We start from the raw sequence: 72089 nt of genomic DNA, 5'->3' as shown, positions 1-72089 counted from the left end.
GGTCTTTCAACCGCGGTATTCCATTGGCGGTACACACCGCCGCGCTCAAAATACACACACATCTCCAAAAACTCGCCACATTGGACAATTCAAAATACACACACCTGATACACATACAAACAACACTCCCACACACCGACCACAATATAAAACACACACCCACATCACCCACAAACCCCTACAACCAGAAATTCTGAGAGAAGGCCAGAGAGAGAGCACAGCTATTGACAACCCCATCACACAGAGGCACACAACACCATCACCCACACAACATCCACGCACAAAACACCACATACCACTACACTCACCACACTCATCACCACATACACCACCCCACACCTCACACACACCACCCCATGTCACGCCAAAGACACCCCTGCTTCTCCGAGGAGGAGCTCAGGGTTATGGTGGAGGAAATCGTATGGGTAGAGCCACAGCTATTTGGCTCACAAGTACAGCACACATCAATAGCCAGGAAGATGGAGTTATGGCGCAGAATAGTGGACAGGGTGAACGCCGTGGGACAGCACCCAAGAAATAGGGAGGACATCAGGAAGAGGTGGAACGACCTACGGGGGAAGGTGCGTTCCACGGTATCCAGGCACAACATCGCGGTGCAGCCGACTGGCGGCGGACCCCCACCTCCTCCCCCACAACTAACAACATGGGAGGAGCAAGTCTTGACCATCTTGCATCCTGAGGGCCTCGGAGGAGTCGGTGGAGGATGGGACACTGGTAAGTCAAATCTTAACTATCATATCCCCCACCCTACCTGCATGCTATCACACACCCCCACTCTCACACCCTTCCCTATCACCCCAAATCCTCAGTAATGTACCCATAACACAAACCACCCATCCCAACACCAAGCCCTGCATGACACAACTAAGCATTGGCACCCCTCACTAAAGCATGCTCACTGCACATACCCAGAACACCCCCCCAACCATCATCACACAAGGTCTCACACAGGAATGCTTGCACTGGGGTACACAAACACCAACCCATTGCACACCATGAAACACACACATGCAATAATCATGTTCTCATACCCTGCAGGAACCCGAAGGACCGTCACCACACCAGAGGGTCCAGACAACACCACTCCACCCCTAGAAGAGGCCCACAGTGACGACAGCAGCTCTGCCCTACTGGATCTTGATGACCAGCCCGGACTATCGTGGGCCTCCGGACAGTCGGTTCCCCTTGCCCAGCCACAGCCCAACACCGAGCTGCCACCCTCTGGTAACACCAGCACAGCACCCATCCAGCGGGCCCAAACCTCCCTACCCAGTTCAGGTCAATCAGCGGTGTGTCCACCACTACAGGGCACCCAGGCTAACCCACCACCCCAACAACAACAGGGACCTGGGGGCAGTGGTAGTGGGCACACGGTCCAGGGGACGGAGGCACAGGAACACCGGGGAACTGGGAGGGCTGCTGTGCGACAGAGGGAGGACAGGCCAAGGGAACCAACTCTTCACAAGGCCCTCTCCTCCATCATGAGAGCATACCACCACTCCCAGGAGACGATGCCGACGGTCCTGGACAAGTTGCAGGAGACCCTGCGCCTGCAGGAGAAGCAGTATTTGGGGTTAAGGGAGGAGCTAGGACCATCGGCTCCGCCCTGGGCACCATCGTAGGGGTGCTGACGGACATTCAAAAGACCTTGAGGGACACCGTGGCACTCCAAGGGGCCCCTGACACTAACATGGATGATGAACTGCCCACCACCTCCGCCGGCGCTAGTGGACAGGACGCCCCGCCACAGGACCACCACACCAGCACCCCACCCCCTGCAGACGGACAACCACCACGCAAGCGGTCCCTGAGATCCAGGAACAGGACAGAGCAAGATGGCAAGACCGCCGCCAGGAAATAAGACCACCCTGATTGTCCTCCCACTGTCCCACTTTGTTACCCTGTCCATATTCGAACTGCCCCAGCTCCACTTCCTATGCCAAGATGGGCAGTGCACCTGTGAGACTAATAGACTGGACTCTGCCATGGACATTCCTCCACCATCACCCATCACCATTTTACAACCCCCCTTCATTTTTTGAGCACTTAAATAAACACCCTTGAAACACCAAAAAATCTGGAGTCAGTCTATGATTTGGTACTTTGTATCATCAATCACAGTGTCATAATGGGTTACCCATTGTAAGGCTAACATACCTATGTCACACATCACAAGCCCTTGGAGGATGCAAGCAGTTGACACGTAGGTTACCACACTTGTGAAACTGAAATGGAAGGGTACAACTCAATTAACAAATAGAGAGTGAAATGTAGGTACAGGCTAGAGGTAGATGTGTGAAAGTTAATGTAATGTTAATCCAGAAAATGTTCTCACCTGTGTGTCACTGGAAATATTGCTGTATGACTGAATCCCTGTTGTCTTTTTCTTCTTCCTCAGCTTCATCCCCATCACTGTCCACAGGCTCCACAGCTGCTACAACACCGTCATCTGGATCATCCTCCTGCAGAAAAGGCACCTGGCGTCGCAATGCCAAATTATGGAGCATGGAGCAGGCGACGATGATGTCGCATACCTTCTTCGGTGAGTAGAATAGGGATCCACCTGTCATATGGAGGCATCTGAACCTGGCCTTAAGGAGGCCGAAGGAGCGTTTGATAAGCCTCCTAGTCCGCTCATGGGCATCATTGTACCGTTCCTCTGCCCTGGTCCTGGGATTCCTCACTGGGGTCAATAGCCAGGAAAGGTTGGGGTAACCAGAGTCCCCCAATAGCCATACACGGTGCCTCTGGAGTTGACCCATCATATCAGGGATGCTGCTATTGCGCAGGATGTAGGCGTCATGCACTGAGCCAGGGAACATAACATTTACCTGCGAGATGTACTGGTCTGCCAAACAGACCATCTGGACATTCATAGAATGATAACTCTTCCTGTTCCTGTACACCTGTTCACTCCTGCGGGGGTGGACCAGAGCTGCATGGGTCCCATCAATGGCACCTATGACGTTGGGAATATGTCCAAGGGCATAGAAGTCACCTTTCACTGTAGGTAAATCCTCCACCTGAGGGAATATGATGTATCTCCTTACGTGTTTCAGCAGGGCAGACAACACTCTGGACAAGACGTTGGAAAACATAGGCTGGGACATCCCTGATGCCAGGGCCACTGTTGTCTGAAATGACCCACTTGCAAGGAAATGGAGCACTGACAGCACCTGCATGTCAGGGGGGATTCCAGATGGATGGCAGATCAGTGACATCAGGTCTGACTCCAACTGGGTACATAGTTCCTGGATAGTGGCACGGTCAAACCTGTAGGTGACGATGACATGTCTTTCTTCCATTGTCAACAGGTCCACCAGCGGTCGGTACACCAGAGAATTCCGCCATCTTCTCATATGTCCCAGCTGACGGTGCCTACGAAGGACAACAGCGAAGAACCAGTCATTAATCCTCCAGGTATGTACCCACTGTTACACACAAGACTACACCAGACACAAAAGCCTTCCTGTATGTGTGTTGAGTGTAGGCTTAGCTATGTGTGACGCAGTAGTAAATGAAGCCATGTGGGCCCCTGAAATGGCGGCTGCCTGACCTCTAGACTGGGACAATGGGATTGTGGGGTAACTGCGCTGGAGTTGCACACCATTGCGGTAGGAGGTCGTAGACCGCGGCGCAATGCTGCATTGGTTAACATTGGACCCTATGGGTCCCAGGAGCCAATGAACAGGTGCGCTGGCGGTGATGGTGCGCACCGCGGCGGTCGTCACCGCCATTTTGTATCTGTTCACTCACTAGATACCTGACCTTCGACAGGAGAGGACATACACTGCTAGTGCTGCTGTGACCTCGGTCTGGAAGCGACGATGGCTGCTGCGTCTGTGGAAAGGGCCCCTGCCTTCACTGCACAGGAGTTGAAGAAACTTGTGGATGAGGTCCTCCCCCAGTACACGCTACTCTACGGTCCTCCAGACCAACTGGTTAGTACAGAGGGAGCACGTTGTATGGGCTAGGCCTGGGTGGAGAGGGCTGGGTGGAAGAGGGAAGGGGGCAGAGTACATAGAACAGTTATGCATGGGAATGAATGGGCCACATGGCCAGAGTAGGGAGGGGGCCACTCACATTGACGGTGCAGTTGGTAATGACTGTACCTCTTCCCTTGTGCATGTCATGTAGGTCAGCGCCCACCAGAAGAGGGACATTTGACGTGCCATCGCCAAGGAGGTCCGGACCCTGGGGGCCCACCAGAGACGGGGCACCCACTGCCGTAAGAGATGGGAGGACATTCGCCGCTGCAGCAAGAAGACGGCAGAGGCTCAGCTGGGGATGGCCTCCCAACGTGGGAGGGGTGCCTGTCGCACCATGACCCCCCTGATATTCCGGATCCTGGTGGTGGCCTACCCGGAGTTGGATGGGCGCTTGAGGACATCACAGCAGACACAAGGGGGTGAGTACAACCTCATTCTGTGGACTTTGCGTGCAGTGGAGGGGTCTGGGTGGGGGAGGTGGTCATGTTGGTGTCCCTAGGCCAGGGCGAATTCGGTAGGCAAGGCCCTTCCATAATGTAGGACATGTGACACTCTACCCCACCTCACCAGAGTGCCAAGTTGAGGTATAGTTGCCCCTGTGGCATCCATGTGCGCAGATGTCCACCATTGCCATGTAGGCCATATCACAGAAATTGCATGTGCAGAGGGCAGGAGCACGGCGTAATGCAAGGGGCTGCTGCGTCTGTCTTGTCCGCCAACGGTAGCGGAATGCCATGCACTAAAACTCTCTTTCTTCTGTCTCCCCCCCTTTTCCTGCTCTCCCTGTCCTTTTGTACATCAGCATCATCAGGCGGAGGTACAGTGGCACCGGAGCACGAGGGAGCTGCATCCCACATGGCCATGGAGGGCCACACCACAGACTCTGAATGCACCAGTGGGACGGAGGGCGAAGGGAGCTTCACGTCGGCCACCGGATCACCAACCAACGTCACGGAATCGTTCGCCGATGGGAGCTCCCCTGTGGTGGCGGCACCATCTGTGCGCCCCACTTCTACAGGTACAGCCGCCACCTCCCCTACCAGCACCGCCCTCCCAGCAGCCCCTCAGCGTTCGCCTCGTGCCCGCTCACCCAGGAGGGTGGGCATCACCTTCGCCCCAGGCACCTCAGGCCCTGCCCCAGTCACCCCTGCTGCCATTAGTGAGGAGGCCATTGACCTCCTCAGGTCACTCACTGTTGGGCAGTCTACCATTGTGAATGCCATCCAGGGTGTAGAACGAGAGTTGCAAAACGGTAATGCATTCCTGGAGGGCATTCATTCTGGTCAGGCTGTCCTTCAGCGAACCCTGCAATCTCTGGCCTCAGCACTGATGGCAGCCATTGTCCCTGTGTCCAGCTTCCCCCTCCAACTTCCTCCACCCAGACCCAATCTCCTGTACCCCAGCCCATCCCAAGCACACCTACAGACCAGCATGCACACAAGTCAACACACACAAGTAGCTCAAGCAAACATAGGCACCACACACACCACAGGCACTCACGCAAGCCTCACCCACATACAGACACAGCAACATCCACTGTCTCCACTGTGTCCCCCTCCTCCTCTTCTCCCTCCTCCCTCCCAGTCTCGTCTACACACACACCTGCATGCACCACATCTACAGGCACTAGGACTCGCACCAGGACACCCAGCACCACAAGCCGCTCACCTGCACTCACCACCTCCACTGCCATTTACATGTCCCCTGTGTCCTCTCCCAGTGTGTCTGTGACACCCCCTCCCAAAGTACACAAACGCCGGCAATCACTCACCCAACATCCATCCACCTCACGACAGCCTCCAGTACCTGCACCTGCACCCAAAACACCTAAAGTGACACCTCCTACAACCACCTCCTCTTCCTCCACTCCCAGACCCCCTCCAGCTACCCATCCCAGTGTTCGTCAGAAACTGTCCCTATGTCAAATTGACCTTTATGTCCCCACCCCCCCCTCCAATTCATCAGTCCCGTCGTAGCGCCTCAGCCAAAAAGCCTCCAATACCAGTGGTGCCTGTTCAAGGTTTGTGGAGTGCACCGGCCACCAGGGCAGGCAGTAGGACCCGGAGCAAAGGCACTGGCAGCCCACCCCCTGTAAAGGCTCTGAAATTGGAGAGTGGACGACGGGACCGTGTTAAGACTCCTGGTGGGACAACAAGTGACATGGGTTCGAAGGGGATTGGTGAGTCAGCTGTAACTCCAACAAAGGTGGGGAAGGGCCAGAGGAAGTCTGCCCAGCCTGTTGTGAGTGTCACGGCGGAGAAGTGCGCCATCATTTCCGGCGGTCCAGACACAACCGCCAGCACTGTGGTCACTGGTCCAGAGACCACCGCCACCGCCGGAGTCACAGCCCAGGAGGGCCCAAGTATCGTCACTGGTCCAGAGACCACCGCCAGAGTCACAGCCCAGGAGGGCCCAAGTATTGTCACTGGTCCAGAGACCACCGCCAGAGTCACAGCCCAGGAGGGCCCAAGTATCGTCACTGGTCAGGAGACCACCGCCACCGCCGGAGTCACAGCCCAGGAGGGCCCAAGTATCGTCACTGGTCAGGAGACTACCGCCGGAGTCACAGCCCAGGAGGGCCCAAGTATCGTCACTGATCCAGAGACCACCGCCAGAGTCACAGCCCAGGAGGGCCCAAGTATCGTCACTGGTCCAGAGACCACCGCCAGAGTCACAGGCCAGGAGGGGCCCGGATGCCACAGCCCCGCTGGGCAATGATGGAACGTCATGCCACACACCAATGCCCAGTGTAGAGATCGTCATGCCACACACCAATGTCCGTATCAGAACCGCCATGGCAAAGCACCGCTGAACAGTCCATAGACCGCCATGGCAAAGCACCGCTGAACAGTCCAGAACCGCCATGGCAAAGCACCGCTGAACAGGGCAAAGACCGCCATGGCAAAGCACCGCTGAACAGGGCAAAGACCGTCATGGCAAAGCACCGCTGAACAGTCCAGAACCGCCATGGCAAAGCACCGCTGAACAGGGCAAAGACCGCCATGGCAAAGCACCGCTGAACAGGGCATGCACCGTGTAGGAAAGAAAAGGCTGCCACATCAGGCATCCTTCTCCCATGTGCAGCTGGGACAGTGACCGGACATGAACTTTCACGGGGAAACTCATCCAGTCTGGGCACCAGTCCCCCCCAGTACCAGTAGAGAACTGCATCTACTTGAGAGACTGTGGCTTTGCACTCCCCAGGATGGGACAGTGGGCAAGCCACCCACTGTAGAGACTTGAGAGACTGTGGCCTTGCACTCCCCAGGATGGCACAGTGGGCAAACCACCCACTGTAGAGACTTGAGAGACTGTGGCTTTGCACTCCCCAGGATGGCACAGTGGGCAACCCACCCACTGTAGAGACTTGAGAGACTGTGGCTTTGCACTCCCCAGGATGGCACAGTGGGCAACCCACCCACTGTAGAGACTTGAGAGACTGTGGCTTTGCACTCCCCAGGATGGCACAGTGGTCAACCCACCCACTGTATAGACTTGAGAGACTGTGGCTTTGCACTCCCCAGGATACATCAATGGGCATGGAGCCCCGTAGTGGATCTGGCTTCGCATTCATCTGGCTGAGGTGCCCCCCCTTCCCTTCCCCCTGAGGTGCCTGTAGTGTTTCTATCTGATGCCCCAGCAGTGTTCTCTCCGATTTTGGTCAGGTATAGTTTGTGGGCCTCACCCATGCATTTTTGGACTGTTGGTGCACGGACATTGTTGTGTACATATCTGCACTACTTCTCGGATTGTATGTGTAAATAAGAGTGATTTTGAGATATATATATCTGTATATTTTTGTATGACATGCATATTGGCACATTACAATGTTTGACCGATTTTCGCATTGTCTTTTCATTCTTCCGGGGGGATTGTGGGTTGTTACTGTGATTTTTGTGAATGCATTCGTGTGTATGTTGTAATATGCGAGGGTGGGGGTGGGGGTGTTTGGTGGGTGTCCCTCTAACTTTTGCCTCCCCCCTCCCCGTGTCGTAGATGCAGTACTCACCGGTGTCTTCGGCGCCTACGTAGCTGTTGGTCGTAGAGGAGCAGAAAGACAAGGGCAGGTAGGATTTGTAATTCGGCCTCCATGGTGTCCTCCTTCCTCGTGGAGTATGTTGAGGTGAGCGTTATCCAATAGCAAAAGCTGTTTCCGCTGTGTTTTTATCCACGGTGAATCCGCCCCGGAAAAGGTGGCGGATTGGCGGGTTGTAATAGTGTGGGCGGTACATTGTCTCCCGCCTGTCTGTTGGTGGTGGCCGCCGGGCTGCTTGTCTGTACCGCTGTGGCGGGCGGTGTGTTAAGGTGGCTGTCTTTGTTGGCGGTTACCGCCAGGGTCATAATTCCCTTTTTTTGTCCGCCGCACTGTTTGCGGTATTTCCGCAGCTTTAACACCGTCCACCATGGTTGTAATGACCACCTATGTTCTTAGAAACGTCTTTGTCTTTTTGCTCACTGGGCTGTTTAGCGTACAGGGAAGCTGGGACTACAAAGTGGAGGCGGCTCCTTGGGGGTTCCCTCCACAAACTTAAAAGGCAAACCTTAAATTAACTTTCATTGGTTGCATCAGACCCAGTTTAGGGCAAGATTGACACAGGTCAGACAGGGGTTACTGGGCTCCAACTGTGAAGGTTGAGGTTGTTTGCCACTAGTGTCATGGCTCTGCAAGCTAGACCAAGTGTACTGTTTCTGCATCTGATTCTAAGGATAGCATAGAACAGAGTTTACAAGCTTCTCAGGGAGATAGTGTGGTGGGGCAAAAGCGCAGAACTTAAGAGTCAATAAGTCATCACGGTTTCAATTTCAATCTCTTGGAAATCAAAGATGAGAGCTGGTGTCAAAGTTCTTTTAACCTTTATTAGAAGATTCAATAATAAATGTCATCAATTCAGTTAGATCAGTCAAGACAATTGTAAATGATCAATAATAGAAGAGCATTCAAGTGCATTCCATAAAGGAAATGTTTCTATTCTAAGACTGAAGAAACATATCAGTTAGAACCCACAATGAGCTCTAAATCGAGATGTGAAAGCATGAAGCTTTAGCATCAACTCTCAAATATCAATCAATGCAGAAACGTCCCATAAAGAGAGGTTCAAGAAACTCAGTAGAGTCTCAGAGCAGCATATACTAAGGCAGGGGAAAATGAAAGGGTTTCTTAGAATGAATCTGAGAAGTGTCTCAGCAAAGGGCTCTGCAGAGAACTAAGAGAAGTCTCAAAAGTCTCTCCCTACTCTAGGAGCACACACTTTTATAAGATTTCACATAAACATTTGAAACATTTTGTTCCATCTTCCACCTGCTTATGCAATCAGCTTCTGTTGTCTTAATGGGAACAGGAAAGCTTTCATTGTCGAAGCAGTCAAAAGACAATGGTCTACAGACATCAAAATTATGATTAAATATTTTGTGAAACGTTTTGTAGAAACCCAGAAGAGTTCCCACCATTTTTCTGGTATAGGAAATCTGGTATACTTCACATCATTAGATGATAAGATTTTTATGTATTCCAGTAACTAAACTATTGTTCATGTAGAAGCATTCTTTGGAAATTAAACTTAACATATTAAGACATCGTTATTTTCTGTGGAAAACAAGCCTAAGGGAAGGTCAAAATCTAAAATTTGTTATTAATTCATACTCTACTTACTGTGTCAGATTTCCTGAAAATTAAGATTTCACATTCTTAACTTAAGTCATATTCTGTAAAAAGTGCATTCTGCAGCTATTCAAATTTAATATGTGTAAATGTGAAAGCCTAGTGCTCTCACTTGCTTTAAAAAATTGCTTTTTGTCTACGTCCTACCCGTTATTTCTACATGTTATTTGCATTCCTTATTTAAAGACACCCTATCACCACTCTCTCAGTCACATGGCATATAGCTAGTCTAACAGGAGCTTGGTACTTGTTAAAAGTATTGATGCAGTTCACAGTATGCCCCACTAAGAGAGACCAGGTACCCCCACCACACATAAGACTCTCTTCACTTTACTCCATTTTAGCCACTCGCTTCTCCAGTCAAGCCCTTATGCCTAGAATAGTCTGGACTTTTCCTTCTGGAAGGCCTCTCTCCTCCAGTGCCAGGCATATCCCTTCCCTCTCTCAGAAGGCAGACAGGCTTCTAAGCTCTGGGTAGATTCTTAGCTCCTACAGTAGAAAGTGCAACATTGAGGAGATGTGCTTTCACCTTTGGGAAATTGGCTTCCATGCAGACGCCAGTCCTCATCTCATATGAGTCCTTCGAGTACGCTGCAGAGCAATCTCACTTGGAGCAGGTACAAACTGGGGTTGTTTTGATCATGCTTTTAAACACATTTTGTAGAACACGAAAAGGGATCCACTGTCATTTCAGAACTGGTTTGGGTTCATTCTCTTTCAAATGTAAATTTCTTGCTTTTCCTCAGAGACCACCTTTTTGTGAAGTGCTGGCTCTCTGAGCAGGCACCAATGACACTGTCTCCAAGCAGAAGTGTTCAAAGCAAGGGCATAATGTAGTGTGAGATCTCTGTACCTGCCTGTCATCAGACTTCCTGGACAGTTATCAGGGTGAAACAAAAAAGTTAGCTCCTGCCAAGAAACTTCCTCTCCTTCAACATTAAAATCTTCAGAACCATCCCTTACCCCCTACCATCTACCAACTGGCAGAGCTAACAAGGTTCTAATTTAATATCTAAGCAGAGCACTGACTACATCCACCTTGACTCCAGTGTTTGGGTCTCCACGCACCTGGCTATAGGAATTCAGTCACAGTTTCATGACTCAGATGATTTAGACATGCAACCCCAATTAAATTAGCACTTTTGGTAGGTAAACATCCTTTTTTATGACTTTTTTATTACGAAAGTCGTGGTTAACGAAAGCGTAACAACGCTTTTTTTAACCACGACTTCGTATTTTTGTGCCTTAACTACGTATGTTCTGAACAACGAACATGCGTGCTAAAGGTACAAAGAAGGGAGTTGGCGAAGGTAAGTGGTGGGTTTAGGTTTTGGGGTGGGGTTGGGGGGGTGGGGCGTTTTTGGTTTTGGGGAGGGGGTGGGGGTTAGGGGGTTTTAGGTTGGGGTTGGGGGGGTGGGGCGTTTTTGGTTTTGGGGAGGGGGTGGGGGGTTAGGGGGTTTTAGGTTTTGGGGTGGGGTTGGGGGGGTGGGGCGTTTTTGGTTTTGGGGAGGGGTGGGGGTTAGGGGGTTTTAGGTTTTGGGGTGGGGTTGGGGGTTGGGGCGTTTTTGGTTTTGGGGAGGGGGTGGGGGGTCAGGGGGTTTTAGGTTTTGGGGTGGGGTTGAGGGGGTGGGGCGTTTTTGGTTTTGGGGAGTGGGTGGGGGGTCAGGGGGTTTTAGGTTTTGGGGTGGGGTTGGGGCGTTTTTGGTTTTGGGGAGTGGGTGGGGGTCAGGGGGTTTTAGGTTTTAGGGTGGGGTTGGGGGGGTGGGGCGTTTTTGGTTTTGGGGAGTGGGTGGGGGGTCAGGGGGTTTTAGGTTTTGGGGTGGGGTTGGGGGGGTGGGGCGTTTTTGGTTTTGGGGAGTGGGTGGGGGGTCAGGGGGTTTTAGGTTTTGGGGTGGGGTTGGGGGGGTGGGGTGAGGGATGTAGGGTGAATGGTGCCTATTGCTAATGATTTTATCAGGAATGCCTTTACAACTAAATATCGTTGTTAAGGCATTTGTGGTAAAATCATTAGTAGTAAGGACGAGGTCGGTGTTCCGACCTCATTGTTAAGGTTAGTAGTTGTTTTCAATTCGGTGTTCCGTCATATAATCCTTTTGGTAGAGTTATATCCCATATTGTAGAGAAGTGGGTCTCTTATCTACTTAACTAATTGAAAGAGGATATCACTAAAAGAAGGTACACCACTGAAAAGGGTATGCTATTGCCCTAGAGAGGTCTTACTTAACTCTCTGGGCATGTCCAGTAAGAATAATCAATGCATGATTAAGGTCACCACCTACAATCCAGCCAATAGATATTGGCATAATGTACATATTGAAGTCAATACCAAGCCTCTGTTTGTATACAAAAGAAATAATAGTATAAGATTTTATGTTGTGAGAGCATACAGACAGCCTACTGATCATTTAAGTGCAGGTGTTGACCAATGGCCGACACCTGCACTACCTCCACAGTACGTGTGATGTCCATTGGCTAACACTGATGAGGTATGTAAAGGCCGTCTGTTTTTTTATTTTTACATCGTGCTGCTCGGGAAGATCTTTCTGACCAGCCTGATTTTTTATTGGTTATTCTAATAACGATCAGTGCACAGGGCGTGCTGATGCCGTTACAGTAAAGTGAAAGTGAAATGAGTAGATGGACTTGTTTTGCTTTCACTGAATCAGTGCTTGGGGTATATCCCAGCCCCCCAAGCACTAATTTGTTTCATTGTTATCATTGGAAAGTGGAGATTGGTCCCTTTCCAGTGCTACCTCTGAGTGGATCAATGCTTGGGGATTGCCACAGGAGAGCGATCCCGAAGCAGGGATCCCTCGACTAGGTACAAGGGATGGGGGAGCGGCCCCTTAGGTAAGGGATTGTGCTTCCCTCGGCAAATAAGTATATTTCATCTTTCAGCCCCCCTGGGCATTGGTGGGGTGCAGACAGCCCACTAGACACCAGGAAAAGCTTTTTGTTTTAAACATTTAGGTGTGGGGGCTGCCCACCATGTGCACTGATATGATCCCATCTCAGCTAAATGAGGCATCATCTATTTTGCTGCCCTAGGGGTGGGTGGGAGATAATTACCCTGATCTGCTCCCTTGGTGGCAGAAACCGCAATAGACACCAGGGAGAGATTTCATTAAAAAAGTATAGCCTGGGGGCTGCCCCAGGGGCATGGCCATGTGCCCACCTTAGTTAAATGGAGCGTCAGTCTTTCTGCCCCCCTGGGAGTGAACAGGGATAATTAACTCTGATCTGCCCTCTCAGGGGGGACAGAAAGCCCACTAGATGCCAAGAAAAGATGTATTTATTAAATATAGGAGTTGGGGTTGTCCATCATGGGCATGGCCATGCACCCACCTCAGGTAAATGGGACATCAGTCTTTCTACACTCCATGTGGGTGAATGGGGCATATTCCACACTGTTCCCTCTCCTCCCCACGGGCAGAAAACACACTAGACACCAGGCAAAGCTTTTTAAAAGAAAATAGGGGTGGGGACCACCCACCATGGGCATGGCCAGGGCCCCATCCCAACTAAATGTGGCATCAGTCTTTCGGCTTTCCCCAGGCAAGGGATAGGGGTGATTACCCCCAATCTGCCCCAGGGGGCAGAAAGCTCACTAGATGCCTGGGAATTTTATAGGGGTGGAGGCTGGAATCCACAAAATTCCTACCACCCATAAAAGCATCAAACCAAGGGCAATCAAAGTACTCTCGCAAAGGCTCTATTGACCTTTATTTCATCCATAACCATTGCGGGCACTAGGCCCTCCCACACAAGTGACACAGCATTTCTATTAAGTGAGGCAATGCTGGGCAGTAGGAAGCTTGTGTATTTCTGCAGATTCCATAGTATTTCATCACAGAAATGTAAGGATTGATTTCAGACAAAGTTTGAGGTTTGCAGGGCATTGTGGGTAGGAAAACCTTTTGGGATACATGCAAAGTACACAACCTTTGAATCCATCCTCATGTCTGTGGTTCTTAGGTTTGCAGGGGAGGCACCAAAACATGGCCTCAAATACCATAACTAGCCCTATTGCTTATCTATCAATGTAGCACTTAGCACCTATTGTATCATGATCTCTTAGCCCATCCAAAATGGTGGGGTACCACTCCTGTTGGGGACATGTGAGAACTCAGGATGGTTGGATATTTGTGGCTTTCCGCAGATTCCAGAACTATCCATCACAGAATTATGAGCAAAATGTCTGTTTTTTAGCAAGGTTTGAAGTTTGCAAGGGCTTCTGGGTAAAATTACCTAGGCAATGCCATGCATGTCATGCACCCTTAGACTCCCCTAGCTTTCTAGTTTTCAAAAATGTGCAGGTTTGCTACGTTTCCCTAGGCGCCGGTTGATTTAGGGCCTGAAACCCTCAGATATCCACATTACATAAAAAGGGTCTGTTTTCAGTGCAAAAATGTAATGTATTTTATTGTGTTCGGTTGTTTCCTGTCAAAGGCATGGGCATACCCACACAAGTGAGGTACTATTTTTATTGGTAGTCTAGGAGAAATGCTGGGTAGAAGGAAGTTTGTTTCTCCTCGCAGATTTCAGGACTTTTTAGCACAGAAATGTGAGAAAATCAGTTTTTTAGTCAAAGTTTAAAGTTTGGGAGGGCTTCTGGGTAAACACAACCTGATGAGAGCAATGCAAGTCACCCCACCCAGGATTTCCTGATGTGTCTACTTTTTTTGAAAATATTAATGTTTGCTAGGTTTCCTTAGGTGCCAGCCAAACTATGTCCCAAAATATACAGCTACTCACTTTGCAAGAAATGGATTAGTTCTAAGTAGAAAAATGTGAAGTTTCCATGTTGCATTTTGGACCATTTCCTAATATTGGCAGCAGGCCTACCCAGACAACCGAGGAAACATTTTTATTGGAAGACTTGGGATAATGCTGGGTGTAGGGACGTTTGTAGCTCCCCAAAGATTGCAGAACTTTGCATCAAAGAAAAGTGTGGAAAATGTGCTTTTTTAGTTAGCGTTTGAGATTTGCAAGGGCATCTGAGTAGAAAGAACCTGGTGAGAGGCATACAAGACACCCCATTCTGGATTCTCCCATATGTTTAGTTTTCAAACATGTGTAGATTTGCTAGGTTTCCCTAGAAGCCAGCTGAGCTAGGGCCCAGAATGCACAGCTACCCAATTTGGAAAAAAGGGCCAATTTGAGTAGAAAAATGTGATGTGTCTATGTTGAGTTTTGGCCCATTTTCTGTTGCGAGCACTAGGTCTACACACACAAGTGAATTACCATTTTAGTGGAAAACATGTGGGAATATAGAATAGTAAAAGATTTGTTATTACCATTTGGATGTTGCCGTATGTGTTCCTTTTAAAGTAAGGCAGTGTTTAAGAAACAAGACATTTTAAAAAATGGCCTCTGAATGCATGCTAGTATGGCTGCCCACAAATTCAGAGATGGAAAATAACAACTGACCCTAAACTCCATATCTTGTCCCATATTTATACTTTTTGGTGCAAAACTGTGTTCCTGCAGTTTTGCACCAAAAAATATAGCGCCAGCATGCGTCATTTAACAATGCCAGCCAGGCGCTGTATAAATAGTATGGCGCACACCGGCGCTAAACTTGGGCTAGTGTCTTCAAAAAAGACACTAGCCGGGTGGGGGTGGCGGTAGGGAAGGAGGGGGTTTTGCATCAGAAAATGATGCCAGCCTGGTTGGAGGCCAAAATATTCCTCTAAGCAGACTAGCGCCATTTCCTATCTTACAACCACCAAAAATATGACTCCTGTCTTAGGAAAGACAGGAGTCATGCCCATCACCCCAATGGCCAGCGCAGGGGAGAAGTGTACCCTGTGCATGGCCATTGCGCCCTATGCCATGCAGGGGGCCACAAGTTAGGGCCCACAATGGCAAAAAAAATAGTATAAAAATACTTACCCGGACTTACCTGGGCTGGGTCCACCATCCTCCGGTGTCCCTTTGATGGGGGTGGGGGGGTTTCTGGGGCTTGGGGAAGGCACCTGTGGACCCATTCCACAATGTTTAACAATGGAAATGGGTCCACAGGTCCCCTAACGCCTGGTCTGACCCAGGCATTAAACAATGGTGCTAAACAAGCTTAGCACCGTTATTTAGCCCCTCCTCCCACCTGTGCGTCATTTTAGCACAGGGAGATAATTATGGGGCTATGGGGATAGCACCACATTTTGGATGGGAACACCTACCTTGCATCTCATTGACGCAAGGCAGGTTTACTCGTCCAAAAAATAGTGCAAATGCCTACATTTTGACGTTAGACGTGTCCAATGTCAAAATATAAATATGGAGTTAGGTTTTCACAGAATTTGTGTAAAACAAATGATGCAAATTTGCTCAAAAGGAGTATAAATATCGGCCCTTGTGTCTATTTCAGAAATATATAGTTTTCCTTGATACACATTTTTAACTCTACATATTTCGCAATATGAATTGGTCTATATTAGCTACACCATGAAAAACCATTGTACAGTGCAGCACAGTTATCAGCTCTGGGTACTTCGGGTTCTTGGAGAACCTACAAACCATGTATATTCCTTCAATCAGAAGGGTGTAGTGTATATAATGGTATATTAGTTGTGTAAAACGGCCATCATGACCAAAAGATACAGTTGAACACATTCTTCAATGACTGTTTTTTCCTATTTATTCTTAAATATGTCTTTTAATCAACAGCTAGTTTCTATAGGAAACTCTTCAGAGATCTACACATATAGCGCCTTGCTGAATTCAGAATTAGTTTCTCCTTTACATAAATGTATAGCTCGTCTGAATCACTCTAGGTTTTACAATGGTTTCCACCACAAATTGGAAGTAGGTTGAAAGCCCCAAAAAACTGAAAAAAATGGGCTTCCTCTTTGCAAAATGCATTAAAACTGTCGTAAACAATTAGGGCCCAGATTTAAGAGGGCCTAGTGCCATCCTAATGACACATTAGTATCATTATTTTTACGCTAATGTAACATTAGATGGCCAAAAATGTTGCACCGTATTTACAAAGTGGCGCAATGCTTGCCTTGCACCACTTTGTAACCCCTTGCGCCACATTATGTCTGCGCGAGGCCTAATGTATGCAGGGGGGCATTCCCCCATTAGGGAGGCCAAAATAATAGCCTAAAGAAATCTAAGAAATTTCTTTGGGTCATTTTTATCAGCTCAGAGCAGGAGTTAAAATGAGGCTCCCATTGCTTTCAATGGGCCTCTGGGTGGTTTGCAGGATTAGTGTCAACTTTTTTACTCGAATCCTGCAAAGTGCTGAGCTAGCGTAAAAAATTATGATGTTAGTTCCCTAACTACCACCATGGTGCACCGTATACAATATGGCATTAGGTGAGTGCTGAGGGGGCGCAAGAAAAGTGGCGCTACACTGAGTGCAGTACCAATTTTCATAAATCTGCCCTTAAGTTTCTAGATTGAGCTCTGTATGTTCCTAAAAGCTGGGAAGATGGTGACTTTAGCATTGCAAACCTTTTGTTGATGCCATTTTTAGGGAAAAAGACACTTTTTTGCACTGCACTTTTTCCTATGTTTCCCCAAAAACTCAAAATTTAGCTATGCTTTGGCCACTTTTTCAATCCCCTCCAGGGTAATCCACATACCCTGGGTACCTCTAGAATCCTCAGGATGTTGGAAAAAAGGACACCAATTTAGCATGGACACCTTATGTGAAAAATTAGCTATGGAGCACTAAGCTCAAACTGCTCCAAATAGCCACAAAGGCCCTCATCACAACCCTGGCGGTTGATGTAAAAGTGGCGGTAATACCGCCAACAGGCTGGCGGTAATTACCGTCAAATTAAGACCATGGTGTAAAGATCTCAGAGAGACAGCCACTTTACCACACCGACCGCCAGCGCAGAAACAACAGGTACCATGGCGGAAGCCGCCTACAGCCATGCGGAAGTCAATGTGCCGCCCACCGTATTAAGACATGCCAAACCGCTACCTTTTCCGGGGCGGTATCAATGACATCAAAAGCCTGACGGAAACACTGCAAAGAAGTGAAAGGACTCACCAATGGAGACACAGGGAAAAACCACGTTGCCATGGAACCCGAGCTGCATGTCTTCCCCATGATCTTCTACGTGCTGCTCCACCACGAACACCAACCACAGCGAAGACGACAACGGTGAGTACAGACGCCTAGCACACAAGGGAGGGAGGGAGGAAAAGTGAGTGACACACACACACCTGACATACACACACCATACACACAACCAGATGCACAAGAAAACAAGTTATTCCCCCTAAATCAGGTAAATAATGCAAGGGCAACAGGAATTTACTAAAGTGAGTGTAAGAAGATCAACACAGTATAAAAATAACTTAGCCAATGTTACAGACATATACAATTGTACAGTTCAAGGGACGCTGCCCACTCCAAAGATTGCGTGGGCACATGGCCACAGGCCAAAGTCCAAGGCCCTGCATCAACACGGAGAGAACACTGCAGGGGCATCTAATGGTAAATAGGCAGGCACCCCAGGGGGACGTGGGGGCATCTCAGCCGGGAGATGAAACAAGACCACTGGTTATGGAAGGGGCAACATGCCCTGTGTTTTGTCCTGGGGAGTGCAAGGCTACCGTCTCTCAAGTGGGTGACTTGCCCACTTGCTCTGGAGGGGGCAACATGCCCTGTGCTTGGTCCTGGGGAGTGCAAGGCCACAGTCTCTCAAGTTGGTGACTTGCCCACTTGCTCTGAGGGGGCAACATGCCCTGTGCTTGGTCATGGGGAGTGCAAGGCCACAGTCTCGTAAGTGGGTGACTTGCCCACTTGCTCTGGAGGGGGCAACATGCTGTCCGCGTGGTCCTGGGGAGTGCAAGGCCACAGTCTCCCAAGTGGGTGAATACCCCACTGGTTCTGGAGGGGGCATCGTGCCCTGTACACTTGATCCTGGGGAACTGGGGTTGGTAGCTGTCTTATCCACTGGTTCTGGAGGGGGCATAGTGCCCTGTACTGTTGATCCGGGGGAGGCTAGGGTTGGTGGTTGTCTTACCCACTGGTTCTGGAGGGGGCATCGTGCCCTGTGCACTTGATCCTGGGGAGGCTGGCGTTGGTGGATGTCTTACCCACTTGTTCTCAAGGGGGCTTTGTGCCGAGTGCTCTTGATCCTGGGGAGTGCAAGGTCACAGTCTCTTAGGTGGGTGTCATACCCACTGGATTTGCAGGGCCAGGCTGCACAGCAGCCCATGGACGCAGGACTACAAACCGTCCACCGGCGGTGACGGCTGCTCACTAGTGGTGCTGCTGCTGCAGGGGGAGGCTCCTGCCCATCCCCTGTAACCTTGGACGGCTGCTCACTGGTGGTGGTGGTGCTGCTGCTGCTATTGCTGGTGGTTGGAGGCTTTTGCCCATCCCCTGCAGCCTCGGATGGCTCCCCCACTGGAGGTGGCAGTGCTGCTGGTGGGGGAGGCTTCTGCCCATCCCCTACAGCCTCGGATGGCTGCCCACTGGAGGTGGCGGTGCTGCTGGTGGGGGGAGGCTCCTGCCCATCCCCTGCAGCCTCGGATGGCTGCACAACCATGGTTAGTGGTGGGGGCTCTGTCAGAGTTCCTGCCCCAGACCCCTTGCCCTTCCTGCCTGCTGGTGCTGGCTCCTTGGTCTTCCTTGCAGCAGCTGGGGCAGGCTCCTTGGTCTTCCTTGCAGCAGCTGGGGCAGGCTCCATTCCCTTGAGGCTGCCTGGTGCAGGCTGCTTCAACCTCAGAACATGTGCCCTGGATCCTTTCCCACCACGAGTGGGTGTAGTGACTATTGGGCCTGTGGACTGGGTGGCTGAGGTGCTTGGCTGGGTTTTTGACACCCTGGCCAGACGTGCAGGACGGGGATAGGGGTAGGGAAGAGGTCAATGGTGGATAGGAAAAGCTTTTTAGCAACATTGGGGTGGGAAGATGGAGAAGGTTTGGAAGTGGAGGAAGAGGGAGTGGTTGTAGGTGGTGTCTGTCTGTTGATTTTGGGTGCAGGTGCATGGGCTAGATGCTGTTCTGAGGTGGATGGCTGTTGGGTGTCTGAGTGCTTGCGTTTGTGGACTTTAGGAGGAGGGACAGACACAGTGGGAAATGACACAGGGGACGTGTGCATGGCTGTTGTGGAGGTGTCTGCCAGTGAGGTGTGTGTTCTGCTAGGTGTACTGGTTATGCTGGTAGTGGATGAGGATGTAGTGCATGCAGGTGTGAGTGTAGATGGAACTGGGAGGGAGATGGAGGAGGAGTTGGAGGGGGAGACAGTGGAAATAGTGGATGTTGGTATGTCTGCATCTGGATGGTGTTTGTGTGAGTGCCTGCAGGATGAAGTGTGGTGTTTGTGTTTGCCTGAACCATTCTTGTGTGTTGTCTTGTGTGCATACTCGTCTGCCTGTGTGCTTGTGATAGGCTGGGGTTGAGGAGAATGGGATTGGGAAGAGGAAGTTGGAGGGGGGTGGGTGGAAACAGGGACAATGGCTGTCATCAGAAAGGAGGCCATAGCCTGGATTGATCTCTGTGGGGCCGCTAATCCAGTGTGAATGCCCTCCAGAAATGCATTAGTCTGTTGCATCTGGGCTGCCAGGCCTTGGATGGCATTCACAATGGTTTACTGCCCTACAGAGATGGATCTCAGGAGGTCAATATCCTCCTCACTCTGGGCAGCAGGGCTCACTGGGGCAGAGCCTAAAGTGGCTGGGGCGAAGGAGATGCCCACCCTCCTGGGTGAACAGGCACGGGCAACTTGGCTTGGGGCTGCTGGGAGGGCGGTGCTGGTATGCGGGTGGCGGCTGTACCTGTAGCTGGGGTGGTCACAGAGGTGTCCGCCACCACCAGGGAGCTTCCATCAGAGGAGGTAGCTGTGCCAGAACTATCCCCTCCAGTCTCTGCCATGGTGCTCCCCTCGCCCTCTGTCCCACTGGTACCCTCACCATTGGTGGACTCTGCCTCCTGGGTCCTGTGGGATGCAGCTCCCTCCGTTGCTGGTGCCTCTGCTCCTCCACCAGATGATGCTAATGCACATAAGGACAGGATGACAAAACTAAAAGGGGGCGAAGAGACAAAGGGGGTCATTATGACCCTGGCGGAAGGCGGAGAAGCGGTGGTAAGACCGCCAACAGGCTGGCGGTCTTTTTTTTTGTTTTATGACCATCCGCCGGTTCTCTGTTCCGCCCGCCGTGCTGGAGACCAGGGTCTCCAGCTCGGCGGCTGTCACTATACCGCCGGCGGTATTTGGACCCGGCTGACCGCCATGGATTTCATGGGGTTTGAAACCGCCATGAAATCCACGGCGGTAAGCACTATCAGTGCCAGGGAATTCCTTCCCTGGCACTGATAGGGGTCTCCCCCACCCCCCACCTGACTCCCTACCCCCCCACCACCCCTGCAACCCCCCAAAGGTGGCAGGACCCCCCTCCCCACCCCGACCCCCAACATAACATCACACATACACACACGCATGCAGGCATCACCAACCCACATACACGCACACACACCGACATACATGCAAACATCCACACACAGAGTCAGACATGCACATCCACATTCAAACATACACGCACACATCCATAGAGACATACCTACAGACATATACGCACTCATTCCCAAACACACAACACCCCCGCAAGCATACATGCACTCACACACCCCCTCTACATACACACACGCACACCCCCATGCACACACACAACACACAACACCCCCCGCCCCCTCCCCTCACGGACGGTCGACTTACCTGGTCCGACGATCCTCTGGGAGGGAACGGGAGCCATGGGGGATGCTCCGCCGACCCCACACCGCCAACAGAACACCCCCATGCCGAATCACATGACGTGATTCGCTGGGCAGGGTTCTGTTGGCGTGGCGGTGGAGGTGGAGCAACCTCCACTTCCCCGCCGCCCGCCAGTATGGCTGTTGGCGGCTCTCCGTCCGTAAAAGGATGGAGAGCTGCCAACAGTCATAATAGACAGAGCGGCAAACCGCCACTACTGGGAGTCTTCCGCACGGCGGTCCCTCGGCGGTCTTGTTAAAAGACCGCCGAGGTTGTAATGACCACCAAAGTGTATACTTGGTCAATGGCTGCACCAACACCACCGTTGGTGTACACAGCACCCTCAAACACAGGGTACAGGCCTACGCACTATGCACTGCACTACCAGTGATATTGCTAGGCACCAAGGCATGGGGAGGGGCACACACCGGCAAATCCAGGACACCTGGGATCCATGCAGTCCTGACCAGTAGTGGATGCCTACGAGCTAGGTAGCAGGATTATCCCTTCTGGACCCTTGCCACCAGGGGACCTATGTTGCAATGTCAGGCCTGGCCTAGGGGCACCCACTGACACACATCTCCCACCCGGATACCACCCTACCATGTGTAAGTTGTAATGACGGGCACTGTACTTGTGGCTGCTGTGATGCCCTCAAGCACCCATCCAGCTCCGGAAAGGCCACCGCCAGTTTGCGGGCCAACAGGGGAGTTAGGGTTCATCGGGCACCCCTTCCTCATTGGGAGGCCATCCCCAGCTGGGCCTCCGCAGTCTTCCATGCCCAGTGTCTAAGGTCTTCCCACCATTTCCAACAGGGGGTGCTCTGCCTGCCACAGACCCCCAGGGTCCACACGTCCTTGGTGATGGCATGCCATACACCCTTCTTTTGATGGGTGCTGACCTGCAGAGGCAATACACACAGGAAAATAGTATTTGTCAGACAGACCTGCCTGTTAGACTTATGGCCCACCATACCCCTTCCCATCACCATTTACACACACATAACCCAACACACAACCTGTAAGCCACCCAAGAGACATCCACCCACCTCCCCTTACACAAGGCATTCACACTCCACTCCATGCATTCATGCCACGTGCATCATGCTCACAGTGTACTCACCTGTTGGTCTGGAGGCCCATATAGCAGTCCGTACTGGGTTAGGACCCCATCCACCAGTCTCTTCAACTCTGCCGAAGTGAAGGCAGGGGCCCTTTCCCCAGTCACACGGGCCATGGTAGGTTCCAGACGCAGGTCACAGCAGCACATGCAGTGTAGGTCCTCTCCTGTTCAAGGTCCGGTAGCAAGTGAGGAATCAGATAGAAAATGGTGGTCACGTCTGCGGCGGTGCATACCGTCACCACCGAAGTACATCACCATTGGCCACTGTACCCCATAGGGCCAAATGTTAACCAATGAGGAGTTGCACAGCGGTTTGCAGCCGCCACCTGCAATGGCACACAACATCAGCGGAATTACCTCACTTCCACCTTCCCCTCCACACAGGACAGGTGGATGCCATTTCAGGGGGGGGGCAGATCATGGATAATTACTGCGTCACTGTTTAAGTTTGGACATACAGGACAATTCTCACTGACCCATTACAATCTGACAGAATGCATCGTACTATTTTTGCCCCATTGTTCAGTTTGTGACCGGCTCCTCATTCTTTTGTCCCTTAGATTGCTACGGCTGTGGTTGAATAGGAGATGGAAACTGTTAGACTTTTCATCCTTTGCGTGGTCTCCCTTAAGTTTTTGCCTTTGTTCCCCAGGTTGTTGATGTGTGCTGGTCTCTGATTTTACTGTTTTTGTTACTCTGGGCACTTTACCACTGCTAACCAGTGCTAAAGTGCAAGTGCTCCTTTACAAAATGTGTATGTAATTGGCTTATCCATGAATGGCATATTTGATTTATTAGTAAGTCCCTAGTAAAGTGCACTAGAGGTGCCAGGGCCTGTAAATAAAAAAACTATTAGTGGGCTTCGGCACTGGTTGTGCCACCCACATAAGTAGCTCTGTAATCATGTCTCAGACCTGTAACTGCAGTATCTGTGTGTGCAGTTTTAACTGTAAATTCGACTTTGCAAGTGCACCCACTTGCCAGGCCTAAACCTTTCCCTTTCCTACATGTCGGACACCCCCAAGGTAGGCCTTAGGCCTTAGGTAGCGCCAAGGGCAGGGTGCAGTGTATGGTTAGGATAGGACATATAGTAATGTGTTTTATATGTCCTGATAGTGAAATACTTCTAAATTAGTTTTTCACTGTTGCAAGGCCTGCCCCTCTCATAGCTTAACATGGGGGCTATCTTTAAATCTGATTAAAGTGTAGATTCCCTTTGGGAGCAGATGAACATGTGGAGTTTGGGGTCACTGAGCTCACAATTTTAAAATACATCTTTTAGTAAAGTTGATTTTAAGATTGTGTGTTTGAAAATGCCACTTTTCGAAAGTGAGCATTTTCTTGCTTATACCATTTCTGTGACTCTGCCTGTTTGCGCATTCCCTGTCTGGGTCAGTTTGACAGTTCGGCTGGTTGCACCTCACACTAGATAGTGACACAAAGGGAGCAGGGGTGTAGTCTGCATTTCCTGATGAGCCATCTATGATAAGAGGGGGGTGGGAGTGGTCACTTACACCTGAAAGGGCTGTGCCTGCCCTCACACAATGCAGTCTCCAACCCCCTGGTAAGTGTCTGGGCCTGGCCTGGTCAAGGCAGGATTTCACAATCAAGAGAGACTTTGCTTTGAAGTAGGCCTACTTCAAATGAGAAAATGGGCATTAGAAGGGCACCCAAAACCACAGACTTTAGAACACTTCTGGAAACAAGAGGATCCTCTGCCTGGAGCGGAGCTGAAGAGCTGAGGAAGAAGAGCTGCCCTGCCTGTGACTGTGCTTTGTGAAGCTATCCTACAGTTGCTGCTTCTGCAAGAGTAAGAGGGCAAAGACTGGACTTTGTGTGCCTTCCATCTTGAGAAGAAATGTTCAATGGCTTGATTCAGAGCTTGCCTCCTGTTGTTTGAAGTCTCAGGGACAGCAAAGACTTCTCTCTGCCAGCACCTGGAGTCTCTGGAAAGACTCCTACTCTGCCCTGTGGTTCCCATCCAGTTACTGGGACCCTGATTGAGAAGCTGTCAGCCAAAGAGGAGGAAATCCATGCACAGTTAGCCGTGCGGGGAAAAGATCGACGCAAATCCAATCTGCGGCTGAAGAAACGACATGCCGCCAGCTCTGCTGCTGAAAATCGATGCTCGCCGAAAATGTGACCAAAGAATCGACACACGGAGCTGGAGAAATGACGTGCAGCATCGCTGACAGAGACTCGGAGATCGAAACCCGTCCTGCGTGGTTTTTTAATCATCGTGCAGCTGGATTTCCAACACAAACACCACTGGGTGTGCACGGACCCGAGGCCTGCACGGCCTGCACCGACCCGAGAGTGCTGACCGGATCGACGCATCACTTTCCTGCAGAGAGAAGGTACGACACGCCCTGACCCGACGAAAGGAGAAACAATGCAAGGTACCGCTCGTGAGTGGAATCAATGCATCGCAAGCCCTTTTTGACACACACTCGCCCGTGAGGGGTTATTTTTGACGCACCCAAGGTACATTTTCACGCTAACAGTGTTAGTGTGTGTTTAAAACTACTTAACACTTTTTGCTTTTTAATTGATAACTTGACTTTTGTATTGTGGATATTTGTCATTTTGGTCTTGTTTTGTTTAGAGAAATATTTCCTATTTTCCTAAACCTGTGTTGTGTCATTTTGTAGTGTTTTCATTAAGTTAATGTCTGTGTTGCTACAAATACTTTTCACCTAGCACTCTGAAGTTAAGCCTACTGCTCTGCCAAGCTACCAAGGGGGTAAGCAATCTGCCCTTAGTTTTCTTGATTGAGCTCTGTATGTTCCTAAAAGCTGGGAAGATGGTGACTTTGGCATTGCAAACCTTTTGTTGATGCCATTTTTAGGGAAAAAGACACTTTTGAACCACACTTTTTCCTATTTTTTCCAACAAAACTCAAAATTTAGCTATGTTTTGGTCTTTTTTTCAATCCCCTCCAAGGTAATCTACATACCCTGGGTACCTCTAGAATCCTCAGGATGTTGGAAAAAAGGACACCAATTTATCATGGACACCTTAAGTGAAAAAATAGTTATGGAGCACTAAGCTCGAACTGCTCCAAATAGCCACAAAGGCCCTAATCACAACCCTGGCGTTTGGTATAATAGTGGCGGTAATACCGCCAACAGGCTGGCGGTAATTACTGCCAAATTATGACCATGGTGTAAAGATCTCAGAGAGACAGCCACTTTACCACACCGACCGCCAGGGCAGAAACAACAAGCACCACGGCGGAATCCGCCTACAGCCATGCGGAAGTCAATGTGCCCCCCACCGTATTAAGACATGCCAATCGGCCACCTTTTCCGGGGCGGTACCAATGACATCAAAAGCCTGACGGAAACACTGCACAGAAGTGAAAGGACTCACGACTGGAGACACAGGGAACAACCACGCTGCCATGGAGCCTGAGCTGCATGTCTTCCCCATGCTCTTCTACGTGCTGCTCCACCACGAACACCAACCACAGCGAAGAAGACGATGGTGAGTACAGCCGCCTAGCACACAAGGGAGGGAGGGAGGAAAAGTGAGTGACACACACACACCTGACATACACACACCATACACACAACCAGATGCACAAGAAAACAAGTTATTCCCCCTAAATCGGCTGAATACTGCAAGGGCAACAGGAATTTACTAAAGTGAGTGTAAGAAGATCAACACAGTATATAAATAAATTAGCCAATGTTACAGACATATACAATTGTACAGATTAAGGGACGCAGCTCACTCCACAGGTTGCGTGGGCACATGGCCACAGGCCAAACTCCAAGGCCCCACTTGTCACCTGCATCAACACGGTGAGAACACTGCAGGGGCATCAGATGGTAAATAGGCAGGCACCTCAGGGGGACGCGGGGGCATCTTAGCCGGGAGATGAAACAAGACCACTGGTTCTGGAAGGGGCAACATGCCCTGTGTTTGGTCCTGGGGAGTGCAATGATACAGTCTCTCAGTGGGTGACTTGCCCACTTGCTCTGGAGGGGACAACATGCCCTGTGCTGGATCCTGGGGAGTGCAAGGCCAGTCTCTCAAGTGGGTGACTTTCTCACTTTCTCTGGAGGGGGGAAAATGACCTGTGCTTGGTCCTGGGGAGTGCAAGGCCAGAGTCTCCCATGTGGGTGAATACCCCACTGGTTCTGGAGGGGGCATCATGCCCTATGCACTTGATCCTGGGCAGGCTGGGGTTGGTGGGTGTCTTACCTACTGGCTCAGAGGGGCATCGTGCCCTGTGCTCTTGATCCTGGGGAGGCTGGGGTTGGTGAGTGTTTAACCCACTGGTTCTGGAGGGGGCATTGTGCCCTATACACTTGATCCTGGGGAACTGGGGTTGGTGGCTGTCTTACCCACTGGTTCTGGAGGGGGCATAGTGCCCTGTACTGTTGATCCTGGGGAGGCTGGGGTTGGGGGTTGTCTTACCCACTGGTTCTGGAGGGGGCATCGTGCCCTGTGCACTTGATCCTGGGGAGGCTTGGGTTGATGGATGTCTTACCCACTTGTTCTCGAGTGGGCATTGTGCTCTGTGCTCTTGATCCTGGGGAGTGCAAGGTCACAGTCTCTCAGGTGGGTGTCATAACCACTGGATTTGCAGGGCCACGCTGCACAGCAGCCCATGGACGCAGGACTACAAAGCATCCACCGGCGGTGACGGCTGCTCACTAGTGGTGCTGCTGCTGCTGGGGGGAGGCTCCTGCCCACCCCCTGTAACCTTGGACGACTGCTCACTGGTGGTGGTGGTGCTGCTGCTGGTGGTTGGAGGCTCCTGCCCATCCCCTGCAGCCTCGGATGGCCCCCCAATAGAGGTGGCAGTGCTGCTGGTGGGGGAGGCTTATGCCCATCCCCTATAGCCTTGGATGGCTGCCCAATGGAGGTGGCGGTGCTGCTGGTGGGGGGAGGCTACTGCCCATCCCCTGCAGCCTCGGATGGCTACACAACCATGCTTGGTGGTGGGGGCTCTGTCAGAATTCCTGCCCCAGGCCCCTTGCCCTTCCTGCCTGCTGGCTCCTTGGTTTTCCTTGCAGCAGCTGGGGCAGGCTCCATTCCCTTGAGGCTGCCTGGTGCAGGTTCCTTCACCCTCAGAACATGTGCCGTGGATCCTTTCCCACCACGAGTGGGTGTGGTGACTACTGGGCCTGTGGACTGGGTGGCTGAGGTGCTTGGCTGGGTTTTTGCCACCCTGGCCAGACGTGCAGGACGTGGGTAGGGGTAGGGAAGAGGTCAATGTTGGATAGGACAAGCATTTTAGCAAAATTGTGGTGGGAAGATGGAGAAGGTTTGGAAGTGGAGGAAGAGGGAGTGGTTGTAGGTGGTGTCTGTTGATTTTGGGTGCAGGTGCATGGGCTGGATGCTGTTGTGAGGTGGATGGCTGTTGGGTGTCTGAGTGCTTGCGTTTGTGGACTTTAGGAGGGGGGACAGACACAGTGGGAGAGTACACAGGGGACGTGTGCATGACTTTAGTGGAGGTGTCTGCCAGTGAGGTGTGTGTTCTGCTAGGTGTGCTGGTGATGCTGGTAGTGGATGAGGATGTAGTGCATGCAGGTGTGAGTGTAGATGGAACTGGGAGGGAGGTGGAGGAGGAGGAGGGGGAGACAGTGGAAATAGTGGATGTTGGTATGTCTGCATCTGGATGGTGTTTGTATGAGTGACTGTGGGATGAAGTGTGGTGCTTGTGTTTGCCTGAATCACTCTTGTATGTTGTCTTGTGTGCATGCTCGTCTGCCTGTGTGCTTGGGATAGGCTGGGGTTGAGGAGAATGGGATTGGGAAGAGGAAGTTGAAGGGGGAGGGTGGAAACAGGGGCAATGGCTGCCATCAGAAAGGAGGCCAGAGCCTGGATTGATATCTGTTGGGCCACTAATCCAGTACGAATGCACTCCAGAAATGCATTAGTCTGTTGCATCTGGTCTGCCAGGCCTTGGATGGCATTCACAATGGTTGACTGCCCTACAGAGATGAATCTCAGGAGGTCAATAGCCTCCTCACTCAGGGCAGCAGGGCTCACTGGGGCAGGGCCTGAAGTGCCTGGGGCGAAGGAGATGCCCACCCTCCTGGGTGAGCAGGCACGGGCAACTTGGTTTGGGGCTGCTGGGAGGGCGGTGCTGGTATGCGGGTGGTGGCTGTACTTGTAGCTGGGGTGGTCTCTGAGGTGTCCGCCACCACCAGGGAGCTTCCATTGGAGGAGGTATCTGTGCCAGAACTGTCCCGTCCAGTCTCTGCCGTGGTGCTCCCCTCGCCCTATGTCCCACTAATACCCTCACCATCGGTGGACTCTGCCTCCTGGGTCCTGTGGGATGCAGCTCCCTCCATTGCTGGTGCCTCTGCTCCTCCACCAGAAGATGCTAATGCACATAAGGAAAGGGTGACAAAACTAAAAGGGGGGGAAGAGACAAAGTATATACTTGGTCAATGGCTGCACCAACACCACTGTTGGGGTACACAGCACCCTCACACACAGGGTACATGCCTACGCACTATGCATTGCACTACCAGTGATCTTGCTAGTCCCCAAGCCATGGGGAGGGGCACACACCGGCAAATCTAGCACACCTGGGACCGATGCAGCCCTGACCAGTAGTGGATGCCTACGAGCTAGGTAGCAGGATTATCCCTTCTGGACCCTTGCCACCAGGGGACCTATGCTGCAATGTCAGGCCTGGCCTAGGGGCACCCACTCACACACATCCCCCACCCGGATACCACCCTACCATGCGTAAGTTGTAATGATGGGCACTGTACTCACCCACTGGTGGCTGCTGTGATGCCCTCAAGTGCCCATCCAGCTCCGGATAGGCCACCGCAAGTTTGCGGGCCAACAGGGGAGTTAGGGTTTGATAGGCACCCCTTCCTCATTGGGAGGCCATCCCCAGCTGGGCCTCCGCCGTCTTTTATGCCCAGTGTCTCAGGTCCTCCCACCATTTCCGACAGGGGGTGCTCCGCCTGCCACAGACCACCAGGGCCCGCACGTCCTTGGCTATGGCACGCCATATACCCTTCTTTTGATGGGTGCTGACCTGCAAAGGCAATACACACAGGAAAATAGTATTTGTGAGACAGTGCTGCCTGTTAGACTTATGGCCCACCATACCCCTTTACATCACCATTTACACACACATAACCCAACACACAACCTGTACGCCACCCAGGAGACATCCACCCACCTCCCCTTACACGAGGCCTTCACACATCACTCCACGCATTCATGCCACGTGCATCATGTCCACAGTGTACTCACCTGTTGGTCTGGAGGCCCATACAGCAGTCCATACTGAGTTAGGACCCCATCCACCAGTCTCTCCAACTCTGCTGAAGTAAAGGCAGTGGCCCTTTCCCCAGTCACACGGGCCATGGTAGGTTCCAGACACAGGTCACAGCAGCACATGCAGTGTAGGTCCTCTCCTGTTGAAGGTCAGGTAGCAAGTGAGGAATCTGATAGAAAATGGCGGTCACGTCTGCGGCGGTGCATACCATCACCGCCGAAGTACATCACCATTGGCCACTGTACCCCATATGGCCAAATGTTAACCAATGAGGAGTTGCACGGCGGTTTGCAACCACATCCTGCAATGGCGCACAACATCAGCGGAATTACCTCACTTCCACCTTTCTCTCCACACAGGACAGGCAGATGCCATTTCAGAGGGGGGCAGGTCCTGGATAATTACTGCGTGACTGTTTAAGTTCGGACAAACAGGACAATTCTCACTGACCCATTACAATTTGACAGAATGCATAGTACTGCTCTTGCCCCAATATTCAGTTTGTGACCAGCTCCTCACTCTTTGGTACCTTACATTGCTACGGCTGTGGATGAATAGAAGATGGAAACTGTTAGACTTTTCATCCTTGGCGTGGTCTCCCTTAACTTTTTGCCTTTGTTCCCCAGGGTATTGATGTGTGCTGGACTCTGATTTTACTGTTTTTGTTACTCTGGGCACTTTTTTACTGCTAACCAGTGCTAAAGTGAAAGTGCTCCTTTACAAAATGTGTGTGTAATTGGCTTATCCATGACTGGCATATTTGATTTATTAGTAAGTCCCTAGTAAAGTGCACTAGAGGTTCCAGGGCCTGTAAATCAAATGCTACTAGTGGTCCTACAGCACTGGTTGTGCCACCCACATAAGTAGTTCTGTAATCATGTCTCAGACCTACCACTACAGTGTCTGTGTGTGCAGTTTTAACTGTAAATTCGACTTGGCAAGTGCACCCACTTGCCAGGCCTAAACCTTCCCTTTTCCTACATGTCGGACACCCCTAAGGTAGGCCCTAGGTAGCGCCAAGGGCATGGTGCAGTGTATGGTTAGGGTAGGACATATAGTAATGTGTTTTATATGTCCTGTCAGTGAAATATTGCTAAATGTGTTTTTCACTGTTGCAAGGCCTGCCCCTCTCATAGCTTAACATGGGGGCTACCTTTAAGTCTGATGAAATTGTAGATTCCCTTTGGGAGCGGATGAACATGTGGAGTTTGGGGTCACTGAGCTCAGAAATGAAAAATACATATTTTAGTAAAGTTGATTTTAAGATTGTGTGTTTGGAAATGCCACTTTTAGAAAGTGAGCATTTTCTTGCTTATACCATTTCTGTGACTCTGCCTGTTTGTGGATTCCCTGTCTGGGTCAGTTTGACAGTTGGGCTGGTTGCACCTCACACTAGACAGTGACACAAAGGGAGCAGGGGTGTTTTCTGAATTTCCTGATGAGCCATCTATGCTAGGAGGGGGGGTGGGAGTGGTCACTTACACCCGAAAGGGCTGTGCCTGCCCTCCCACAATGCATTCTCCAACCCCCTGGTGAGTGTCTGGGGCCTGGCCTGGACAAGGCAGGATTTCACAATCAAGAGAGACTTTGCTTTGAAGTAGGCCTACTTTAAATGAGAAAATGGGTATAAGAAGGGCACCCGAAACCACAGACTTTAGAACACTTCTGGAAACAAGAGGATCCTCTGCCTGGAGTAGAGCTGAAGAGCTGAGGAAGAAGAGCTGCCCTGCCTGTGACTGTGCTTTGTGGAGCTATCCTACAGTTGCTGCTTCTGCCGGAGTTAGAGGGCAAAGACTGGACTTTGGGTGCCTTCCATCTTGAGAGGAAATCTCCAAGGGCTTGATTCAGAGTTGCCTCCTGTTGTTTGAAGTCTCAGGACAGCAAGGACTTCTATCTGCCAACACCTGGAGTCTCTGGAAAGACTCCTACTCTGCCCTGTGGTGCTCATCCAGTTACTGGGACCCTGAAAGGAGAAGCTGGCAGCCTAAGAGGAGGAAATCCATGCCTAGAGAGCCGAGCGGGGAAAAGATCGACCAACTCCAATCTGCGGCTGAAGAAACTATGTGCCACCGGCTCCGCTGCTGAAAATCGATGCTCGCCAAAAATGTGAGCGAAGAATCGATGCATGGAGCTGGAGAAATGACATGCAGCATCGCTGACAGAGATTCGGAGATCGAAACCCGTGCTTCGTTGGTTTTTAATCATCGTGAGGCTGGATTTCCAACGCAAACACCACTGGGCGTGTAAAAACAACGCAAGGCCTGCACGGACCCGAGAGTGCTGACCGGATCGACGCATCGCTCTCCTGTGGAGAGAAGGTACGACGCGCCCTTACCCGACGAAAGGAAAAACAATGCAAGGTCCCACTCGTGAGTGGAATCGATGCATCGCAAGCCCTTTTTGACAAACACTCGCCCGTGCAGGGTTATTTTTGACGCACCCAGGGTACATTTTCACTCTAACAGTGTTAGTGTGTGTTTAAAACTACTTAAAGACTTTTTGCTTTTTAATTGATAACTTGACTTGTGTATTGTGGATTTTTGTCGTTTTGGTCTTGTTTTGTTTATATAAATATTTTGTATTTTTTAAAACCTGTGTTGTGTCATTTTGTAGTGTTTTCATTAAATTAATGTCTGTGTTGCTACAAATACTTTACACCTAGCACTCTGAAGTTAAGCCTACTGCTCTGCCAAGCTACCAAGGGAGTAAGCAATCTGCCCTTAGTTTTCTTGATTGAGCTCTGTATGTTCCTAAAAGCTGGGAAGATGGTGACTTTGGCATTGCAAACCTTTTGTTGATGCCATTTTTAGGGAAAAAGACACTTTTGCACCGCAGTTTTTCCTATTTTTTCCAACAAAACTCAAAATTTAGCTATTATTTGGTCACTTTTTCAATCCCCTCCAAGGTAATCTACATACCCTGGGTACCTCTAGAATCCTCAGGATGTTGGAAAAAAGGACACCAATTTATCATGGACACCTTATGTGAAAAAATAGTTATGGAGCACTAAGCTCGAACTGCTCCAAATAGCCACAAAGGCCCTAATCACAACCCTGGCGTTTGGTGTAAAAGTGGCAGTAATACCGCCAACAGGCTGGCGGTAATTACTGCCAAATTATGACCATGCTGTAAAGATCTCAGAGAGACAGCCACTTTACCACCCCGACCGCCAGGGCAGAAACAACAAGCACCACGGCGGAATCTGCCTACAGCCATGCGGAAGTCAATGTGCCGCCCACCGTATTAAGACATGCCAATCTGCCACCTTTTCCGGGGCGGTACCAATGACATCAAAAGCCTGACGGAAACACTGCACAGAAGTGAAAGGACTCACGACTGGAGACACAGGGAACAACCATGCTGCCATGGAGCCTGAGCTGCATGTCTTCCCCATGCTCTTCTACGTGCTGCTCCACCACGAACACCAACCACAGCGAAGAAGACGACGGTGAGTACAGCCGCCTAGCACACAAGGGAGGGATGGAGGGCGGAAAAGTGAGTGACACACACACACCTGGCATACACACACCATACACACAACCAGATGCACAGGGAAAACAAGTTATTCCCCATAAATCGGCTGAATACTGCAAGGGCAACAGGAATTTACTAAAGTGAGTGTAAGAAGATCAACACAGTATATAAATAACTTAGCCAATGTTACAGACATATACAATTGTACAGATTAAGGGACGCAGCTCACTACACAGGTTGCGTGGGCACATGGCCACAGGCCAAAGTCCAAGGCCCCACTTGTCACCTGCATCAACACGGAGAGAACACTGCAGGGGCATCAGATGGTAAATAGGGAGGCACCTCAGGGGGACGTGGGGGCATCTTAGCCGGGAGATGGAACAAGACCACTGGTTCTGGAAGGGGCAAAATGCCCTGTGTTTGGTCCTGGGGAGTGCAAGGATACAGTCTCTCAGTGGGTGACTTGCCCACTTGCTCTGGAGGGGGCAACATGCCCTGTGCCTGGTCCTGGGGAGTGCAAGGCCACAGTTTCTCAAGTGGGTAACTTGCTCACTTGCTCTGGAGGGGGGAAAATGACCTGTGCTTGGTCCTGGGGAGTGCAAGGCCAGAGTCTCCCATGTGGGTGAATACCCCACTGGTTCTGGAGGGGGCATCATGCCCTGTGCACTTGATCCTGGGCAGGCTGGGGTTGGTGGGTGTCTTACCTACTGGCTCAGAGGGGCATTGTGCCCTATACACTTGATCCTGGGGAACTGGGGTTGGTGGCTGTCTTACCCACTGGTTCTGGAGGGGGCATAGTGCCCTGTACTGTTGATCCTGGGGAGGCTGGGGTTGGTGGCTGTCTTACCCACTGGTTCTGGAGGGGGCATCGTGCCCTGTGCACTTGATCCTAGGGAGGCTGGGGTTGATGGATGTCTTACCCACTTGTTCTCGAGTGGGCATTGTGCTCTGTGCTCTTGATCCTGGGGAGTGCAAGGTCACAGTCTCTCAGGTGGGTGTCATACCCACTGGATTTGAAGGGCCAGGCTGCACAGCAGTCCATGGACGCAGGACTACAAAGCATCCACCGGCGGTGACGGCTGCTCACTAGTGGTGCTGCTGCTGCTGGGGGGAGGCTCCTGCCCACCCCCTGTAACCTTGGATGACTGCTCACTGGTGGTGGTGGTGCTGCTGCTGGTGGTTGGAGGCTCCTGCCCATCCCCTGCAGCCTCGGATGGCCCCCCACTGGAGGTGGCAGTGCTGCTGGTGGGGGGAGGCTTCTGCCCATCCCCTATAGCCTTGGATGGCTGCCCAATGGAGGTGGCGGTGCTGCTGGTGGGGGGAGGCTCCTGCCCATCCCCTGCAGCCTCGGATGGCTGCACAACCATGGTTGGTGGTGGGGGCTGTGTCAGAATTCCTGCCCCAGGCCCCTTGCCCTTCCTGCCTGCTGGCTCCTTGGTCTTCCTTGCAGCAGCTGGGGCAGGCTCCATTCCCTTGAGGCTGCCTGGTGCAGGCTCCTTCACCCTCAGAACATGTGCTGTGGATCCTTTCCCCCCACGAGTGGGTGTGGTGACTACTGGGTCTGTGGACTGAGTGGCTGAGGTGCTTGGCTGGGTTTTTGCCACCCTGGCCAGACGTGCAGGACGTGGAGAGGGGTAGGGAAGAGGTCAATGTTGGATAGGACAAGCATTTTAGCAAAATTGTGGTGGGAAGATGGAGAAGGTTTGGAAGTGGAGGAAGAGGGAGTGGTTGTAGGTGGTGTCTGTTGATTTTGGGTGCAGGTGCATGGGCTGGATGCTGTTGTGAGGTGGATGGCTGTTGGGTGTCTGAGTGCTTGCGTTTGTGGACTTTAGGAGGGGGGACAGACACAGTGGGAGAGTACACAGGGGACGTGTGCATGACTGTAGTGGAGGTGTCTGCCAGTGAGGTGTGTGTTCTGCTAGGTGTGCTGGTGATGCTGGTAGTGGATGAGGATGTAGTGCATGCAGGTGTGAGTGTAGATGGAACTGGGAGGGAGGTGGAGGAGGAGGAGGGGGAGACAGTGGAAATAGTGGATGTTGGTATGTCTGCATCTGGATGGTGTTTGTATGAGTGACTGTGGGATGAAGTGTGGTGCTTGTGTTTGCCTGAATCACTCTTGTATGTTGTCTTGTGTGCATGCTCGTCTGCCTGTGTGCTTGGGATAGGCTGGGGTTGAGGAGAATGGGATTGGGAAGAGGAAGTTGAAGGGGGAGGGTGGAAACAGGGGCAATGGCTGCCATCAGAAAGGAGGCCAGAGCCTGGATTGATATCTGTTGGGCCACTAATCCAGTACGAATGCACTCCAGAAATGCATTAGTCTGTTGCATCTGGTCTGCCAGGCCTTGGATGGCATTCACAATGGTTGACTGCCCTACAGAGATGAATCTCAGGAGGTCAATAGCCTCCTCACTCAGGGCAGCAGGGCTCACTGGGGCAGGGCCTGAAGTGCCTGGGGCGAAGGAGATGCCCACCCTCCTGGGTGAGCAGGCACGGGCAACTTGGTTTGGGGCTGCTGGGAGGGCGGTGCTGGTATGCTGGTGGTGGCTGTACTTGTAGCTGGGGTGGTCTCTGAGGTGTCCGCCACCACCAGGGAGCTTCCATTGGAGGAGGTATCCGTGCCAGAACTGTCCCGTCCAGTCTCTGCCGTGGTGCTCCCCTCGCCCTATGTCCCACTAATACCCTCACCATCGGTGGACTCTGCCTCCTGGGTCCTGTGGGATGCAGCTCCCTCCATTGCTGGTGCCTCTGCTCCTCCACCAGAAGATGCTAATGCACATAAGGAAAGGGTGACAAAACTAAAAGGGGGGGAAGAGACAAAGTATATACTTGGTCAATGGCTGCACCAACACCACTGTTGGGGTACACAGCACCCTCACACACAGGGTACATGCCTACGCACTATGCATTGCACTACCAGTGATCTTGCTAGTCCCCAAGCCATGGGGAGGGGCACACACCGGCAAATCTAGCACACCTGGGACCGATGCAGCCCTGACCAGTAGTGGATGCCTACGAGCTAGGTAGCAGGATTATCCCTTCTGGACCCTTGCCACCAGGGGACCTATGCTGCAATGTCAGGCCTGGCCTAGGGGCACCCACTGACACACATCCCCCACCCGGATACCACCCTACCATGCGTAAGTTGTAATGATGGGCACTGTACTCACCCACTGGTGGCTGCTGTGATGCCCTCAAGTGCCCATCCAGCTCCGGATAGGCCACCGCAAGTTTGCGGGCCAACAGGGGAGTTAGGGTTTGATAGGCACCCCTTCCTCATTGGGAGGCCATCCCCAGCTGGGCCTCCGCCGTCTTTCATGCCCAGTGTCTCAGGTCCTCCCACCATTTCCGACAGGGGGTGCTCCGCCTGCCACAGACCACCAGGGCCCGCACGTCCTTGGCGATGGCACGCCATATACCCTTCTTTTGATGGGTGCTGACCTGCAAAGGCAATACACACAGGAAAATAGTATTTGTGAGACAGTGCTGCCTGTTAGACTTATGGCCTACCATACCCCTTTACATCACCATTTACACACACATAACCCAACACACAACCTGTACGCCACCCAGGAGACATCCACCCACCTCCCCTTACACGAGGCCTTCACACATCACTCCACGCATTCATGCCACGTGCATCATGTCCACAGTGTACTCACCTGTTGGTCTGGAGGCCCATACAGCAGTCCATACTGGGTTAGGACCCCATCCACCAGTCTCTCCAACTCTGCTGAAGCAAAGACAGTGGCCCTTTCCCCAGTCACACGGGCTGTCGCGTGGGCTATCATTATCCTAAATGAGACTACTAGATTTCTAGGCAGAAGGATCGATAACAGTGTGGGGGACTGCGTCTGACCCACGTGTAAGGAACTCTGTCACCCTAAATCCGGTTTTTGCTCCGGCTAACTAGCAGTGCCTCATTTCTCCCACGGGGAAGAGATGATTGGGCAGCCGAGCGCATGACATCTTTGGAACTTCTCAGGGAAGTCGTGGTCACTCAGATCCAAACCAACTCTCTCATTTACAGTATGATCTCATATACAAATGACAAAGGCAGTATAAGTTTTATATAATGTTTTAATAAAACAACTGCATTTTAGATAATAAGGCGTGAGCCGCAATAACCAGAACCATACAACACAGTAGGATTGAAATAGTCACCAGAAGAGTAAAACATAAGAACAAAGCTATCATCGTGTCTATTAGTTTCTACTCTCCCTCTGCTTGATCTATTTCGAGCACAGCATGTTAAGCTTCTAGCTTGCCTTTCTGAATAACTGGGGAGATATCAGCCCTCATACCTGAGCAAAGGCCTGTGGTCTTGGTTCAGCATCTGCAACGAGGCAGTCAGCGTCTAGTTGTGGTTCCCTGGTCGGAATCTCCCTCTCGCGTGTATTGGGTCAAGGAAGTGATTTTATAACTAACATGTCAGCGTGATCACAAAATGTCCCTACGCAGGAATGCCAAAGACTAAACTCCTACCACGTCTATCGGCAATGTACCAGACTGTATCCTTGACTGAAGCACAGAGTGAACAGGAATGTGTTATGGAGAACTCCAGTGCTGAAGTAGGCTAAACAGTGTGATATGAATAAAAAACAAGACCGTAGAACTGGCTATTTGAAAAATAACAGTACGAAGCCTAATAAAAGCATTTAGAGCAAAGTGCACAGAGGCTCTAGGCTGCAAGCAAATGAATAAAATACATCCAGGGCAAAGTGCACAAAGGCCTAAAGCCTGAAGCTAATGCACAAAGGATACGTAAAACTAACCACACTACACCCTCCCCTTGTCGGTAGCAAGTGGTTCCAACAATATAAAAGTATGCCCCAGATATAAACAATACATAAAACTATATATATTTCGACAAGGTCAGAAGACAACAAAGTCATAAATTTAGGAAACATGTGGCGATAAAGTCAAATTTAATATAATGTCAATTTTGCAGGAGAGAAAAAAAATCCAATTGTCAGACAGAAGCAATAGAAAGCAGGAGTTCCTCCACTTTGATATATGTCAATATCGGAAGATCCATGCCACAAAGTACCATGGAGCAGGTGTGTTCCAAAGCCCCAAAACCATTCAGGGCGGCACCCCGTGCAGGGCCTATGAATGAGACAATACCATCTTCCTCCAGGAAGGGAATCTCATAAACTGCCTCACGAAGCAAACGCAACTGTAGTGCACAAGTCTGGGAATGAGCCCTAATCGGGAACATCAACAGATCAGTTTCGACCACTGGAGGGCGCTGCAGTGAGAGACAGAAAGCCAGTGCATGTTCCAACGAGCACCAAAGGCACCGAAACATGGGTTGCACACAATCCAAAACTGGTCGGAATGACAGAGACCTGTCACACTCCAAATGTCCCAGGAGTGTTGTTTCAAAATGCTGCATCATGCGTTCACGACACAGCTGGGCTGACGGGAGCAGCAATATAGGATCTCGTCGTGGCGGGACAGCCATTGCGAAAAAATAGCAACAATAGTAAGACTCCAGCCAATAAAGCCAAAGTAATCGGGAAACCCCCAAAAATGCTTCCGAAAATAGAGTGTATAGCCAAAGGTATCAAACCGAATATGGAAGAGAAGGTGTGAGCAAAACCAACACCAACGGCTTTGAAAAAATGTGCAATTCCAGCAGTGCTGGACGCATTAAATATACGTCCCACAAGTTCACCAAAGTGACTCGGAAAGTTGGGCCCGTATTTATACTTTTTGACGCTAAACTTCGCTAACGCAGTTTAGCGTCAAAAAGTTTTGCGCCGGCTAACGCCATTCTGAAGCGCCATGCGGGCGCCGTATTTATTGAATGGCGTTAGCCGGCGCTAGCAGACCGGCGCTGCCTGGTGTGCGTGGAAAAAAACCACGTACACCAGGCAGCGCCGGTGTTGGGGAAAATGGCGTTAGGGCGTCTTAAAATGGTGCAAGTCAGGTTGACGCCAAAAAATCGCCTCCACACGATTTGCGCCATTTTTAACGACGCCCAGACGCCATTTACATGACTCCTGTCTTAGTAAAGACAGGAGTCATGCCCCCTTGCCCAATGGCCATGCCCAGGGGACTTATGTCCCCTGGGCATGGTCATTGGGCATTGAGGCATGTAGGGGGGCACAAATCAGGCCCCCCTATGCCAAAAAAAAATAGAAAAAAAATAAAAAATTATACTTACCTGAACTTACCTGAATGTCCCTGGGATGGGTCCCTCCATCCTTGGGTGTCCTCCTGGGGTGGGCAAGGGTGGCAGGGGGGGTCCCTGGGGGCATGGGAGGGCAGCTGTGTGCTCATTTTGAGCCCACAGGTCCCTTAACGCCTGCCCTGACCCAGGCGCTAAAATCCGGCGCATATGCGGGGTTTTTTGCCCCGCCCACTCCAGGGCGTGATTTTTGCCCGGGATTATAAATACGACGCATTTGCGTCGCAGTCATTTTTTTGGACGGGAACGCCTACCTTGCATCTCATTAACGCAAGGAAGGCGTTCACGCAAAAAAATGACGCTCTTTCCTCATACTTTGGCGCTAGACGCGTCTAACGCCAAAGTATAATTATGGCGTTAGTTTTGCGCCGATTTTGCGTCGAAAAAAACGATGCAAATTCGGCGCAAACGGAGTATAAATATGCCCCTTAGTATTCAAAAGGGACTGTATTTCCGCTGATTACCTCGCCACCTGTAGTGCGGAGGTCTCGCTAGCAGATGTAAGGGCCACATGCTTTTGAAACAATAAAGCCTTTAGTTGACTCAACTTGTCAAAATTAACCTTGGAAGTAGCAATATGAGGCCCGATGTCCGCTACCTCCCTAATTTGAGTGGGGGGAAACAACACATTCCCGCAGCACATAACGGCCTTGGTGACAACGACAACGTAAACTATTCCGGCACGCATGCCACAGCAGCGTTCGCTGTTAAGAACAATGTAACTGCCGTTAGAAAGCACCTGGAAAGTGTTTTTAATAACCGGGACTGGAACTCCCTTCAGATAACAAGCTAAGTTAGCAATCGAAGCGTTACACTCTCCGTGCAAGGACAGCTGTTTACAAACCATGGAATGGCTGACAAAAGTTTTGCATTCACTACCGCTAAGAAAAACCTCCCTCAAACCATTAAGACATCTGTATAGAAAGAGAAGCTCCCACACCTCGTGTATGTAACTGTCTCCCAACCGTTCATATCTACCCACCGGAATGTGCTTCAAACAAGAAGTAAATTGCAGAGTGGAGATAGCCAGATTAATTACCCCATGAATCAACCACTCAGCTGACGGAATCTCAGCAACCGTGAAAGGCAGTTTCTCCAATTTTTCAATATTCAACATGACATACGTCGCTTCCTTTTTAGCCATCAGCTGTTGTTGACGAGTTAAATTAAAGGAGACAAAGATCTCCCTGGCACGAATGTGCTGCCACGGAACGCGACCTGCCTTCAAGGTCTGAAGAGTCCAACCCAGCTGCATGATGGACCGCGTCTGACTCTGCCCATGATATAAAGAAGACATATCTGATTTAATAATGTCTATAGCAGAGGAAACGATGCTGTCAATTGTGTAAACACGGTCAGAAAGGGTATGCATGCCATTATCTACAATAGACAAAGCCTGCATCAGGTTTTCCTGATCAATTTGCCTCAACCGGGCCGCTGCCTCCTGCTGTGAAAGCTTCCAAATCTCATTATATACTTCGTATAAAAATCGTTTCTTCCGTGGTACCTTAGGTCCTGACAAAAAATCTTGTAAGTCAGTATCATTAGACAGTAACGTGAGATGTGATTTAACTGCATCCAGCGTGGACAACTTCAACCATTGCTGACAAAGCTTTCCCACGCTGTATGTAGTTATGATATCAGCATGTTCTGGTGAAATGTAACGAGGGTCTGCCCTACTAGTCCTGAACCCCCCTGAAGAGGTGACAAAACGTTGATGACACTTATTAGTGTCTACAGGCCATAATAACCACCCGCCCGGATGTACCAATGAAGTGTTAAGCGTACCATTCTGGACCCAGTGTGTAAACTCACTAAACGTAGCATTAACATATTGCTGCCAATTGTTCAATGTGGAAGGGACAGGTATACTAGGCAAATTTAACTCTCTAATTGTTGCCAAGCCCAAACAGCTAGTCTGTTGTACTATGTCATTGAGGAAAATCATCTGCACAGGGATAATACATGCTCTAAATAATGTGTCCCTGCCTTGCATTTGCCAATTTTTCGTTCCCCAGACACTTTTCAAATCAACAGTCTTAAACCAATATTCATACCCCTCAACCGAAAGTTTAGACATAAACAAATTTGAATACAGTAATTTAGTATTGGTCAATAATATTTGCTTATTAGCATACGGAGTAACTTTAAAATAGTAAGACTTAGCATTTTGTTGATTATGCCCAGAAAAGTATGCAAATTTATCATAATAGGTTTTTGAACTCCCTTGTGGAGGAGTTGGGCAATGTTCCCATTGCACATAATCAAATATGGACTTAGGGCTACTTGCTTTATGAATAAAGTGGTGTCCATAATAGTTGTAGCAAAACATGTCACCATGATTATCTCAAAATAGGTAAGCATCTTCATCGTCATAGACAGTATAATATTGCAAGTCTGTCCGCATAGAATCTACTGTCTTCACATCCCAATCATCAGAAACAATGCCTGGTATAACAATATCATTCATTGCTAACATGAGGACATACAGTATTTGAATCAATTCAGTGGGACCATATATATCAAACATTACTTTATCCCACACAATCCCATCTGGAATCGGCATTGCAGAAATGTTTACATTGGACAAGTCTCTTCGAACCATATGAGACGAAAAATGTGGTTTTAACACAGTCTCCACGTGCTCAATGTCAGATCGTTCAGGAAGAAAATGACCATGTATTACTAGAAAAAAAGTAACCACAAATCCCAACCACAAAAAAAGAGTCATAACAGCCATAAAAAGCCACAAATAATTCCAAGGAAAAACAAAATATGTGCGTTTAAGCCAACACAGCAGCTTACTTGGACCTCGGACTGAAGGCATTGAGGACGAGGAGCCGGACACTGCATCATCAGTGACGTTGAAGCAGCCAGAGGCAGTTCTTGCAAAAGGTGCAACTGTGAACAAAGAAGCAGATGGAGGCTCTCGCTTTGGCACACTATAAACCACATGTTCAGAAACATCAGTAGAACGTACAGCAACTTGATCAAAAGATTCCAAATTAATTGTTGTCTGTGGAACAATCGCAAGATCATCTTCCACCCTCCCCAAGCTCGGAGAGGAAACAGCGTTGGTGTAAATCACCTGCAGCGGGACTTCTTCCCCAGTAGTGAGAGGGATTCCGAAACTACTGGGTGTCCCTCTTGGTCTGCTGTGCAGAATCAGCCACATGTTGTAACTTGACATTATCAATGGAAACAAAGCGATTTCCTTTGGCCCCTTGCAGCGGCGGTAAAATCACAGTTCTCGTGCCGCTAACCCCTAACACAGGGACAGGTGCTCGATAAGAAGGACCAAATTCTTTCTTTACTGCAACCTTTTCACGCACTAGATCCCCAATCCTGGGTATCCAACCAGTAGGAGTTACTGGCTCATCCTTAATTCCTGAGGAGGCAGCACTTGCAGAAGAGTTATCTTCACGGAATTGTTGTAAATCCTGCAAAACAGTGACACAATCATTTATGTCAAAAGGCGTATCTGCCGCCTCCAAACCAGGACCATCTAGATCAGGAACATACATCTGTGTTCCGAACAGGCACTCATATGAAGTACGACCCCCCAGTGACCTTCTAGGCAAGATATTAAGTGCTCTCTGTACTCCATACAGGTGGGCTAGCCAACTACGACCCGTACCTATAACTCTGGCCGTTAAGGATTGCTTTAAATCACGATTTAAACGCTCCACAGCAGAATTTCCCTCTGGATGAAATGGAGACGAGAATTGGAGTTGGACCCCCAATGAAGCCATGGTGTCCCTGAATGCCTTAGAGGCAAAAGCAGGGCCCTGGTCCGAATGAAAAGCCGCAACTGCAAATGTATCGACAAAGATGTGCAAATCTTTAATAACAGTCCGAGCGTCAGCCGAGCGTTGTGGCCAGACCCACACAAATCTGGAGCACGAATCTACAGCAACTAAAATATATTTGTATGCACTATCTGGCGTCAATGATCCAAGTACACACACTGTAAAGGCTTATTTGAAATTAGAAGGGGCGTCTGCTCCGGGCGTCTAGCCGATGAAGCGTTAATTTGTTGACAAACATCACAACAAAGGACATATTGCTTTGTCTCTTTATAGAGACCAGGCCACCAGTAACGAGCCTGTAAAAGCGAAATAATGGCAGCCACACCAGCATGTGCAGATGCCGCCCCCTCAAGTGCTGCAGAAATTAATCGAGGTCTCTCAATTATATTTGGTAAATCACGTACACCAATGCCTGGAATATTAACAACAGCATTGAACGCACTACTCAAGCAGTAACGATACTTAGAAGGAAATCCTTTAGGAAATGGCGTGCCATCAGCTGTAGCTTTTATGGCAGCTGAAATCTCTGTGTCTGGTTTGGAACTCGAACGAGTCACTGCGGCCACAGTGGCAACAGCCACTGCCGACTTCGCGGCTTCATCAGCCAAAGTATTCCCAGCAACGTGTATCCCAACGCGCTGGTGTCCAAGTGTATGCACAACATGGACCTTAGGAAGCGTTTCTTTCAGATCTGCAACCTTACCCCACAACAATTTGTGTTTAATGGTGTTGCCCTTAGAATCTCTGAACCCATTCAACTTCCAATAGTGTAAATATTAATTGAAAGACTGAAAACAGTAGTAGGAGTCACAGACCAGCAAGGTTAAAATCGCCGGATCCGCATGCTCCAACGCTAACAATAGAGCTTTGAGCTCAGCCAGCTGTGCTGTGCAATCTCCCAAGGTTTTAGTATAAGTATGTCAGCGGCAGAACACTTCCCCCTCCATAGTGCCGCTCACCACCGCACATGCAGCAGAATACTGTTGTTTAGTCCCAACCGCTGGTTGCGCAGAGCCATCGGTATACATGACCACCTGATATTGGTCAATAGGCAATGTGCCAGCAGGAACTGGGTACTCCATTTCATATTGAAGAAATTCTTGAGTCTGCAGTTTAAGGTCAAATATGTAATCTACATCAGTGGCTGTCAAAGACGTAGCCCATTGTATCCATCGCGGGTGTAAAGCTTTCTAATTAGGAACACTCGCTTTTGTAACAGCCTCTAAGGCCGGTATCGGGGAAACAACAATGATGCGTTGGCCCTGGGCAAGCGGTCTTTCTTTAATCACAGCCATCTGTACTGCAGTGAGTATTTTCTCAGTCTGTGCAAATTGTTGTTCTGCAGCAGAATACAAGTGGGACTTGTATGCAATCGGGACTGTCTCACCCTCATTAAAGGTGACATACGTAAACCCAACAGCCCCAGGTATTACCCTGATGACTAAATGTGTCTTATTGTCCCGTGTGTGTAAGTGTTTAACTGCTAAGAGATCAGTCTGCAAATCTCGTAGTATATGTGTATGCTCAATCGTCCAAAATCTACTCGAAAAATTCGGACGAATTAACTCGTATAAGGGTTTTATACGCATAGCATATTCAGGAATGTAAGTTCTGCCAAAATTCAGAAACCCCAACAATGACTGGAGCTTCCGAACCGTATTAGGAGGCTGCAATTGAGCACATTTCTCCAAAAAATGTGGCGCTATGCTCCTGCCCTCTCTCGACAACTCATATCCCAGGAAAATGACGCTGAGGAAGGCAATCTTCGATTTCTTAAAATTAAACTTATAGCCAATTTCAGCAAACCCCACAACAATGCGTGATACACGCCTTAGATGTTGCAGAATCTCATCGTCTGTCAAATATATGTCATCAACATATGATAACGCTTCAGGGTCCAACTCGTGCAGAATTTCAGTTACACGAGCCGAAAACAGTCCTGGGCTATTCTTATACCCCTGAGGCAAACGACAAAACTTTTTCTGAGAGCCAAACGCACTGAAACTGGTATAGTCCTGACTTTCGGGTGCTATATTTTGGCAGAAAAATCCATTCGAGATATCTAACGTTTTGTATTTTTTACGCACTATATTATTCAGAAGCGCTGCGCTATGTGAATTCTGTATTGCATATGTGCGTGTATGACCATTTAAATGTCTGTAATCCACCACTATCCTATATGAATGGTCTGGTTTAGCAACCGGAAATAAGGGATTATTCATCGGCGAGACACAGGGCTCAATTACACCCTGGTACTCCAATTGTGTAAGAATATTCCTAACCGATGCCCTTGCTTCAAATTTGATAGGATACTGCGGCTGAGGTTCGCCCTTTATTGGAATTACATGATAAGGTGATTGTCTATCCCACCCCACATTATTTCTATATAGAGCGGGGGCCTGTGCAAGAGCCCATAATTTACTATAGGACTCCGCTAGTTCTCTCGGAACAAGTGGTGAGAAGGAAGGTGTAATAACCTCTTCCCCCACTGGACAGTCGCGAACAAAGTCAGGCGGCCAATCTTGTTCGGCCAGCAGAACATCATATGATTTTACCACATGGTCCCAAAAGATGGCGTGTACAATGCGGTCAATGTCCCCTTCTAATTGCAGAGTCACTTTATATACTCTATCAGGATCCGAGACTCGCATATCCGCCGTTTCGACTTGTATGAAGTCATCAGTTGCTTTCACCTCCAGATGCTCTAGAAGACTCCGGCGAACTATTGTGACCTCTGCCGCGCTGTATAACAGTGCCAAAGCCCATGTCTTGTTCGTCAAGAGAACTCTCTTCATGAGCGGCATGTCTAACTGAGACTGCTGCCACTTTCTTCTTTTTAAATTGCTGTTTTAGTTGCAGTGGTTTCTTTTCTTGTTTAATAGAAACCTCCGTTGAGCGTTGTGAATCCTGTCTTGGTTTCACGTACTCGGTTCTCCGCTCTGACCGCCCACCTCTCTCACTTCTCTTCTCTGATGAGTCCTGAAAGGAACGAGATTGGCATGTATCAGTATATTGATATCTTTCAGCATCTTCAAATTATCCCTATTCCCGAGATTATACCTATTCTGCGGGGTCTCCGGTTGCGGAGACTGTCCCCCATCTTTCTTAGGTGTTTGCTGTTTCTTTTCCCAGCGCTTTTTAGTACCCTCAGGTTGCAGTTGTTTAGCATTATCTTTATTATTTTTATCCTGTAATTGGGGTTTTTGCGGTCTAGCCCCTAGGCTATCGCGACCAATACTGGAATATGTCTCTGCTATTATTCTCGGAAGTTCCCGCTCCTGATTAATCTGCGGAACGTCCCGAAGACGCATTCGCACTGCTAGTGCTACTGCCTCTCCCTTGAGATTACTCAAAATAATAGAAGAAACTGCGGCAAAATTGCCCATTAACTGCATGCCCAAATCTAAGGCAGGGGCAGCCCCATATTCATCTTGAATTTGTTTAAGCACTTCCGGTAAATTAGCTAATGTCGGTGTACCGTGAGCTGTAGTGTAGAGGGCGGCAAACACCGTGCCCCAGGTATTACAAAGGTTCACCGGAGGAACCATCCCATACGGCAAACACATCGTCAATATTCTATGTCTATCCTGAGGTCCCGTATGGGGAAATACTGCTTCCAGCGTATTAATTTTCTGCGCCAGCCAAAATGGAGTCTCCTCACGTTTAGCCGGTACTTTACCCATAACTGAGTGCACAGTGGCCGGATTAATACCCGGAACCACTGCTTGTGGGTGTGCCGGAGCAGCACGCGCTGCGTTTGTATTTAGTGTCTGCATTACAAACTGAACTAATCGTCTATATGTAGCCGTTAAGTCTGTATATAAACGACGAACTTCAGCCACTGTCAATTGAGCAGCCGCAGGATGAGGTGTATATGTAGCCAATAAAGGCCAGGTAGGACCATCATTACTTAGTGGACCTAACCTAACTTGTGCTACTGTGTGTGGGAGGGCGCCATCAAGCCAATTATGGTGTTCTTGATAAGATAAAGGTATCTCTAAATATGCATAAGCCCTGTATTGTCCAGGGACATTCGCAACAGTGTATTCGTGAAAAGTGTTTGTACCCCCATCAACTGCTGGAAATACGACCCAAGAATAAAAAAGTTCTGTTTTATAGGCTGCATGGGCGTCCACCACAAAAGTGACCGGACCCCCTTGGACCGTCAGTCCATGTGCCACCAGATGTCCTGTGAGCGGTTGTCGCATATTGATTGCTATGTTCACTACATTAGGATTCGCCATTTGTAAAAAAACAGCACTAGGTCAGAGAAGGCACACCAATATCGGGGTTTTCCTTTTAAAGTTCAAGCTTGAACAAACAACCACTAAGTAATAGGATGTACCTATCCCGTGGCGGCGGAAATCCTCAGCCCCACGGACGTCTCCGCTTACGGAACCGAGTAGTCAAAATATATATGAGACCGAGAGAGTCATCCGGAGCTAAATATTAGAGCCAGACCAATCGTTGGAGGCGCCATGTCGCGTGGGCTCTCATTATCCTAAATGAGACTACTGGATTTCTAGGCAGCAGGATCGATAACAGTGTGGGGGACTGAGTCTGACCCACGTGTAAGAAACTCTGTCACCCTAAATCCGGTTTTTGCTCCGGCTAACTAGCAGTGCCTCATTTCTCCCACGGGGAAGAGATGATTGGGCAGCCGAGCGCATGACATCTTTGGAACTTCTCAGGGAAGTCGTGGTCACTCAGATCCAAACCAACTCTCTCATTTACAGTATGATCTCATATACAAATGACAAAGGCAGTATAAGTTTTATATAATGTTTTAATAATACTACTGCATTTTAGATAATAAGGCGTGAGCCGCAATAACCAGAACCATACAACACAGTAGGATTGAAATAGTCACCAGGAGAGTAAAACATAAGAACACAGCTATCATCGTGTCTATTAATTTCTACTCTCCCTCTGCTTGATCTATTTCGAGCACAGCATGTTAAGCTTCTAGCTTGCCTTTCTGAATCACTGGGGAGACATCAGCCCTCATACCTGAGCAAAGGCCTGTGATCTTGGTTCAGCATCTGCAACGAGGCAGTCAGCGTCTAGTTGTGGTTCCCTGGTCGGAATCTCCCTCTCGCGTGTATTGGGACAAGGAAGTGATTTTATAACTAACATGTCAGTGTGATCACAAAATGTCCCTATGCAGGAATGCCAAAGACTAAACTCCTACCACGTCTATCGGCAATGTACCAGACTGTATCCTTGACTGAAGCACAGAGTGAACAGGAATGTGTTATGGAGAACTCCAGTGCTAAAGTAGGCTAAACAGTGTGATATGAATAAAAAACAAGACCGTAGAACTGGCTATTTGAAAAATAACAGTACGAAGCCTAATAAAAAGCATTTAGAGCAAAGTGCACAGAGGCTCTAGGCTGCAAGCAAATGAAAAAAATACATCCAGGGCAAAGTGCACAAAGGTCTAAAGCCTGAAGCTAATGCACAAAGGATACGTAAAACTAACCACACTACAGGGCCATGGTAGGTTCCAGACACAGGTCACAGCAGCACATGCAGTGTAGGTCCTCTCCTGTTGAAGGTCAGGTAGCAAGTGAGGAATCAGATAGAAAATGGCGGTCACGTCTGCAGTGGTGTATACCGTCACCGCCGAAGTACATCACCATTGGCCACTGTACCCCATATGGCCAAATGTTAACCAATGAGGAGTTGCACGGCGGATTGCAACCGCATCCTGCAATGGCGCACAACATCAGCGGAATTACCTCACTTCCACCGTTCTCTCCACACAGGACAGGCGGATGCCATTTCAGAGGGGGGCAGGTCCTGGATAATTACTGCGTGACTGTTTAAGTTGGGACAAACAGGACAATTCTCACTGACCCATTACAATTTGACAGAATGCATCGTACTGCTCTTGCCCCATTGTTCAGTTTGTGACCAGCTCCTCAATCTTTGGTCTCTTACATTGCTACGGCTGTGGATGAATAGAAGATGGAAACTGTTAGACTTTTCATCCTTGGCGTGGTCTCCCTTAACTGTTTGCCTTTGTTCCCCAGGTTATTGATGTGTGCTGGACTCCGATTTGACTGTTTTTGTTACTCTGGGCACTTTACCACTGCTAACCAGTGTTAAAGTGCAAGTGCTCCTTTACAAAATCTGTATGTAATTGGCTTATCCATGATTGACATATTTGATTTATTAGTAAGTCCCTAGAAAAGTGCACTAGAGGTGCCAGGGCCTGTAAATCAAATGCTACTAGTGGGCCTACAGCACTGGTTGTGCCACCCACATAAGTAGCTCTGTAATCATGTCTCAGACCTACCACTACAGTGTCTGTGTGTGCAGTTTTAACTGTAAATTCGACTTGGCAAGTGCACCCACTTGCCAGGCCTAAACCTTCCCTTTTCCTACATGTCAGACACCCCTAAGGTAGGCCCTAGGTATCCCCAAGGGCAGGGTGCAGTGTATGGTTAAGGTAGGACATATAGTAATGTGTTTTAAATGTCCTGAGAGTGAAATATTGCTACATTCGTTTTTCACTGTTGCAAGGCCTGTCCCTCTCATAGGTTAACATGGGGGATACCTTTAAATCTGATTAAAGTGTAGATTCCCTTTGGGAGCAGATGGACATGTGGAGTTAGGGGTCTCTGAGCTCAAAATTTAAAAATACATCTTTTAGTAAAGTTGAAAATTGAGCATTTTCTTGCTTATACCATTTTTGTCACTCTGCCTGTTTGAGGATTCCCTGTCTGGGTCAGTTTGACAGTTGAGCTGGTTGCACCTCACACTAGACAGTGACACAAAGGGAGCTGGGGTGTAGTCTGCATTTTCTAATGAGCCATCTATACTAGGAGTGAGGGGAGGAGTGGTCACTCAAACCTGAACGGGCTGTGCTTGCCCTCACACAATGCAGTCTCCAACCCCCTGGTGAGTGTCTGGGGCCTGACCTGGACAAGGCAGGATTTCCCAATCAAGAGAGACTTTACCTTGAAGTAGGCCTACTTCAAATGAGAAAATGGGTATAAGAAGGGCACCCAAAACCACAGACTTTAGAACACTTCTGAAAACAAGAGGAACATCTGCCTGGAGAAGAGCTGAAGAACTGAGGAAGAAGAGCTGCCCTGTCTGTGACAGTGCTTTGTGGAGCTATCCTGCAGTTTCTGCTTCTGCCAGAGTAAAAGGGCAAAGACTGGACTTTGTGTGCCTTCCATCTTGAAAAGAAATCTTCAAGGGCTTGATTTAGAGCTTGCCTCCTGTTGTTTGAAGTCTCAGGGACAGCAAAGACTTCTCTCTGCCAGCACCTGGAGTCTCTGGAGAGACTCCTACTCTGCCCTGTGGTGCCCATCCAGTTACTGGGACCGTGAAAGGAGAAGCTGGCAGCCTAAGAGGAGGAAATCCACGCACAGAGCGCCGTGCGGGGAAAAGATCGACGTGACTCCGATCTGCGGCTGAAGAAACAACACGCCGCCGGCTCTACAGCTGAAAATCGACGCTTGCTGGAAACACGACCAATGAATCGACGCATGGAGCTGGGGAAACGACGCGCAGCATCGCTGACAGAGACTCAGAGATCGAAACCTGCGCTGTGTTTTTTTTTAATCATCGTGCGGCTGGATTTCTGACGCAAACACAGCTGGGCGTGTAAAAACAACGCAAGGTCTGCCCGGGCCCGAGAGTGCTGACCGGATCGACGCATCGCTCTCCTGCAGAGAGAAGGAACGATGTGCCCGACCCAATGAAAGGAGAAATGATGCAAGGTCCCGCTCGTGAGTGGAATCGACGCATCGCAAGCCTTTTTTGACGCACACTTGCCCGTGCAGGATTATTTTTGACGCACCCAAGGTACATTTTCACGCTAACAGTGTTAGTGTGGGTTTGAAACTACTTAAAGACTCTTTTTGCTTTTTAATTGATAACTTGTCTTGTGTATTGTGGATTTTTGTCGTTTTGGTCTTGTTTTGTTTATATAAATATTTTGTATTTTTCTAAACCTGTGTTGTGTCATTTTGTAGTGTTTTCATTAAGTTACTGTGTGTGTTAAGCCTACTGCTCTGCCAAGCTACCAAGGGGGTAAGCAAGGGTTACCTGAGGGTAATTCTCATTTACCTTGACTAGTGTGAGGGTCCCTGCTTGAACAGGGGGTAACCTGACTGTCAAACAAAGACCCCATTTCTAACAGAGACATACCCCTGTGTACAGACCCCTGGTGGACTTGGCAACAAGGCAGACAGGCACATAATACTCACCTATAGACTTGAAAGGGCCACAATCACAGATCTGTGTGCCCAATTGGAGCCTGACCTGATATTTGTTATCCGTCACCCCACTGGGATCCCCCCTCTTGTGCAAGTTCTATCAGTGCTCCATTTCCTGGCAACTGGTTCTTTCCAAGTGACAGCGGGATTGGCAGAAGGAATGTCACATCCGATGTTCTCAATAGTGCTGACCAGAGTGTTGTCTGCCCTGATGAAACACATGTGCAACTACATTGTATTTTCCCAGGTGGAAGATTTGGCCACAGTGAAGGCTGACTTCTATGCAATGGGACATATATCCAACATATTTTGGGCAACTGATGGAACACATATTGCATCTGTCCCCCCCGTCAATATGAACATGTGTACAGAAATCGTAAGAGTTTCCACTCAAAGAATATACAGATGGTGTGCTTGGCGGACCAGTACATCTCCCATGTCAATGCTAAGTATCCTGGGTCAGTGCATGATGCCTTTGTCCTGAGGAATAACAGCATCTCAAATGTGATGGGCCAACTACAGAGGCACGGGGTGTGCCTATAGGTGAGCCCTAGTCCACACCCTGTATATGTTGGTGTATGGGTATGGTGAGGACCATATGGTATAGTGTGTTGTAAATGTTGTCCCTCAATATTTGCAGGTGTCTCTTGTTACCCCAACTTATCATGGCTACTGACCCCTCTGAGGAATGCCAGGACAAGGGCAGAAAAACGTTACAATGGGGCACAGGGTTGAACCAGAAGGATCATAGAAAGAATCTTTGGCCTCCTGAAGGCCAGGTATTGGTGCCTCCATCTAACAGGTGGATCCCTGTGCTACTCACCCAAGAAGGTCTGCCTGATAATAGTGGCATGCTGCATGTTGCACAACCTTGCCCTGAGGCGCCATGTGCCTTTTCTGCAGGAGGAGGAGGCTGGAGATGCCCATGTGCCAGCAGTGGACCCTGAGGACAGTGAGGGTGAGGAGGCAGAGGATGGGGATGAGGACAACAGAACAGCAGTGATCAGACAATATTTCCAATGACACACAGTTAAGCCAGTGTTACTTCACATTTCATTGTCATTATTTTGAAATTCTTTGGCACTGGCATGCTGTTATTTCCAACTTCTATGCCCATTTACTGTACCCTTTGGCAATTCATTTTCCAGATGTTGGTGCCTCACTATAGCTCCTGGTGTGATCACTGAAGCCAACTACAGGTCTTTCATATGTGCTCATTTACTGTACAGTTGAATTGCAATGTTTGTACATGGTAAACATATTCATACTTATAAAATGTGACGTACTCCATACGTCTATTTTTTCCAAGGGTGTTTATTGAAGTGCTAAGATATTGAGGGGCAAGTGCAATGGGATAGGGTGATGATGGGGAAACTTCTAGGGTATAGTTCCAGTCTGTAGCACAGGTGCATTGTCCACGGGGACATAGGAAAGGGAGCAATGGCAGATCAAGGTGGACAGGGTGACAGGATGGGACTCAAGGTGGACAATCAGGAGAGTCTAATTTCCTGGCGGGGTCTTGGCAGTAGTCTCTGGCTTCTGCCTGTATCACAGGGAATGTTTACAGGGTGGTTCTCCTTCTGCCCTATTACTAATTCATTGGTGCTTGCGGTGTAGATATGACTGTGAGGTGAGATGTAGCATAAAAGCAGTGGGGTCATTTAGTGTGATGTAATAAAGCAACAGGACATATATAGGCTGGCTATCACAGTATATACAGGAGACACTATAATATCTTACACGACAATCCCAGATGACCATGAAAATGTCCAAGATGTTTGCTGTATTGGTTCTACTTATGTACTGGTTTGACAACTCTAGATTGCTCTTCTTACAGATAGAAACTGCAGTTTCTCCTAATCGCTTATTTTGAGCCAAATGTGTTTGTTTATTATACAGGGATCTTGGTTGAGCCATTCATGATACCTCAACCATTGTAGGACGCACGCAGCTGAAGGTTAAATTTCAATTCACAAAAGGGATTTTCTGCCAAAAGTAATATGCCCATGAGATTAATATATGTTTCTACAATTCATTCCCCTAGGTGTTTTTGCCAGACAGATTTTGTCCTGAGGAGAGCCACCAGAAATGGGTTGAGGATCTAAATGTCAACACTTGAGTGGGGACTATCCAATAGGAATAGATTCTAACCCTGAATATATATATATATATATATATATATATATATATATGTATATATATATTTATACACACACACACACACACACAAATATATATATACATATTCACTAAACAAAAAAAGGTTACAGGGACGTCACTATGCACAGTTTTTGTCATCAATAATTTTACTGCAAATGTTGCAGTGATATTATCAATGATGTCATAGGAGATGTCATAAATGATATAATATATGGGGTAATTAGCAGTGCATGGTGAGGGTGCAAGTTATAGTTACATTAGGCCACGAGTTATAGTTACTTGAAATAACTCTAATTATAACTGCTGAATTTCTATAGTTTTGTGCGAGTAAAATCTGAACCTAACTATAGAGTCCCCGTAACCTTTGTTTTTTTAGTGAATTTCAATGTTTTTAATGTTAAGTTAAATGCCTATCGCTATGCACGTGGGGAGGAGGGGGAGGATGCAGGGCCTGGCTTGGCATTGTACTGTCCCCACCCAAGCTTGCTGCTCCTGGCCCCCCTTGCCATGTATTGTCCAAGCCCATGCACCTGCTCCCTCATTACAGCCCTGTGTGGCCGTTGTCCTGCCACTGCCCTTTCCGCCTGCTACCCATCCAACTCCTCCCTACCTTCTGTTGTCTGAGTCCGTGCACCAGCCCCCTCCATCCTGTCCTGCATTGTCTAATGTGCTGCCACTGCCCTCCATTTAACTTGATGTCCCTGCCCACTCCTCCTGCTCTCCATTGTCCATTTCTAGCCCCATCTGTGTGCATGCCCCTGCTCCCTCCTTTTTGCCCACTATGTTCCATAGACTTGCCACTACCCCTCCTATGTAGTCTGAGTGTTCTGTTGAGATGCCACTTCCACTCCCACCTGCCTAGCATGGTCAGATGGCTGCTACCTGTCCCTGCTACCTCCACCCTGCCTGACTAAGTTCTGTGCCCCTATCCCCTCCCTCCTCTCCTCCATGGTCCATTTTGTTGTCACTTCCTTCTGTCTGCTATGCTCTGTTGTGCTGCAACTGCTCTTCCTGCCTGCCCTGTGAGGCTGTTGTGACGCTCCTTCCTCTGCCATCTGCCATGTGTCCAGACCCTACTCCTCCCTTCTGTCCAACATGGTCCTTTGTGCATGCCCCTGTCCCCTCCTTCTTGCCCACCGTGGCTGTTTTGTTTTACCACTAACCCTCCTGCTTGCTATGCATGGTCTTCTGTGCTGTCACAGCCCCTTCCACCAGCACTGTGTGGTCAGCTTGCTGTCCCTGTCCCCCTACCACCTCCCCTCCATTGTCTGTTTCACTGTTGTCCTCTATAGTGTGCTTTGCTTCCAGTGCCCATCCCACCTATCCTCCATTTGTTCTATGTGTCCAGTATACCCAGGTTCCCTTCTCCTGCAGATTGGGTTTTGGTACTGTGTATTTTTCTATGCTAAATGAGAAGAAATCCAAAATAGGGTCCAGTGGCCACAGTACTCACACTCTTATCATACTTGGGGTCCTACTACTACATATGCGCTCAACATTCCTGAATGTCAATGCAAGGATCTGGGATTCACATAACAGAGGAACTTTACTCTAGCGGAGTCAGTAGACCACACTCTCCCTTGAGACAGAGATAAATGTCTGCTCACAGATGTGGAAGCAGATATTTTAGTGATAAAAATCTAGATTTGATTATGTAGTCATTTTATAGATTAATGTATGGATTAACTTTGATTAATCAATGTGGTAATGAAAACGAGTGTTCTATGAAATGGCCACTGTAGGAAAGTACCATCTTCCTTGGCATGTTACCCACATTTTTACCTGTATGTCAGTATGTTTTTGCCTGTCTCACTGGGATCCTGCTGGTCAGGACCCCAGTGCTCATAGTTTATGACCTAATGTGTGTGTCTGTATAGTGCTTAACTGTGTTACTGAGGCTCTGCTAACCAGAACCCCAGTGCTTATGCTCTCTCTGCTTTTAAATTTGTCACTGTAGGCTAGTGACTTCATTTACTAATTGCAATTGGCACACTGGACCCCCCCTTATAAGTCCCTAGTATATGGTACCTAGGTACCCAGGGCATTGGGGTTCCAGGAGATCCATATGGTCTGCAGTATTTTTTTTGCCACCCATAGGGAGCTCAGACAAACCCTTGAACAGGCCTGCCATTGCAGCCTGCGTGAAATAACACACATGTTATTTCACAGCCATTTTCACTGTACTTAAGCAACTTATAAGTCATTGTATATGTCTAACCTTCACTTGCTAAAGGTTAGGTACAAAGTTACTAAGTGTGAGGGCACCCTTGCTCTAGCAAAGGTGTCCCATATAGTTCAGGGCCATTTCCCCGGACTTTGTGAGAGCGGGGACGCCATTACATGCGTGTGCTGCATATAGGTCAATACCTATTTGTAGCTTCACAATGGTAACTCCTAATATGGCCATGTAACATGTTTAAGATCATGGAATTGTCCCCCCATTCTGAATTTGGTTTTGGGGAGCCAATTCCATGCATCCTGGGGGCTCCACTATGGACCCCCAGTACTGCCAAACCAGCTCTCTGAGGGTTGCACTGCAGCTATACCTGCTACCACTTCACAGACAGGGTTCTGCCCTCCTGGGGCCTGGGCAGCCCAGTCCCAGGAAGGCAGAACAAAGCATTTCCTCTGAGAGCAGGGTCTCACACCCTCTCCCTTTGGAAATAGGTGTTACAGGCTGGGGAGGGTTAGCCTCCCCCAAGCCTCTGGAAATGCTTGGAAGGGCTCAGATGGTGCCCTCCTTGCATAAGTCAGTCTACACCGGTTCAGGGACCCCTTGTCCCCTGCTCTGGCCTGAAACTGGAAAAGGAAAGGGGAGTGACTACTCACCTGTCCGTCACCACCCCAGGGGTGGTGCCCAGAGATCCTCCAGTGTGTCCCAGACTTCAGCCATCTTGCTTTGCATGGTGTGGGGGCACTTCAGAGGGCTCTGAGTGGCCAGTGCCAGCAGGTGACGTCAGAGACCCTGATAGGTCCATCCCTGATAAGGTAGCCAATCCCCCTCTCAGGGCTAATATAGGGTCTCTCCTGTGGGTTCTCTTCAGATTCTGCTTGCAAGTTTTCTTCAGGAATCCTCTGCACCAATTTCAGCATCCTCTGACCTCGGATCAACCGCACCCTGCTCCAAGAAACGCTGTAACTGCTACAAAGTAATCACAAGAGATACTTTTCTTCTGCAACCTCAGCTCCAAGTTAGCAACTGCAACAATTTCCACAGTGTGCACGCTCTGGGCACTCCATGTCTTCATCCTGCACCAAAAGGGCTGAAGAAATCTCCTGTGGAGTGACGGAGTCACCTCCCTGCTCCAAGCTGGCACCTTCCAAGGTGACGACCAGTACACTTGGACTTCTCTCACAGCGACAAGCAACACAGAGGGTGGACATCATCGAAATAGACTGTCCTGAGGTCCTGTTGACGCAATTTGGAGGAGGTAAGACCTTGCCTTCCCTGAGAGCGATGGCACCCCTGTGTACTGCATCTCATTCACCTCCTGAGGCTTATGTACACTATTTACAAAATTCCTTTGTGCACAGCCTGGCCCAGTTCCCCAGCACTCCATCCTTTGATGCTCAACTCACTGAGTTCTTCTCCAGCATCGTGGCACCTCCTTTGTCCCTGGATCCTGAGACTCACGGGGGTGCTGGCTGGCACCCTGAGGGCTCTATAAAGTGCCGGGGGCTCCTTCTTCCTCCTCACACAGAGCTGACGCCCCCAGGTCCCTCCTGGGTCCATCAAGCGCCATTGTGATGCAAAATGCACTTTTGTCGTAGCCAAGGCTTGTTGATGACTTCCAACACAAAATCACATCTGCAATGATCTTCACATCGTGGGACATCCTTTGAATCATGCAGGAACCTGCTGGCATCTTCCTAGGGTGCATTTCTGCAGTCTTCAACTAACCGGGGATTATTCTTTTGCACCCTCTTCTGGGTTGGCAGGGGCTCCTGTCCTTCCTGGAACTTCTTTCAACTTCTGGACTTAGTCCCCTTCCTTTGAAGGTCTTCAGGTCCAGGAATCCAGCAGTTGTTCTTTGCAGATTTGGTTGGTTGCTGCAAAATCCCAATCACGAGGTGTAGCGTGTCCTAAGGAAACTTGCAGTACTTTACTCCTGCTTTTCTGGGCTCTGGATTGGGGTAATTTACTTACCTTTACTGTATTCTTACTCTCCCAGTGATTCTGCACACACTACACTTGTCTAGGGGGAATTTGTGATTCACATTCCACTTTTTTCGTGTATGGTTTGTGTTTCCCCAGACCCATTTTCTCCCATTGCATTCTATAGCATTTCCTATTGTTGCATTGTTCTATGACTATTTACTTGTTTAATTTTGGTGTCAAGTGAATATATTGTGTAAAATATTTACTTCCAGAAGGAGTATTGTCTCTAAGATATTTTTGGACTGTGTCACCCAAACAAATACCTTAATTTTTGGTAACACTGAGTATTGTCTTTACTTGTGCATAAGTACTGTGTAACTATAAGTGGTATTGCATGAGCTTTGCATGTCTCCTAGTTCAGCCTAAGCTTCTCTGCTATAGCTACCTCTATCAGCCTCAACTGCTAGAACACTACTACTTCACTAATAAGGGATAACTGGAACTGGTATAAGGTGTAAGTACCCAAGGTACCCACTACAAACCAGGCCAGCCTCCAACAGCCACCATCCTATGTAGGGATGTGATAACTTAGCATGAATAGAATTATTTTCATTTACACTGCACATATTTTCTCTAGTACGTTCCTTAACCAATAATTGTGTTAACAGTGACATCTACAGGACTAAAGCATAAGCATATACAAGGTTGTTGTATGATGTAATTATTGAAGAGTTTCAATTATAGTTCGAAATCTTAATATTCTCTTTGTAAGAGAAATATTACTAATGTGTGTGTTTCCCTCGAGGGAGGAAATTAATAAAAGAATGTTAAATCGAATATCCTGAGTACGAGTTCTTGATGAGGTGAAACAAAGGATCCACAGACGAGACGGAAGAGAAGTAAGTCTAGGACACAAATGTATTAGTTTAGGTATTCAACAACCAATGGAAAACGTGAATTATGTTTAAATATGTAATTCATAGATATCTGTTTTTTTAGATACCAGCTGAAACTCACTGAATCAACTGCTGCTAATGACTTTTGACATAATCCGAGTTAGATATTTTTCTAAATTTGTATTACTAAAACTTTTACATAAAGCCCAACAGGTCGATGCTAATTAGTGGTTAGTGAGGGAAATGTTTTTCTTCACATGGTCTTGAATTGTTATTGATGTTTATCATTTGTTCTGATGTATTTGATTCTGTTAGCACAGATCTTGGTGCTATGTTCTTGTGTTATAATCATTGAATTGATTTATATTGTTATGGTGATTATGATGTCATGCAATTGACATCCCCTCTATACAATGTGGGTTCGGTCCAATCGGCCTGATGCGTGAAACCTACCATCTGATCTGATGTAATAGCTTAGGTTTCTCCGCGCATTCACACAGATAATCTTGGTACCTGGACAGTAGTCCTACACTTGGTATGAGGTTATGCTTTGCGCAGGTCACAGAACAGATTCTGAACCTTGCATCTATAGGGATAAGTCCAGGCCTCTGTGCACACAATAGATTAACGTAATGCCAAGGACAAACAAATACCAGTTTTACATGCAGTTGAACACTAAGGGCAAGGGTACCCGTTCATTTAAGATTTAGGGAACATTCCAGTCTCAATAGTGCTAAAGAAAGTCAGGGCCAGATTTACTAAGCCATTTCTTTGTCCATGTATCACGCAAGGTGACGAAAGGACAGCACAAAGGCTTCAGTAAGATTTACAAAGCAATAATAGAGGCAATATGTATCGACTTGTGTTGTTTTTTTAAGGAAATGTACTGCAATGCGGCAACTTGTGCTGCCTTACGTTACATTTCGGGCTGGTAGGCATTGCATGGGTGGAGTATGGGCATTCCCATGCATCCTCCCATGGATTTGAAGCAATCATAAATTTGCAAAGTTGAGTATGAAATTACATCATATTTTTATGCCTGCCAGAGGATGACGAAGCAAGGAGAAAAATCTTTTTATCCCTGTTATTTCTTCTTTCCACACAGTATGCATTTTGCATCATGCATGGAAAGAGAAAAATGCCTCTTTGGGTTGTTTTTGTGCAGGAAGGTATTCTTTTTTGCAACAAAAAAAAACAATTCTGCCCATAATGCAGGCACCCTTGCAACATGGCGCAAGCGTGCCTGATTTGGCGCTCAGCAGCACACAAGGCTAACAGCAAGCAGAAATGTGCCATATCTTAGTAAATTCTGCTCTATAAGTTTAATGCGAAACAGCACAGCAACTTTGCTTGCAGCCCTGCATTGCATGAAACCTTAGTAAATATACTCCTCAGTGTTTTGGAGAAAGAAGATCTGTCACACTGAAAGAATGATGATTTGAAAATTCACTGAACTCAAGCAGTCTTCAAATAAAAAGAACAAATACTGCTAGATTGTGGGCCAATTACAGGTGATGTACTGAACCAAGTGATATAGGTCCACATATTAGGTATCACTCAGGTTTTCTGCAAATAGAGTTACCTCATACTTATGGACTGCAGGTTTACTATTTTCCGTTGTACTACGATTTACTATTCGGGCCCTCCAGCATTTCACGGATTTGCTAAATGATCACTAAATCAGCTGAAGAGCATGATGACCGGCAGACAGCAAAAAACAAGAGTGACATTTTATTGACTGTATGCGCACAAGTCATTACGTGACCCCATGCAGCCATAATAGTTGCCTGCTTCCTACTGCGGCAAGCGAAAGTACAATTGTGTCAATGGGCCCGTTCAGAGCTTGCATTCTCTGGCTCTTGGATCCAGAGCTACGCGCACCTCACAGAACAAACAGGAAAACATTGCTGTTGAAAGAAAGACAAGTTAATGAAAGTAGCACTAGCAAACTGTAAAGTGGTGCTAATGTGTTTGAGTGTGAATAAATCCAATCTGGGCACGTTGCGGCCACCTTTTCTTAGGGCCTCATTTCAACCCTGGTGGTCACCGACTGCCAGGGTTAAAGTGGCATTCACACTGCCAAAAGGCTGGCGGTACGAAATGCCACATTTTGACTGCGTCACCCCCCCCCCGGGACCGGCGGTTTACCGCCGGAGGTCCCAGTGGTCGCAATCCGCCAGGGCAGGGCTGCAAGCAGCGCTGCCCTGGGGATTTTGACTCCCCTTACCGCCAGCCTGTCCATGGCGGTAGACACCACCATGGAGAGGCTGGCGGGAAGGCGACCCGCGGGCCCCTGGGGGCCCCTGCAATGCCCAGGCACAGCTCCATCGCGATTTCCACTGCCTGCTTGGCAGACAGTGGAAAGCGCGACGGGTGCTGCTGCACTCGCCGCACCGCCACATTGCCGCTGGCTCCATTAGGAGCCGGTTGCAATGTTACGCCCCACATCCACGCTGGGCTGGCAGGGGGAAACTCTTTTTCAGCCTTCCGGCCCAGCGGCGGATGTTGAAATTCGGCTGCTGGGATTGCGGCCGCATAGGCGGCCGTTTGGCAGTGCAACCTTGGTGGGCGCCAAGGTTGAAATGAGGGCCTTGGTTTTTATTTTGATGGATTTTTAACCATTTTATCTTCCTTTTTTTTGTCTATCCCGAGGCTGCACTTTGAAAGGAAAAGATATCAGAAAAAAACACATTTTCAGCAACGTATTTTTCTTTTTCTTTTTTTTGGGGATCCATTTCCTGGGGCGGTGCTTCCATGAATATGAGAGGGAGTTAGTGAAAAGGGCATAGAGTGAGTAGAGAAAGGAAAATTGAGAGCTAAAGTAAGAGGAGACAAGAGTGAGGTTTAGTGAAAGAGGAGGGATGGATAGGGAAGTGTAATATGAAGGGACTGATGAAAAATGGTGTGCAAGAAAGGGAGTGCAAACACTGTTCATCATCCGGCTTCTACTATGTTTTCAGTTCTTCTGTCAGAAGTGCTGTGCTTGTATACGTACCTTTGTACTTCTGCAATCTTGGTACTTCTACTGTATGACCTTTCTGCATCCAAAATTTAATGCATCTCTTTATACTTGTTAAACATTTCAGTTTATTAAAGCTAGTGCACTATACCATCTTTGTACTTCCTTTATTTACCAAGTGATAGTGCACTATTTCAAATTTGTACTTCCTTGCTGAACATTGCTGCAGCAGGTCATGATGGCTTTGCTGGGCCACCATAACCACTTAATGAAGAACAGCTTCATCATTTGCAGAGTTTGTAAATGATGCAGATGTTTTTGATGTAGTGGACCAACAAGAGGAGCTAATGGAGCTCCATCTTCAGGATGGGGGTGATGTGATCACCGCCGCCAGCCAAACTCAGAATGACTCCCACAGTGACTTGCAGGGTGCCCACCCTACTGTTTTCAGTGTTCCTTTCTGTCTCATTGTGTACAGTCTGACAAATCACAATAACTTGTATTTCCTCAGTACATTTCACTTGCGAAGCTATAACAATAAATAGGCAAATCTGTGTGGTACTTGGCAGTGTTATCTCAAAGTCTGTTATGAAGTTCTGTGGTTTGGTTATAGTGAAGTAAGCAGCTACCTACATCATTACCATATGAAATATCTCTATTGATGTCATAACTACTCTTCCACAATTGCCTTATTAACTATCTTGTGATCTCAAAATTACTTAAAGATGCACCATTTGCCCACTCTGTATTCAAAACCCCCTTATGACACTCAGGTTCACTCTGTATGCTCGCACTCGACAGGTCAGTCATCACAAACATTTCTGCCCCACCTCTTTCAAATGTCACCAGCCGCCACTGTCCATTTTAGAGAGGAATGAATGAAGAAGAAGAGAGGAAAAAGAGGGTAAGAACCGTTTCTTGAAATCACGTTTTTCAGCAGGTGAAGAGCAGCGAGATAGAGTCAGAGTGAGGCGAAAGAGAGAGAGGAAGAAAGAGAGAGAGAGCTGCTAGCGGCCTCAGCACCAAAAGCAAAATATGAGTACAATTTTATCAATGCCCCTCAAAATATTATAACTCGCTGCTCAAAATGATTGCACGTACAAATGTAATGCCTTAGCAGGGAAATATATCATGCACATTGCAGCAAAAGCCAGGCAACAAAACATTTGTAGGTCTGATTTTAAAAATTACATGTAAGAAGTGGAATTGCTGTACCAGTTGTGAGAAAAAAATCTACAGCCCCCTAAAGTCTTCGAAACACCTCGTCAATGGGTTCCTTTATGTAATATGTGATGTGTGTTTGGGTCCATGTCTGTTGTTCATGGGATTTAGGTGATGAATGTATATTATGTTATTCAAGGGTATTGTAATTAGCACAGAATGGTGACCTCATGTCAGGTTTCCTGTCCCAGCAACTCCTGTGGTGCACATTAGATACCCTGTTGCAATTTCACATTTTCTAGTGTTTTAATATAATTTTATTATATTTAGGCCCTCATTCACAAGGGCATTGTGCCAACGGAACATCATTTTTACTGACGTTCCGGTGGCACAATGCCCTGCCCCATATTTACCAAGCGTCGTTAAGCCACTTTTTGTGGCTTAATGCTGCTTTTTAAATACGGCCCCTTTACACACATTACTTTGTGTGAAAGGGGTGAGCAATGGATGTTGATCTGTGCGTTCCACTGCAACAGCCATTGAATTTTGACGCTATCCAGATTTACGAGGATTCGTAAACCTGAGGCAGCGATAAAAACTAATGCCACCTAAAGGGTGGCATTAGCCTGGCACAACGAGGAGAAATAGATTTATTTCTCCTCTATTTTGCTTTTCCTATGTGTGCTGTATTCTGCAGCACACAAAGGAAGAGCAAAGCACCATTATTGATTGTTTATGTGCAGGAAGGTGCACCTTCCTGCAAATAAACAATAATTCCCTGCAACCCAGGCACCCTTGCATTATGGTGCAAGGGTACCTGTGTTGGCACTAGGCAGCAAATTTTAGCTCCAGCATTAGGGAAATTACAGGCGTGTGCGTATCGTATTAAATACAGTGAATCGCTGCGTTTCTGAAGTGACTCTGCACAGCGTTGCCAAATTCAGTGCAGCACCGCACCACTGCTTAATAAATGAGGCCCTTAATTTTGTGTGACCTATATCCAATATCTCATGGAGGGCTAAACAAGAATTTTTATACAAAAAATAAAACATCAACTATACACTGAATATGCAAATTTAAAAAACAATTAAAGTCACATAACTATACTCGGAGCCCCAGACCCTTGGCATACTATGAGACAAATAGAGCAATGGGTCTATTGGTGAAACCTAACAAGTAAGAAGCCAAGTGAAGAAGAAGTAGAATTGTAATCTAGGGTAATCGCAGGACAGCTGCTGGAAAACCCTGAGTTTGGCTTTTGCACATAGTGAGAACATCACAACGTGGTGTCCTACACAAGATGACTCCAGGGCTTGGAACCGCTAGCCCCAAGGCAGCACAATGCCACAGAAAACAGGTTGACTAGCAACCCTGTGCTATTGTGCTTGGCTTAACATATGATCCAGAATGTTACCATAAAGGTGAATATAGCAAACAAACACTCTCAGGCACTTTAAACATGCCAATTTCAAAGTGGAACACTCTGCTAAACAGTTTCTATTCATTTAAGGCTAAAAGTAACGATTACAAATAAAATAAAGTGCCTTAATAATGCCACAAAAGTTAAATTTTTGTGCTGCAAAATTTGCAAATCTAAGCAGCAATATCCTGGGGGGGGGTCAAACCATTGTGCTGTAAAGTAGTGCTGCATGATTAACTACAGTGTTGCGTTGTGCAAGTAAAGAAAAATTGCACAGTTCCAACTTTAGCAAGAGCTGTGAGCCGCTGATGTCATCAGGCTAAGAAAATTATTTCACCACAACGCTAAGCATTTGACTATGGTCAACTCATTTTTCTTCGTTATAAACATAAAATGTGGGAAATGATGTAGGAGTTGAATTAATTCAATAATCTATTGCGCAACAATTTTGAATCCCTAGATGCTTCCTCATTTTATAGAGAATATTATTTACACGCTTATTCCTCTTAATTATATCTATTGCTATGGACAGAATATACAGTATATGTCATAATTGTTCCTTTCTTCTTTTCAGAACTAGTATGCACATAACAAGACAGACAGATTAAGCTAAGGCCCCAATTTATACTTTTTGACGCAAACCTGCGCTAATGCAGGTTTGCGTGAAAAAGTATAGCACCGGCTTGCGCCAATCCAGGACACCAGCCAGGCTCCATATTAATGGAATGGCGCAATCCGGCACAAAGGGTGGGGTAGTGTCAAAACAATTGCTATTAGCTAGGTGGGGGTGGCGGTATGGGAGATGGGTGTTTAGCACCCAAAAATGACGTTAGGCTGGTTAGAGTAAAAAAAGATGACTCTAACCAGATTGGAATCATTTTATGGCACTAAGCCTACCATGCTGCAAGACTCCTGCCTTGAAAAAAGGCAGGAGTCATGCCCATCACCCCTATGGCCAGCACAGGGGCAAGGGTCCCCTGGGCATGGCCATTGCACCCTGTGCCATGTATGGGCCCCCTATGACATTTAAAAAAAAAAGGTAAATACTTCCCTTTACTTACTTCTACTTACCTGGGATGGGGTCCCCCATCCTCCGCTGTCCCTCTGGTGTGGGTGAGGGTGTCTCTGGGGCCGGGGGAGGCCAACTGTGGACTCATTCCATGGTGTTCCAACATGGAATTGAGCCCACAGGTCCCCTAACGCCTCTCTAAGCCAGGCATTAAATAATGGCGCTAAGCAACTTAGCGCCATTGTTTAGGCCTGCCTTTCTTAGAGTCGTTTTTTGCCTGGGAATGCCTACCTTGCATCTCATTGACGCAAGGTGGTTTTCCGCAGGCAACTAAAGACTTTGGGCCATATTTATACTTTTTTACGCAAAACTGCGCTAACGCAGTTTTGCGTTAAAAAAATTAGCGTCGTCTAACGCCATTCTGAAGCGCCATGCGGGCTCCGTATTTAATCAATGACGTTAGCCGGCGTTAGCCGCCGGCGCTGCCTGGTGTGCGTGAAAAAAAACGACGTACACCAGGCAGCGCCGGCGTAGGGGGATATGGAGTTTGGGCACCAAAAAATGGGGCAAGTCAGGCTGAGGCAAATTTTTCACCTCAACCCGATTTGCGCCTTTTATTTCGACTCCCAACCCCCATAGAAATGACTCCTGTCTTAGCAAAGACAGGAGTCATGCCCCCTTGCCCAATGGCCATGCCCAGGGGACTTCTGTCCCCTGGGCATGGTCATTGGGCATAGTGGCATGTAGGGGGGCACAAATCAGGCCCCCCTATGCCACAAAAAAAAAAAAAAAGAATACTTACCGGAACTTACCTTAATGTGCCTGGGATGGGTCCCTCCAGCCTTGGGTGTTCCTCACATCATTGTGTAGTATTTGTGATTGACAATTTAGGCAAATGTTATCTTGGCTAAAGATAACTTCATGGTTACATTCCAAGAAGGATCTTCCATCAGGAAGGGTGATACCTTCTCAAGCTAACAAGATACTCTTTTATGTTCTGGTTCCTATGTTTGTTCTTGCCATATAATTGCCTTATCGACATACAGCTGGCCAAGGACAGTACTTTGGCTCTAGGTAAATATGATAGAAAGGATTGATTGTGTGATCAGCCACCATACATAAATAGGAATGCCTTTATCACCAGGATGGTTAAATAGTCTGCCTTCCTAAAGGTTGCACAAACAGGCATGCATTAGTTTCATGAGTATGCCAGTAGCTCTTAAATATTTACTCAGTTCATATCAACTACTATCAAGCGGCAGGGGCTGTTTGTACCATTACCTTCTACTCTTGCCCCACTGCACTTGGTATTCATAGATTTCTGACAAACTACTCCTGTGCCTGGGCTTCATCACATTCCTGATGTGAGCATATTATCTGTGACACATTTACCATATTTATCTATGCAAAACGTAGTCCATTTACAAGGTCACTATCCAATCACATCTATTACAGAAGACCCCAAGACTATCTCTTAGTTTTAGAATAGAGTTTCTTACCATTAGGGCATGGCTATTCATGTTTTAATTGTGTGAGCAAATAGAACATTTAAAAGGAATCCTTAAAAAATATATTTGGTTCAAATGGGCAGCTGTATTAATTATTCACACAAGACAGCACAGTAACCATATTTGATTAACTCTACTGTACAACAGGAAAAACACAGTCTGAGCTATAGCTATTAATGTTGGCCTGTTGCTACTGTTGTTATGTCCTGAACTGGTGCATTAAAAACGCTGTCTTGTGAGATGCAGAACCAGATGGAGGTAAGTATGCACTTTGTAGCAGAGGATTTGTACTGACAGCATACCCTTCCAGTACAAATTCCTATGTCTAGACAAACATAGAAGAATAACACCCAAATTATGTGTGCTGTACATTTCAACCCACATGCAATGTGTGGGTTTTGTCTGTGAAATGAAAGCATTTTTTCGTGTTAGCACTTAAATCAAGCAAGTGTTAGTTTTTTTGTGTAAAGTTCAGTCTCCCTGTCTTAGTAGATTGTTGTTGGACCTGGCCCTTTCTGCAGAGCTATCCCCACTGTTTTTTGGTTTTAGAACTCTGGGCTCTATACCACTGTTGACCAGTGCTAGAGTGCAAGTGCTCCCTGTCTAAATTGTATTGGTGATTGGTTTATTCATGAATGGCATAATTAATTTACTAGTACGTCCCTAGCATAGTGCAGCAGGTGTGCCGAGGGCCTGTAAATCAAATGCTATAAGTGGGCCTGCAACACTGATTGTGCCACCCACATGAGTAGCACTGTAAACATGTCTCAGGTCTGCCATAGCGGTGTCTGTGTGTTCAGTTGTAAACTGCTATGTCTACCTAGCAAGTGCACCCACTTTTGTTACCTGTAAGTCACCCCTAAATTAGACTCAAGGGGGTTTGTGTATTTAAAAGAACATGTGCTGTTGTGTTTTACATGTCCTGATAGAGAAATACTGCTAATTTTGTGTTGGACTACTGCAAGACATAGGGATTACCTTGAAATATCTTTGAAGCATAATTTCCCATCGGGAGCAGATGGAGATGTAGAGTTTGGGGACTCTGAACTCGCCATTTAAAAATACATCTTTTGGTGAAGTTAGTTTTTAACTCGAAATTTGAAAATGCTACTTTTAGAAAGTGTAAAATGAACAATTGATGTACAGAATGTAGATCAAATCAAACACTCACCCCCAGTCACAGATCTGAGTTTAATCCATGTTTGCTTACCATGCCAGTCCAGTTTGGACCCAGCCAATGTGAACAGACGTTTACCCACTCCAATTTGTTTTAAACTATATTACTCCATTGGTAATTAAATTATACATTGATGCTCCTCACTGAATTCGGCCATCTGTTTAATATCACCATAATGTGATTATTTTCTGCTGGTTTCCTAGCTCTCTCTGAACTGTTCCATCCTAACTGACCCGTGGTTGTTTCGTTAACAGTTTTATGAACATTGAACTGCTCTTGTGCATTTGACTCTGGTTTTGATGACTACTGGTACCTATTCCCATTATTCCTAGCCATCAAAATTAAGGTGTGAGGTTAGTCCTTTGAGGTGGCATGCACTAGGGTTAACACTAAATTGATAGTCTTGGGCTGGCTACCATGGTTTCACTGCCCAACCCACCATTTGTTGGCTGTTTTGTAGCTCTGGGAGTATCTTGTTAGCATTGCCATTACCCTGCACTTTTCAGTCATTGGTCATTGCTTGCTTCAATAGTCTTCTATCTCACTACATTCCGCTTTCCTGGGTGCCAAAGGAAATCACTTCCTGTGGCTCCTCATTCTTTTTGTGCTTGTCATAACTCTATTGCATCTTGAGGAGAGTGTCTTTTATGGAGGACCTTGCATGTAGGAACTTTGAGGGAATAAAAGACTGGGCATGCATTTGTTGAATTATTTTGGAGTTTTGTATAGTGCTGAAATATGTTGGTTTACATGCGCTTGAGAATCCTTGCTTGGAGTCAGGTCTATACAATGCGGCATACTCTTCTTTGTCATTTGTGCAACTGCCTCATAGACAGGTGCACAAAACACAATAATCTCACAGCTAGGTGGGCAGGGATCTCATGATATTTTGGACAGTGCCATGGAAACAGAAGCCATGTTCTCTGCTATCCTAGCAGGCAAGCAGGGCACCTGCCAGGATCTGAATTTATCTCTATGGTTCATGAAAGCCATATAAAATACGGAACATTGTGGTACTGTTCTCTAACTTCTGTTCTTACCAAGATGTATTTTGTTTGACACACTATTGTTAATGTTTGTACAATGTTGCATGTGCAAAATATATGTCAAAGCATACAATGAGCTTTGTATATCCCTTATAAACTGAGCCACATTTTCACTGAGACTGTTAGGCATATACATGAGCAACAGCTTTTAATGAAGTGAAAGTTTTGAAGAATTTAAATGTCATGATTACAAAAAATAGCCTTCAATTCTCCTGTAAATATTACAAAGCATATTCATTTAGACAAGTATTCTTCTTTTCCAACATAATGGCTGAAAGTATCAATTGTTGTTTTCAGTTGTTCAATGGCCGAAATCTAAATTATATTATAGTCCAAACAATGGTAATCCTCTGCCTCTAACGAAGCACGCAAACTCCTAGTATCACAACTTCATACCCAAAAAAACTTAGACAGGCTCCAAAAGATAAGTTCCTCAGATGGAACAGTGTTGCAGAAGGACACATCAATAGCAGACTCCTTCATGGAAATTTTTTCAGCTCCTCTAATCTCTGCAATCACCTACCCCAGATAAGGTTACCAACTATCCAGAAACACATCTCAAAAGTTACCATACCTCATATGGGGCAGCAATCCCTAGATGAACCAATAGCGGTAGACTAGGTAATATCGGACATTAAAAGACTCAAATCTGGCAACAACACTGGCTCTAATGGATACACAGCCAACTACTATAAGATGTTTGTGTGAAACTAGCGCCACTCATTATGTGTCTGTTTAATGCAATAGAAGACCCGGGCCACCTCACAGATACCATGTGTGAAGTGTCAGTTAGAAGCATCCCAAAAAAGTCCCCCTTCTTTCCCTAGACACCAAAAAGGTAGTTGAGAGAATAGACTGGATGCCCGTGAGAGCTGTCCTACAGAAATTAGGCATATGATCATGCTTTATAAAGTGGCTCATAGCTAATTACCAGCTAACTGGCAGATGTCTAGAGCAAAGATAAAAGTATAAATAAGATTATAGCAATGAACCTTGATAGAGAGGGAGAGAAGGAGACAGACAGACCAGGCAATGATTCCACTGTCACCTTTCATCATTGCCCTCACACTGTTAACCCTTGCCAACATGATAAGAAGTAGGAAAGAGGTAAAAGGAGTTACAATTGTCAAAGACACTTTCAAACTTACCATGTTTGCTAATCATTTTTTCATCCTAGTGTCAGTGCCATAACTCCTGGAAGAAAATAGGGAATCCCATACAATATCAAACTTTAAAATAAACATAACCAATTCAGAAGCACTACTCTTACACCCTAGCCCGGACAAATTGTTCAGCTGCAGTAGCTTATCTCTATCTCTTGGTCATCAGATAAAATTAAATACTTGGGGATCCTAATCAGTTACACAAACTCACAAATAGAAGACATGATTTTTGCTGCACTGTTCCGAGACCTAAAGCAAGACTTCCAGAGATGATAGACCAAGTAGTTCTCATGGTTCAGAAAAATCTTTGTGATAAAGACGAGGGTCCTACCCTAGCTCCTTTATCCATTTCAAACAATAGCACAGCTGACCATGCCACCACTACTTAAACAGAATGTGATAAATTCATGGCAAAATAAACCACCATCATCCGCAAGCAAGATACTTTTTAGACACGTGACATGAGGGTACTTGCCCTCACACATATTACCTTACATTTCTAAGCCAGTCAACTGTGCTTCCTCGAGAATGGAGGACGAAAGAGACATTGAAACAGTGCTGCATTACCGAGAACACCTCAGAACAGACATGTCTCTATTGCAGGTCCCATAGCAGTAGAGGCCAAATGAAGCTTTAAACTACTCATCCTCAGTAAATAGAGTCACACTGGAGATCTGGGGCAAAGTGTTTATGAAGCTGGGTTCACCACCTCCCCATTGTCTTTCACACCCATTTCATATAACACTGAATTTACACCTCACTTATTCCACACTGTTTAAGGCATAGTGTGAGGAAACTGTCTCATGTTGGGTTGTGTTTTGGGTTAAAAGTGTGTACTACGTTCCTGTGCCATGCCTTGCGCTTTGCGCCATGGAATGAGAATGCTGGGGTAGTTTGTGACTCAGTTCATGGTGACGGTTGGGCCAACAACGAAGTTGGAGTGGGAAGAATGGAGGGAGAAGCTGCCTGTCTGCATAAACTTGAATAAACGTATACAAGCAATATTTACCGTGTGGACGTCCTTTCAGTAGCGACAAGGGTCTTCATTGGACAAACCTCCCACATCGTGGATTTACAGCACATTGACAGCTGCTCCTTCTGCTGGGTTACGGTGAGATTAACGCGCTCCCTATTGCGCTCCCTACTGAGGGAAGTTCTCCTGGGACGTGCTGCTGCTGGAGCTTTTCCCAGGGATGCGTCATCACCGGAACACGTTATTTCTTTTTTTTTTACACGTTACGTGTATGTGCGAGTATTGGGGGAGCGTCCTCTTATTTACGTCACGGACCTTTTGCATCCTGCGTGACACGGTGACACGCACTCCTGTTTGGTGGCCATTTTAAAGACATTTGGTGTGCTAGTGCTTTGTTGTGGCACGCTGCTACATCCTGCCTGTCACGGTGACACGCACACCTGGTTTGAGGAAATTTTAAAGGCGTTTGTCATGCTAGTGCTTTGTTGTGGCACGCTTTGGGGGGCATTTTCTGTGCCATTCTGCATGCCACGGTGAGACGCACACTATTTGCTTGGCCATTTTGGAACGTCATTTTAAATTAGAACACTGTGTGGCCGCAGTATCTGCTGTACAATTACTGGACAATAAATGTTGGAGCAATTTTTCAGTGCGTACGGTGATACGCACAATTTAGCGGCATTCTTTGATGGAAATGTTCTGTGTGTCACGGTGACATGCACACCTTGTGATCAGTTAATTTTGCAGCTTTATTGCAAGAGTAATATGTATTGTACCATGGTATTCTTCCTGCTGCAGTGATTGCACACCTTGTGGGACTGTGTACATTTATGTATTTAATTTGCAAATTGTCTTATTATAACATTGTATATCTCATTCACTATGCATCAATCTATTTCTCCACCTACTCCATTTATTCCTGATCCTGCCTCTCCAGAGGCTAATTGGGAACAGTGGAAAGAGGCCTTTGAAGCATATTTGGATGCTCTTGAGGGTGAAAGTTTTACTCACAAGAGGAAATTTCCATTTTTAAG

Source organism: Pleurodeles waltl, chromosome 2_1, assembly GCF_031143425.1.
Source record: "Pleurodeles waltl isolate 20211129_DDA chromosome 2_1, aPleWal1.hap1.20221129, whole genome shotgun sequence".
Lineage (NCBI taxonomy): Eukaryota > Metazoa > Chordata > Amphibia > Caudata > Salamandridae > Pleurodeles > Pleurodeles waltl.
The sequence above is the reverse complement of the archived record's forward strand: the minus strand, read 5'-3'. Positions refer to the sequence as shown.